Raw genomic sequence first — 72,089 nt, forward strand, 5'->3', positions numbered from 1 at the left:
CAAAGAAACAGGGTAAAACATTTTATTAAATAACTATTTACATAACGTTGGTATATAAGATGATGTCAGTAGTGGACCGATGTGTGAATAGGTCGGAAGCAGCACAAGGCGCCAAGATCCGGATGGCAAGTCCTGGATGTTGGGTGCCATAGTTCAGAGTTCTGAGTTTGAGCCTTTTTCAATGCCTGTGCTTTGTTGTTTCCCCTCCATCAAAAACAAAAAAAATATATAAAACTGTGCAAAAATACAATAAAATCAAAAAATGTTTACAAAAGCAGTGCTTGTAAGACTGTCTGAAGCTTATTTCCACCTACTGCAGCTTCACTATTCTCAAAGTAAGTGAGGGTCGTTTGTGGACCTGACTGCATTTGAAAACAATGTTATATGGTACCTCCCTAAACCGCTTGACGGAGGCCCCCGAGGGGCGGTGTGATGGCACGGACTCGGAGAAGACGCTTGGCTCCGACCCCCTCCCCAAGTCTTATAGCACTGGTGTAGCCTGAGATCGCCCCCGACATAGATGACTCTTCTATTCTGGACTTTGTCCCACAATCCGTTTGACCTGAAGACACGCTGTAGTGGGGCGCCCCTTTACCGTTTTAGTTGCCATTCCGCCCGCTTTTGCTACACTGTGCCTCTTCCGCCATTCAGCTGTTTACCGCCCGCTCTTGCGACTACAGCGTCTCGCTCACCATGTTGTTGAGTTGCTCCCACTCTTGCAGTGCAGCGATAGGCGGCTGCCACAGGACTCTCAAAATGGCGGCCGGCTCTTCGGTTTTGGGCCTGGTCCACTAAAATGGCCCTGGGACACCTTGGAACTCGGACGCTTCCCTGATAGGGCTTGGGTCTCATTCTCGAAAGCGTCCCCTCAGCCGTGAAGATTCTACAAAAGTCTTGGGGGCCCCCGACTCCCGCAGGCTTCTGGTGGGGAGCGGCTGCCATGTCTGCTCGTGGAATGGCCACGACGGAGCTACGAGATGGTAGTGCTCTCATGCTGACGCCAGCTTTAGTCTGAAACATCCAGAAACACTGTAGACTACCAATTCGATCAGTTCCGGTAGCGCCCCAACATGACCCGGAAGAGAAGAACTTGCCCTCCCCTCTTTGACTGATGGTTCTTGTTGCCTGTCCCCTCTGTTGTCATTTAACAGAACTTTTTGGACTGCTGAAAGGGGTTGTGTTCCGAACGCTGGTTGGTGGAGACATTTTGACTATATTCTTGACCTACGTTGTCTCGTAATGCGTTATATGACACGCCGCGTTAGCGCACCCGGAAGTGATCCGGGGCGCGGCGCGCAGCGCGTAACGTAAGCATAACAGGTCATGTGACTTGTTAATAAAACTTTTCATTGGTTCATTTTACTTTTGTTATTTTAATGATGAAAAGCTTGGTCATATGACCTAAAAATTACGCTTTTTATTGTTTTCGAACATTATTTTTTTTTAAACATATATGTTATAATATTCCAGGCTAATGTACTTTCCCGGAAAATTTACAACTGTCCTGCAAGTAAAATATATTCCTTTTTCGAGAAAAAGGGCGTTTCTTCGTTCCATGACGGAGCCGTTGAGTAAAAGAGACTCGGCCTGCTGTCTTAGTCGCCGATACGCCTGATTATCAGATTCTTATCGATCACTTTATGTTGCAGGAGTGGAAAACACAACTGCCCTTGACCATTTATCTTTACTGCGTTCCTACATATTATACCTTTTATCCGTCATGTAATTGGACTGCTTTATTTCACTTGCCTTTTACTGATTCGAAAACAGTGACTAAAAGTAAAAACTTTACCAATGTAAATACAACTACTGTGTTTTGTTTTAAAAACCTTTATTGTGAAAATGTCAGTATACAAATACGGGCCTATAACCACGTGGGCCGGCCACGGAGCAAACTGAAATCGTATATGATGAGGAGACATTTACACTGTAGAGGAACGTAACGAGCGGGCCATTAGGTTGGAAGAACTAAGGTGTCTAACAGTTGCGGAATCGGTGGACGTACATTTTGTAATTAAAATAAGACAGGGCCACTTACAATAACATTTTCTAGATATACATTTGCGGGCAAGGAGTTACGAGTCCCATTTATACCGGCGCCATTTTGGGCGAGGCCGGGCAGGTCCAAGATATAGTCAAAATGTCTCCACCAACCATCGGCCAGACCAGAAGCCCTTTCGGCCCTGTATGCTACAAGATTGTGTCTTCCATTCAGAAAATATTGTTGGCAGCATTTTGAAAGGAAACATAAACAGCCGTTCTCCTAGTGAGTCTCACATTGTTACATTTATGAAGAATGTTGAAGAGTAGTATGTGGAAAATCTGAAGCCATTTTTCTACAAACTCTCAATCAGCCTTGGATGGAAAAAAAAATCCTGAAGAATGTACAAACTGAAAACCAATTTTTGTCTGTATAGCATCAACAGCAACGCTTGAGTCAGCTTTGTGTCAAGCCGCCATTTTCATTCAATCAATAGCGTCCCCCTGCACACATTCAGGGACCTGGTCGTGTCTTCAGATGAAACGGATTGTAGGACAAGAAGCAGAAAGGAAAAGGAAAAAAGTTCCGCCGGACCTCGGGAGCCGGCCGCCTATGTCATGTGCGACCTTTGGCCACACCAGGGCAATAGTGAAGCTGCAGCAGGTGCAAAAGAGCTTCAGACAGTCTTACAAGCACTGCTCAGAACTCTCAACTATGGCACTCAACATCCAGGACTTGCCATTCGGATCTTGGCGCCTTGTGCTGGTTCCGACCTATTCACACATCGGTCCACTACTGACATCACCTCATAAGCCAACGGGGCACCCCACGCCGACTTTCGGCGCAGCATTGTAGGATGGCCACACCAGTGCGGCAACTTGCTGGACACCACCTCGGTGCCATCCGGATCTCGGCGCGTTCGAGTCACTGTACCGCAAAAGTGACCGGAACTCAGCTGGACACGCCGTCTTTCGGCGCAGCATTGTAGGATGGCCACACCAGTGCGGCAATTTGCTGGACACCACCTCGGTGCCATCCGGATCTCGGCGCGTTGTGCTGCCTTCGGCCTACTGTAGCCGCAAGTGCGGACGCAACTCAGTTGGACGGCGAGTGAAACGCTAAGGGGCGCCGCACTGCAGCCGAGGAGCCTCCATCTTGGGGGAGACGCACAGCCCCCACTGACTGACGCGACCTCACAGGCCAACGGGGCGCCCCACGCCGACTTTCGGCGCAGCATTGTAGGATAGCCACACCAGTGCAGCAAATTGCTGGACACTAACTCGGTGCCATCCGGATCTCGGCGCGTTGTGCTGCCTTCGGCCTATTCGCACATCGGTCCGCTACTGACGCCGCCTCACGTGCCAACGGATTTTCTACGCTTTTTGTAGCCCTATGCCGCATAACAGGTCATGTGACTTGTTTATAAAACTTTTCATTGGTTCATTTTACTTTTGGTTTCCTAATGATGGAAGGCTTGGTCATGTGACCTAAAAATAACACTTTTCATTGGTTTAGAACATTTTTTTTTCCCAAACGATGAAAGCCCCACCTTGTTTCTGGATGATTCAGACTGAGGCTGGCGTCAGCATGAGAGCACCACCATCTCGTGGCTCCGTCGTGGTCATTCCGCGAGCAATCATGGCAGCCGCTCCCCACCGGAAGCCTGCAGGAGTCGAGGGCCCCCAAGACTTTTGTAGAATCTTCACGGCTGAGGGGACGCTTTTCGAGAATGGAGCCCAAGCCCTAGCAGGCAAGCGTCCGAGTTCCAAGGTGTCCCAGGGCCATTTTAGTGGACCAGGCCCAAAACCGAAGAGCCGTCCGCCATTTTAAGAGTCATGTGGCAGCCGCCTATCGCTGCACTGCAAGAGTGGGAGCAACTCAACAACATGGTGAGCGAGACGCTGTAGCCGCAAGAGCGGGCGCAACTCAGCTGGATGGCCGCCACCTGGGGAGGCCCGTTCACGCCGCCTCCCCCACGCCCCTCCCCCCCCCCGGGCCGCCCCACGCCAATTTTCGGAGCAGCATTGTAGGATACCAAAACCAGTGCAGCAGTTTACTAGACATCACCTGGGTGCCATCAACATCTCAGCGCGTTCTGCTGCCTTGGAACTATTCGCACAACAGACCGCTACTGACGAGGCCTCCCTCCGCAACACCCTGGACTCCCAACGCTGTTTTTCTTTGCTGCATTGTAGGATCCCAAAAACCAGTGCGGCACCCAGATGACATCACCTGGGTGCCGTCCAGAACTCAGCACGTTGTGCTGCCTTGGGACTATTCGCACAAAAGACAGCTTCTGACCATTGTTGCTTTTTTTTGTGAAAAATGTTTAAATGTTTTTACAGTTTTTGTTCCGTTCGTTATATTTAAAAGTTAATAAAGTTTTATAATCCCACTTTGTTTGAGTGCTATATATTTTTAAAAAATCGGGTGAATGGGGCCTTGAATCGGGTTATTGTCATGTGTGGGCTTTGCAAGTGTACTGCTTCAGGATCGGACATTTCAAACTCAAATGCACGTTCTTTTTCTTACCTTTCCGAAGCATGGAGCGCAATAGCAGGCAGAGAAAGGGTGATGCAAGTCAACAAGTGAACACTGCCTGGCCTGGCAAGTTGCTGGCAGTGACCCCCCCCCCCCGCCCGCCCGCTCCTGAAAGAGGACACACCGCCGCCCCGAGTACTTCACAGATCTTTAAAAGACCATGCGCTTGTTCATGAGGCTTAAATGGTTTATCACCCCTTCTAGAACCCCTGCATCGACCCTCTGACGTTTCCTGGAACAATTACCACGTAACACAATACCAAGCCTTTTCAGCTGAAACCCCCGAGGAATCGTGGGGCATATTATCAAGGGGGTTTATCTCCGCTTTTTTGGCTTTTAAAGCCAAGAAAGCGGAGATAAAATTATCTCCCTATTACCAAGCTGTCGCTAACACCAGTTAGTGACAGCTAAAAGGAGATAGCGACCATCTTGGGCCCCGCTTTGCATGTCAGTGATATTTATCACTAATGACATGCAAAGTGGGCGTGCCAAGATGTTAGCGACTGGAAACAGTCCCTAACATCGCTATCTCCTATTACCAACTTTTGGAGATATTCGCGCTAAGCACGAATATCTCAAAAAGCTAACACCTGCCCTGAGCAGTTCTTAGCCATGTTATCCAATGGGAGGTGGATAACATGGCTAAGAGCATTTGCTCGATAATGCATGAATATCGCTGACTTTTCAGCGATATTCATGCATTGCGGCCGTTTTTTATCGCATTTGCGATAAACCTTGCTAATAGCAAGGTTTATCTGCGATAAAAATCGCCGATGTGCGGCGATAATTTTTGTCTCTAAACAAGTTAGAGACAAAAATTATCGCTAGTTGTTGGTAATATGCCCCCGGGTTTTTGCTTGCAGAAATCGGGAGGCGGGAGACTAGCACTGAAATCAGTAGTCTCACGCCTGAATCGGGAGGGTTGGCATGTCTCGATTCTCTACAGCTGGGGCCATAAACTACATCCGCAGGGCTAGGTGATAGCCTGGGACCGGCCTGGCATCTAAAATGGCTGCCGTGCACGACAAAATTGTGGCATTGGAAAAAAGGCAAGATGGCGCAGACAATGTTTATCAATAAGGATTCATTTATAACAAAATATTTTATCGCACTGACAAATTGGCGGTCAACACTTCCTGATTTCCATCGAATCGAACGTTAACAGACGTCACGCAGCAAAAAAAAAAAAAAGCTAACGCACAGCCGCTGGAAGAGATGTATCAACATATATGAGCCTCCTCAGCCACCCTCAGGAAACATAGGGGATTAGGATACGTCTCCCGCACCCCCTTATACCTAGTAATTTAATTAAAACGAAGCACAAAATGGCGAATTCCCGTTTCGCTACCAGTTTGCGGCCCAGTTCGCGGCCCGTGAAGCGCTTCTACCGTGAAAAATCTTTTTTTTTTTATTTTCCCCACGGGACCCTTTAATAACCCCAACAACATTCCTAGGGGGTCAAGAGGGGTATACCTTGCCCCCTTTCATTAAATTCCCCCTTCGTTTTTCACCTCTTCTTCTCTCTCGATCCTACCGAGAGATAAGATGGCGGCCGCTCCGGACTGTTTAGAATGTTGACAGACACCGGAGAGCCAATCAGCTTTCTGCGCGCAAAGTTCCGTTTCGCGAAAAGTAAGCGAACCGGAGCGCAGCCCAGAGCGCTGTTACAGATATATATCTTGTTTTGAACGTTAATTTCTCAAAAACTACTGGAGCACATATATTGAGACCTAGCAAAGGCACATCGGGCTAACAGTCCCTACAATTTTGCCAAGTTTGGTGCAAATCCATTCAGCCGTTCGAGCTAAAAGTGAGTCCAACCGCCCTATGGAAATTAACATGGGAAAAACGCGTTTTGGGACCCCCCTTTTTTCTCGGCCCCGCCTCGACAAAACCCCCCCAAATTTTCAAGGGCTGCTCAGAAACAAAATGTGCCATTTTCCTGAAAATTTCAGCCGATTCCGTCCACAAACGCCAAAGTTATTAGACATAGAATTTTCAAAAATCCCATAGGGAATAAATCCTAACTATATATACCTACTGGCGATAGCCAGTAGGTAATATATATATATATAAATATATATATATATATATATATATATATATATATATATATATATATATATATATATATATTGCACCAAACTCCTCCAGATGAAAGAGCAGAGGCCACGCAGAGGATTCTGAGGAAGCTCCTTTATTGAACAAACGGCATAAGGCATTTCGGCCCCATCGGCCTTCGTCAGATGCCTAAATGTTCAGGAGGCTGATAACACCCACTTTTGTATGTCCTGCCACTTTCCCATTGGTGGGAACCCACTCCGCCCCAATCAAGTGTCTGTATATATACACCAAGCTGTATTGAAGAATGAGTGAATGTATAAGTGTCTGGATGGAGGATTTAGTCTGTCAGACACAAAGACACAAAGAAATTATTGCAGCATTAGCAGTAGATATGGATATTGTAATCCGACCTGCAGACAAAGATGGCAATATTTTGCTCATGAGCAGACAGATGTATGTCACTGAGGCATTTAAACAACTTAATGACCCCAAGTTTTATTCCAAATGCAACACCATGATATATAATGACAGCATTACATTTACTTGGAAGAAACTTACAGAATGGCAGCAAGAGGGCATCATCACATGGGAAGAATACTGTTTCCTCAAAAAGGACTATCCAAAGTTGCCCTTTCTGTATCTTCTTCCCGAGATATATAAAGATCCTTTAGTGCCACCTGGTAGATCGATCGTTTCCTCAAAGGGCAGTGTCTTTGAGAACATTTCCAAATATGTTGATCATTTTCTAAGATAATATGTTACCATTCTTCCCTCACATGTCAAAGACACAAAAGATTTTCTTTCCAAATTGGAGGGCACGTCATGGGACGATGACTCCATTCTCATCACCCTTGATGTAAACATCATAATAGAGCACAATCAAGGGATCAAAGCTCGTTCTCATTTCCTCAATAACAAAAACATAAGTTACTTGGAACACACCAGCATGCTTTTAGAGATGATGGATCTATGTCTACATAATAATATCTTTATGTTTAATGGTGCTCTCTACAAGCAAATACTGGGGACTGCCATGGGCACATGCTTTGCACCCAGTTTTGCCAACCTGTTCCTGGGACTGTGGGAGGAAGAAATTTGCAATGATGACAATTTGAGAAGGTAGCCCTGTGGCTGCCTTACATTGATGATTTATTCGTCATATATTAAGGCAGTGAGGGGCAAGCAACCAAATAATTGAGAAATGTAATATTAATCCTTACAACATAACTCTCACGCACAACATTAGTTGGGAGGTGATTGAGTTCCTTGATGTCAGTGTTGAAGTCAGTCAAGGCATGTTACAAACCAGCTTATTTTGAAAATCCACAGTAGGCACCAGCCTCCTTCATCCCCTCAGCAGCCATCCGGACACTCTGACAGGGAGTATCCCATACAGTGCGCTTCTCAGGGCAAGAAGGAACTGCAGCACAGATGAAGCATACAACACAGAACGAGATACCGTGATCTTGAGCTTCAGAGCTCCTTGCTATCTCAAATGGGTTCTTGACCGTGCCTTGTGCAAAATTACTACGGCCAGTAGATCCCAAACACTCATGGAACAGAACAGGGACTTTGAGATCACTGACACGAGGGTCATCCTAAAAAGACAAAAAAACAGTTCTTCTCAGAACTACCTCCACTGGTCAAAGAAAGAGTTATATTTCTACGATAGTGTTTAAAACTTTGTCTGAATGAATGTGTAGTGCATAAATAAATTAATGAATAGATTAGTAGTGTATGGTGAATGTGAAAGTGCAGAACTATAAGGAAGTGCTACAGCATAAATCTATAAGGTGTTTACCTATAGTATATTGTAGTACCTCCGAAGCATTTGAATGTAACATATGCACATAAATATGTTACAAGTCTATGCTTCAATTTGCACTGCTGGTGAAACTGCCTGGGTGAATTTGTATGTGTTAGGGGCGGATTTACAACCCCCTTGTGCCTCTTTTACACAGCCGTTGCGTCACTTTTATGACGCAGCGGTGGTGCAAAAGATGTGCCATGGTGTGTGGTATTTACAATGTGATGCATATGGAAGGTGCATCACCTTGTAAAGCCCTGCGCCAGAAGGAGGTTTTCCTGTGCAGGGGGGTGTTCTGGCGCAGGTACACCTCCTAAAAGTGACTGAATGAAATTCTATAAGATTTCATTCAGTCACTTTTGAGCTTTTGCTGCATCAAAACCCTGCACCTGCTTGAAACAGGTGTAAGGATTGACACAGCATTGTGAGCATAGGGCCTCAAGAGCATTGCTGGAGCTGCGTTGCGCTTGCAACGCAAGTCAAGCAATGCGCCACCTTCACAGCACAGATACATCACATATCTGTGCCGTTTTTGCCCAATAGTGCACCACATTGTAAATACGGTGCATCCATGGTGGTGATGTCACAGTGCACAATAACTCACATATTTCTGGGGATGTACCACTTATTGTAAATCTGCTGATTAGTTTTTTAATGTAGTGAATGGATTACTACACACTGATCAATTAGTCACTCCAAAACTTTAACAAGAATGACAGAGTGTTTGGAAGAAGTGTAAGGATAGAGACTGGGGAATAGAACATATAAAAGGTAAATTTGCAGATGCATAGAACAGTGTATGCATAGTCTATAGGCGTTTGAAGCAGTCCATGCCCTAAGGCCCACTTTGAACCATAAGTACTTAGGTACTGGCTGAATGATAACAATTCTGCAAGGAGAGTGTCTGGCTGAATGTATAGCAGCTTCACTTTTAGAACAATGTATAGATAAGCACATACTGCTGTATGGTTCACTACAATACTAAAACAGTAGTGTGAGAGTGTTTGGTGAAAGTGTAATGATACAGACAGGGGAATTGAAGGTATAAAAGGGAAGTTTGTTGGTGTATAGAACAGTGGATGCATAGTCTATAGGGATTTGAAGCAGTCTAGGAAGATGGCGGCTGCGTGCTAGTAGCCGAATGCAGTGAGGACGCGGTTTGTTAACTCCCGAAGGCCGGCATTTTGCCAAAGCCGTGTACGAACCAGTGAAGACTACAACCGATGTACGCTGACATCACCTACCGGGTGATTCTGCGGGGTCCGGCGAGCGGCTTCTGCGAGGCGGCGGCCCTGTTCCGGGCTCTCCTGTTTCCCTCGGGCTGGCTCTCTCGTGGTGCCGGTGGGCGGAGCAGCACTAGAGGGCTGGAGGCGGCGTTCGTCCCAGGGCTTGGAGGAGGCAATCTGAGCCGCGGCAAGTGGAAGACGCAAGTGTTGCCGAGTCCTGGAAGTGCTGTGAGCTCACGGAGGCAGCACGGAGGCGTCATGGCTCCCAAAACGAATGCGGGGGGTAGAACAACTTCAAAAAGGAAGGTGGTGAATGATGCGACGGTGGTCGTAGGAGCAGGGGGAGCTGAGACGGATGTACCCCTTAAAGCACATTCACCTACACAGGAGCCAGCAAAAAAGGGCAAACAAACTACTGTTAAGTCTCGACAGACCACGCAGCGGTAAGGAGACGGGGAGAATATCTCGTAGACTGTAAATACCAGCGACCCTGCAGGCATTTTGGAGGGGGATAAAGTAACCAAAGAGGGTATCCCCGGTAGTTTATGCATCGACATCCCGGCAGCTCCAGGCTCACCCCTAATAGGGGCTTATAAGCCCCTGGAAGATGCTTCTGGTCTGGCCACGGAATTTCAGACTGTGGCCCTGAAGGACAGGAGTAAGGATGGAGATGGGGTCGGAGGCGGAGAAGGGGCCATCACGCAAGGGCAGGCTGCCCCTGTATTGGAAACAAGCAAGACTATGAATCTTGAGATCCAGAATCTCCTCCAAACTCCGGAAGAATACATTAAAAATATGGGCCCCCTTTGTACTAAAAGCGCCCTGGCTCCTGAGTTGGTCACGGAGACAGCTCCTAGCGAGTACTTTTTCTCAGTATCAGAGGAGGCAGACTGGTCGGAGGAGGATGAGGAACGCTGCTTGGCTATCGATGATAGTAATGTGGAATCTGAGAGGACCTTGAGCAGAACCATCCGGCTACGGTAGTGAAGTCCATCACTCTCCCGCAAGCACAGGAACAATCTCAAAGAGCGCTGAGCTGGGATCACTCATCCATAACACAATTGCAAGGGAGCCCCAGCATGGAAGCAACTCAATTGTCACTGCTCGAGGTAATCCATCAGGAGATTATAGCGCATAGGGAGGAGACCAGGCAGGACAATTGCAAAGCTCAAGCAGTAATGAGAAAAACGCAGGGGGCAGTACGGAAACTGTCCAAAGTATGTGTCAATCTGGTGGACAGAGGATCGAATCTGGAGGAAAGGGTGGTCTCCACAGAAGCGGAGGTTACTGCTGTTACTAGTAAGGTTGAGTCTTATGGAGCCCAGGCAGTAGACATACAATGGAAGCTCGAGGACATGGAAAACAGGCTCAGGAGGAACAATCTAAGGGTCTTGGGTATACCCGAGGGCTCAGAAGGATCGGATATTAGAGCCTATGTTATTAAACTTTTCGAGCAAGCGTTCTCTGAGCTATCTAGCTGGAGCTGGCCTGTGGAAATACAGAGAGCACATCGCACGCCGTTCAAGATCCGTCGTAACACCAAGGAAGGTGACAAACCTAGAGCAATCGTAATATTCTTGGGTAATTTTATCCTGAGACAAACTATAGCCGAAAAAGCAAGGCCGGACGCTAAAAGAACAAGTGAAGGTGTGTCATTCTTTGTCCGACCGGATTACTGTCAAACCACGGTTGAGAGGCGCTGGAGACTGCGACAAATGTTTTCACCACAAGAAAATGCAGGTTTATTTGATTAATCCAGCTCAGCTGAAAATAATCCATGAAGGGCGGACACAGTTTTTTACCTCAAAAATTAAGGCGCAGGAGTACCTGGACTCTTTGGTTCCCTGTTTCATGTCTCTTCTTTTCAGAGCCGGGGTCTAGTCTTAGCTGCCTCTAATATCTAATATTGAATAGTATAATTCATGAGTTTAAACGCACGGTTGCTCACTGTACATTGGTGTTATTCGGGATAATGGGAGTATTAAGGTTTTGAGTTAAGTAGCAATTAAGGTAGTCCTCACTTCCTCTACTGTAATCCATCACAGTCTAGGAAGATGGCGGCTGCGTGCTAGTAGCCGAATGCAGTGAGGACGCGGTTTGTTAACTCCCGAAGGCCGGCATTTTGCCAAAGCCGTGTACGAACCAGTGAAGACTACAACCGATGTACGCTGACATCACCTACCGGGTGATTCTGCGGGGTCCGGCGAGCGGCTTCTGCGAGGCGGCGGCCCTGTTCCGGGCTCTCCTGTTTCCCTCGGGCTGGCTCTCTCGTGGTGCCGGTGGGCGGAGCAGCACTAGATCTATGGCTTAACTATGTTTCTAGCATAACAACAATTGGGGTGATTAAAAAGAAGGAAACATGCATAAAGATCACAGGCGTTTTTTGACGCGAATAGATATGGTGCGTCACGAAACTCTGTCTGGGACAGCTATAAAGCTGCTTTAAGGGGAGAAACCATCAGTTATACCGCCCGAATTTGGAAAAAGATTAGCCTAGAAAGAGAACAATTAATGAATAACTTGACTGAAGCCGAGGAACAACATAGCAAGGCCATCTCTCAGGGGAGGACGGGTACAGAAAGTTTAGAAAGAGTAAGCGCGATTAAAGCAGAAATACACAATCAGCTGGCTAAAAAAGCAGCTGCAGAATATCAGGCACAGAGATCCAGGCTCTAGGAAACGGGGGAACAAGCAGGGAGGGCACTTGCACTTCGAATTAGACAGACTGCCTCCAAAAATATAATTTCACGTATCGAAGAGCGGGGCCGAAGCTATGAAGAGCCAAGGGAAATACTGGATGTCTTGAAAAAATATTATCATGTATTGTACCAGGAGGAATCTATTGTGGATAGTTATATGATAGAGTAGGGAGAATTTGGAACTAAACTGGTTGAGGGAGATAGACAAACTCTCGAAAAGGATATCACCTCTGAGGAACTGTCGGTGGCATTACAAGATCTAGCTGCAGGGAAGGCGGCGGGCCCCGACGGTATACCTCTGGAGTTATATAAAAAGCTTTCAGAGGAAATAAATCCACTCCTCCTGGATTTATTTAACGGGGTTATAAACACGGGCGAAATTCCGGAATCCTGGATGAGCACCAATATAGTGGTATTCCACAAAAAGGGCAAGCCGAAGGAAAACCCAGGCTCATATAGGCCTATATCCTTGATAAATTCAGATAATAAATTATATGCTAAGATTATAGCAACCCGCTTGGGGAGGATCATTGGGACTCTGGTTTCCCCCTGGCAGCATGGATTCATCCCGGGTAGAGACACTACGGACCACATTAGACGGGCTATCACATTGTTTGATATCCATGCTGCTGGGGTGGGGGGGTCGCAATGATCCTCCTCGATGCGGAAAAAGCATTCGACCACGTAAGATGGAATTTCCTGCGGCGGGTGCTCAAAGAAAGGGGGTTTGGACCAAGATTTTGAAAGGTTATTCAGTCTATGTATTCGAATCGAGTTGCTAAGATCCAGATGATGGGGGAAAGCTCTGAGAAGATCTATATCACAAGAGGGACTAGACAGGGGTGCCCGTGCTCACCCATTTTATTCGCGTTATACATAGACCCCTTAATACATCAGATAATGAATAACCCTTTAATTATACCGGTAGTCACCAAAGGATTCCAAACGAAGATCTTGGCATATGCCGATGATCTGGCCATTGTCTCCACAGAACCCGACGCAGCATTGCGGGAGGTGGTTAGTATCACGAAGCAATTTGGTAGACAGTCAGGCTATTGCTTAAATGAGGAGAAGACCCAGGTGCTGTGCTCTAAGAATGTAGTTACATCTGATCGTAGATTTGTTGATTCAGTGGTGTATTTGGGGATAACGATCAATGCCCAGCCCAAGTTTATTATCAGAGATAACTTTATCCCTCCAATGAAATCATTCGAGGTGGAATTAAAAAGAATGGATACACTGCACCTGTCAATAACAGGAAGAGCGAACGTCATTAAAATGACTATGTTTCCTAAAATTTTGTATAAATTCCGGGCTATCCCCTTTTTGATAGAGGGAAAATTCATCAAAGGATTAGAAGCCATATTTATGAACTTCCTGTGGCAATATGGGAAGATTAGAAGATCCCAAAAATTTGTGTCCCTGCCACAGGAAAGAGGAGGTCTGGGGCTCCCGAATCTCAGATATTATCATTGGTCTTGTCTTTTGACGCAGATGGCTATCCTCTTCAACCCCGTAGGAGGTAAATCAAACACTGCTAATAGGCAAAAATGTATCCCTTCTATCTATGAATTGATATTAGGCAGTGAGGCAACCGGGGTATTACTAAGGAGAACTGAGAGACGGTATTACAAAAAGACTAGGTATAAAGTATTGGAAAGTATTAGAGGGGTCTGGGCGTGTAGCGACAGGGTAATTTTAGTCTATTTGCAGACTGGTGGTGACTATAATCCACTACCATCTCAGTCCTAGTTGCATTTGCGTTCATTTGTAGGGCGTAACTATGCGCTTTGACAGGGTTTAGTGCCTTTTTCCGTTTTCTTGGGCCTACAGGCCCGAAAGCTAGAGAGAAGCCATTTTGTAATTCTGCCTCGACTGTCCGAGGCGCTTGCAGGGTAAAGGTAGTGTTTAGAATTTAGCCTGTTATTCGCTAGTAAGGGGGGGGGGGGGTTCTGGCGCAGGCACTCCTCCTAAAAGTGAATGGGTGAAATTCTATAAGATTTCAGTCAGTCACTTTTGAGCTTTTGCTGCATCAAAACCCTGCACCTGCTTGAAACAGGTGTAAGGATTGACACAGCATTGTGAGTGTAGGAGAGTAGACTCTGCTTTCCTATGGTCACCCCATTTTTTTGCTTTTTGCTTCACTGGTTTTTGACTTAATGTGTCTGTGGGCCTGCTAATCAGACCCACAGCCTGCTGTTCTCTCTCTAAATTCACAACCATGTACTTTAGGTACATTACCAATTGGGCATTGGGTCACCTTATCAGCCCCTGTACAGTGTACTATAGGTAACCAGGGCATAGGTGCATCCAAGGCCTACCATGGGCTGCAGCATATCTTTTGCCACCCCTGGCTGGCCAGCCAATCTGACACAACTGGCTGATCACTCAACTGGGGCAAGGTGGTGTAATCACCCCTTGCTTAGATATAGTATACCTATATCTAAACCTATATCTGGACACATATACACCTATAAGTCACTCCTATGGCAGGCCTTAACAATCCTGGAGGCAGAGTGCTTGGTTTTATGTGAGATGGTGCTCTAGCATGAGCTGAGCCTGTCTGCAGCTTTCGGAACCATGTCCCTTAGCTGTTCTGGGATATTGCCATACCATATACTCTTAAGTGCATTATGAACCTCGCCTTTAAATGCTATCTTTGGTTTGGCTTTATCGAAACATGTCGTGTAAGGTGTCCTACGCTTTGGAATACTACCCCCTCACCAGTCCTGGTGACGGGGGTAGCATTCCACCCTTCTAGAGGGAGAAGACATGTTACTTTCCTTAAACGCGGTTAAATCTAACCAGAGCCTCAGCATCACAAAATGGATGCTGCTGCCACAGACACGAGTCTGGCCTCCTGCTGCTGACCGAAACTCCAGCAGGGGAGGCTTGGACAAAAGGTTTCCTGTCACAGGGAGGTGTTACACCACCCCAGACAGGAGATAGTGGATTGGGGCAGGGAGGGCTGAATGAGACTAGACACTGCCTGGGGCACACAAGGTGTCCCATGCAAAGTCCAGTTCAAACCGGTGCTGGGGCACTCCAGCCCCAGCTCTGGCGCAAAACTGGACAAAGGGAAAGGGGTGTCACCACCCCCTCCTGGGTCCCACCCATAGGAGGGACTTAGCAGGTGATCCAGCCCCTTGATTTGGAATAAAGGTAGGAGCTGTGCCAATGCACATCAGATCATCCTGACTGAAACTTTGAAACAAAACTCTGGACCCTTCGACATCCTACTCGACGTAGAAGACTGAAGAATCTCCCTTGTGGTCTAGGAGTGGCCACCCTGTGCAAGCAGGCACCATCAGCGCATCAAGGCTTTCTTTGTCGTTGCCGGAGCTCGAGCAACAGAGACCAACAAGACCCAGATTCCGAGACATCCGACAGCCCGATCCACAGTCCCAGCAAAGCTGAGACCCGTGGAGGCAACACGAGATGTGGGACGGGTCATCTTGGAAAGTCGACAAAGTGCTTCCTATGCAGCTCCCGAGGCCCCCTCTGCTGTACTTTGGGGTTTGAGAAGCCCCAGCCCCGAGCAGCCTGTACACCGAAGATCACTTCTCCACACTCCCCGAGTGCTGCTTGGGGTCCTTTTGCACTTTTCCTGCTCAACGCATTGTCCGGTCACTTGCCCGTTGGCCTCTGAGACGACAAACCTACGATTTTGAACTGCTGGTCTGGTTGCTCCAGACTGGCCCTAGCTCCTCTGAAAAGGAGCCACCGATCAGACCTTCCCGGTTCGATCCAGAAGACATCTTCGAGTACTGCGTGGGTTGCATTTGCCAAGGCTTGGTGACTCTGATTTGAGAACCGACACAGCCGACAGCGAGAGCCTTCGTGGGCCAGCTTGTGTTTACCAGCTGGTCATCCTCGACCCTTCCTGGTCCACGTGGCAGCGGAGACAAACTACTCGACAGCACCTGATCGCAACCCGACATTGCCTGGTTCCATCCTGGTCACTGGCTAGTGACCTAGCCTCTGTCCCCTCTGCTTTCAGGTGCTCTACATCTTCGATCCACCCTTGGATCCAACCGGACTCTTCTCTTCTGGCCGCCTGCAGTATCTTTTCCTCCAGGCTCCATAGAACTTCACGAAGAAACCCGACGCACTTTGGCACCTATGCACCCGCTTCCTGTGGGTGAGGTAACAAGGGTACTCCGGTGCCCCTGTAGTGATTTACATCCCTAGTGTCCTAGTTTCAAGTGGCTAAGTTCTAGTCCAGTCGGAAGTCTCCTAAACCTATCACTTTCTGATTTTTACCCACTATTGACTTGTATGGTAAACGCGGTTGCCTATAGACACTGCACCCGCATCCTGTGGGCCTCCTATGTCCTAACCTTCGTTAGTCCAGTGTAGGCCCAGCGATTCCCAAGGCCCTAGGCCTTACGATTGTTTGTGACGTGGTACTTATACCACTTTTTTTAATATATGGTTTGAGTGGCCACCTGGCCCATCCATAATTGTGCAGCTTATTGTATGTTATATTGAGTTCTTTGTTTAACGCTTGTGCTTCTGTGCTCATAAAGAGTATAGGGGATTATTCTAGAAATAAATACATATATTTTGTAATATATAACTTGTGTGGTGTCCTTTCATTTGGTATTTAAAGGATTACATATGGTAAAACAGCTGGCTTCACATGCCCTCTTGAGTTGAGCCTATACTGCTTTTGTCCATGCTACCACTAGGATAGCTGGTCTATAAGGTTGACTTACAACCAATCGTTTGGACTGGTGCAAGGTGCTCACTATAATAGTGATCATCATATACCAGGCCAACATCTCACAGTGAGCATAGGGCCCCAAGAGCATTGCTGGAGCTGCGTGCGCTTGCAACGCAAGTCAAGCAATGCGCTGCCTTCACAGCACAGATACATCACATATCTGTGCCGTTTTTGCCCAATAGTGCACCACATTGTACATACGGTGCATCCATGGTGGTGATGTCACAGTGCACAATACCTGGCATATCTGGGGATGTACCACTTATTGTACATCTGCCGATTAGTGTTTTAATGTAGTGAATGGATTACTACAGACTGATCAATTAGTCACTTCAAAACTATGACAAGAGTGACAGAGTGTTTGGTGGAAGTGGAAGGATAGATACTGGGGAATAGAACATATAAAAGGCAAATTTGCAGATGCATAGAACAGTGTATGCATAGTCTATAAGCGTTTGAAGCAGTCCATGCCCTAAGGCCCACTTTGCACCATAAGTACTTAGGTACTGGCTGAATGATAACAATTCTGCAAGGAGAGTGTCTGGCTGAATGTATAGCAGCTTCACTTTTAGAACAATGTATAGATAAGCACATACTGCTGTATGGATCACTACAATACTGAAACAGTAGTGTGAGAGTGTTTGGTGAACGTGTAACGATACAGACTGGGGAATTGAAGGTATAACAGGGAAGTTTGTTGGTGTATAGAACAGTGGATGCATAGTCTATAGGGATTTGAAGCAGTCCATGCCCTAAGGCCTACTTTGGTGCATGACTACTTGGGAACTGACTGAATGCTTACAATTCTACAAGGAGACTGTCTGGCTGAATATATAGCACCTTCACTTTTAGAACAGTGCATACATAAGAACATACTGCTGTATGACTCACTACAATAACAAAATAGCAGTAGCAGAATGTTTGGAGGAAGTGTCAGGATACAGACTGGGCAATTGAAAGTTTAAAAGCCACGTTTTCAGATGTTTAGAAAAGTGCATTTATTATCTATAGGTGTTTGAAGCAGTCCATGCCCTTAGGCCTACTTTGCTGCATGGCTACTTGGGTAGTGGCAGAATGATTACACTTCTCTAAGGAGAGTGTAGAGCTGAATGAATAACTGCTTCACTTTTTGTACAGTGTATAGATAAGCATATATTACTGTATGGCTCACTACAATATTGAAACAGTAGTGGCAAAGTGTTTGGAGGGAGCATAAGGATAGAGACTGGGTAATTAAAGGTTTAAAAGACAGGGTTTCGGGTGCATAGAAAAGTACATGCATAGCAAATATGAGTTTGAAGCAGTCCATATACTAAGGCCTACTTTACTACATGAATATTTGGGTACTGACTGCATGATAAGAGTTCTGCAAGCAGGGTGAAGCTGAATGTGTAACTGCTTCCTTTTTAGAACAGTGTATAGATAAGCACATACTGCTGTATGGTTCAATATAATACTGAAACAGTAGTGTGAGAGTGTTTGGTGAAAGTGTAACAATATAGACTGGGGACTTGAAGGTATAAAAGGTAAGTCTGCAGGTGCATAGAAGACTGCAAGCATAGTCTATAAGGGTTTAAAGAAGTCCATGCCCTAAGACCTACTTTGCTACATGAGTAGTTGGGTACTGACTGGATGATTACAGTATTGCAAGGAGAGTGACTTACTAAATTTATAAGAGTTTCAGTTCTAGCACACTGCATAGATAAGGACATTCTGCTGAATGGCTCAGTACAATACTGAATCAGCAATGACAGTGTGTTTGCTCAAAGTGTAAGGATACAGACTGGGGAATAGAAGACATAAAAGGCAAGTTTGCAGGTGCATAGAAGACTGCAAGCATAGTCTATAGGGTTTTAAAGCAGTCCATGGCCTAAGGCCTACTTTGCTCCATAATTACTTGGGTACTGACTGCATGATTACAGTTCTGCAAAGAGAGTGTATGACTGAATTTATAAGAGCTTCAATTTTTAGCAAGGTGCATTGATAAGGACATTCTGCTGAATACCTCAGTACAATACAGAATCAGCAATCACAGAGTGTTTGCTGGAAGTGTAAGGATAGAGACTGGGGATTTAAAGGTATAAAACACAAGTTTGCCGGTGCATAGAACAGTGCATGCATAGTTATAGGGGTTTTAAGCAATACCTGCCCTAAGGCCCACTTTGCCCCATGAGTACTTGGGTACTGGCTAAATGATTACAATTCTGCAAGGAGACTGTCTGGCTGAATGTATAGCAGCTTCACTTTTAGAACAGTGTATAGATAAGCACATAGTGCTGTATGGCTCACTATAATACTGAAACAGTAGTATGATAGTGTTTGCTGGAAGTGTAAGGATACAGACTGGGGAACTGAAGGTATAAAAGACAAGTTTGCCGGTGCATAGAAGACTGCATGCACAGTCTATAGGGGTTTGAAGCAGTCTATAGCCTAAGGCCTGTTTTAATCCATGAGTACTAGGTAGTGAGTGGATGATTACAGTTCTGCAAGGAAAGTGCCTGACTGGATTTATAACAGCTTCAGTTTTACCACTGTACATAGATAAGCAAGTACTGGTGAATGACTCACTACAATATTGAAACAGTAGTGTGACAGTGTTTGGTGAAAGTCTAAGGATACAGACTAAGGAATTGAAGGTATAAAAACAAGTTTGCAGGTACATAGAAGACTACATGCATAGTCTATAGGGGTTTAAAGCTGTCCTTGGCCTAAGGCCTACTTTACTCCATGATTACTTGGATACTGACTGGATAAATACAGTTCTGCAAGGAGAGTGTCTGACTGAATTTAAAAGAGCTTCATTTTTAGCACAGTACATAGATAAGGACATTCTGCTAAATGGCTCACTACAATACTAAAACAACAGTAACAGAGTGTTTGAAGGAAGTGTAGAGGATACAGACTGGGCAAAGAATTTAAAAATTGTATAAGAAAATCTATATGGCCGAGATACCCGCCACCCCCTCTCAACACAATCCCCAAAAGGAGGGAAACCGGAAACAGTTCTTGAAGTTTTTGGAAGTGGGATGGAGTGACCATCCCGGCCGTATTTATTAAAACAAAATTAAAACATTAAACGTTTCATGTTATGTACAATTTCATTACCACATTACGATGTTTGGCTATCCTTAACAGATTCTCTAATACAGAGGTTCTCCTAGCCGAACTAGCATCCTACAACATTTTCTTGACATATTGAAATTGTACATCCTAACGTTTAAGGGCCAACGGCAAGGTCATAACCGGTGTCAAGATCCCTAACCCGACTTACCCCTCCCACTTGGGAGGGGCGACAGCACGGAGGCGTACCTCAAGTGCAACTACTACCAATTTCCCTTGACTTGACGGGGGCACCTAAAGACTCGACGCCAGTAAAAGGTCGTTCGAATACTCGTGTGAGGTATCTAGAAGGTATCGTAGACCTTATCCCACCCCCACACAACTTACCGCATCTGCCGTCGCAGATGTCACTGGCCCCGGGAAATTCCCCAGGAGGGGGCTGTAACCCCTCCTACAAAGGAAGGGGCCTTGACCGCCTTTTCCTTTACTTCCGGCGACCCATCCTTAGAAGGGACCGCCTCCCCATTGAGGGGCCAATGGCCACCTCTCCCGAGCGCTCCCATCCGTGTTGGGTGACGCCCACTCATAGGGATCTACCAATTAGTGCTCACCGATCATGACCTTACCGCCTACCAAAATAAATACGACAGTGCTAACAACGATAGTGCTAACAAAACCTAAGAATACACTGGCCACTATGACCGAAAGAGCATGCTTAAAATTCAACACTCTATCTGAATCTCTTTAATGGCAAAACATACTCAAACCGACTATTCTTTATTATACTCAACATCCACATGACTCCACAACCTGTAAACGAAATGGAAGCAAACTTAATCAACTTTATTACAAACAACTGGCTGTCTTCAGGGGCTGGTGGGTGGGTCAAAATTGGCTCTTCGTTCTGTCCCGAGCTCACGTGCAGCGAGGAGGTGCAGCTTCAGGGCACAAGAACAAGAGGATGTCTTCTGGTCTTGCGTCCCTTTTTATCCGTCTTCAGGGCGGGCGTATACCCGCCCCTGCCTGCCCCGAGGGCGTGGCTGGCTGCGTCAGTGTCTAGGCCAGCCCACTCTAGGGCGGGAACGGGCGCGCCCCAGCTACGCCGCTTCGGGCATACCAGCCGAGACGCGCCCCCCGCCCAAAAATGGCTTCCCGGGGGGATCGAGGCACTCTGCCATAAGTTCGGGGGGACCGAGTTGGTCGCCCCTTTCCATATGGCCGAGATACCCGCCACCCCCTCTCAACACAATCCCCAAAAGGAGGGAAACCGGAAACAGTTCTTGAAGTTTTTGGAAGTGGGATGGAGTGACCATCCCGGCCGTATTTATTAAAACAAAATTAAAACATTAAACGTTTCATGTTATGTACAATTTCATTACCACATTACGATGTTTGGCTATCCTTAACAGATTCTCTAATACAGAGGTTCTCCTAGCCGAACTAGCATCCTACAACATTTTCTTGACATATTGAAATTGTACATCCTAACGTTTAAGGGCCAACGGCAAGGTCATAACCGGTGTCAAGATCCCTAACCCGACTTACCCCTCCCACTTGGGAGGGGCGACAGCACGGAGGCGTACCTCAAGTGCAACTACTACCAATTTCCCTTGACTTGACGGGGGCACCTAAAGACTCGACGCCAGTAAAAGGTCGTTCGAATACTCGTGTGAGGTATCTAGAAGGTATCGTAGACCTTATCCCACCCCCACACAACTTACCGCATCTGCCGTCGCAGATGTCACTGGCCCCGGGAAATTCCCCAGGAGGGGGCTGTAACCCCTCCTACAAAGGAAGGGGCCTTGACCGCCTTTTCCTTTACTTCCGGCGACCCATCCTTAGAAGGGACCGCCTCCCCATTGAGGGGCCAATGGCCACCTCTCCCGAGCGCTCCCATCCGTGTTGGGTGACGCCCACTCATAGGGATCTACCAATTAGTGCTCACCGATCATGACCTTACCGCCACAGGCCGGATAGTTGACCGGCTATCCGGACCCCCACAAAACTCCTACCTAAAGGTCATGTTTCAACGTTTTTTAACCATGCTAAGAAGTCTCCTATGAGTAACTCATTTCCCACCCGAGACAAATGCACACCATCCCCTAGATACATACTGTCATCATTAATACACCCATGCGAGATAGAATGCAATGTCCTGGAACGGAACAACCTACTCACTTTGTTATTAAGTTTTCTAACAGAATGGTTCAAAGCAGGAATGGATACAGCCCCCCGCCACACTTTTCGTGGGATCATATGGGACCACGCAATTATGCACCCCGGAACTTTCCTCGCCAACCAACTTACAGTGGAAAGCATTGCCTCCAGGAGAAGTCGTCTACCGGTGGTGACCAAATCATTGCCCCCCAAATGTACTATGACTATAGACGGCGGTGACCTCGTCCGCCCTAACAAACCCTCAAAGAATGCCTGAAACTGGTCAATACAGAGACCGCCCCTTCCGTAGAAGGACACCCTGTACCCGTATTCCCCAGCTACGTGAATCATGTCACCTGCTTTGAATACGTCAGCGGCACGCCTCACGTATGAGTGGCCCACGACCCACACCTCTTTCCTCACAGCCGGTGATGTCTGACCGCTGGCCTGGTGTTGGGTCGACTGCATAGTCCGCCCCGCCTCGAAGGCTTGCGTAACTGAAAACCAAACAAAAGACAAGAAGCGTGAGTACATTATCATGGCTTCACAACATGTGCAACCGCACATACCTCTTATAACAATTGGAGGACCAGCGCCCCACACGTTTCACTTGTTCCACATTGAGACCCCTAGCTGTAGCTTCAGTGGCAGCCCCTATCCGAAAGGAATGGGTCCCAAACTCGCCCGGGTCCAAGCCCGCTGCGGTAATTGACATCGCGAGCACCCGCTGAAACTGAAATTTCGTCAGTGGGGTGGCGTCCGCGTGTCTCAACAATGTCCCTCCCCATGATGCCACCCTTCGTGCTAGGTAGTCTTCTAAACACTTTACCGGACACATGGAGGACCCTGGAATCCTGCGAATGACTATGCAGTCCCCTACCCCACCTTGATCGGTTTTGGACTTGACAAAGGATACAGTCATCGTCTCACCCCAGATCTGAACGTGTTCCCGGCACAAACCCCCCACCACATCCTGTTTGTTCCTTGCCACCAGCTCACTTATCCTCATCGCCCCGTGAAATGCAAGCGTAAAAGCAGCTCGGAACAAACAGGCCTCGAACTGAGACGAGCATGTGGCGGGGAGTGTGGCCAGCAACTGGGACAACCTATCCAGACCTATCGGGCGCCTTTCATCTACTCTGCGACCCTCAAGGCGTTGCCACCCACGCAGCGCTTTCTGTACCGCAAAAGACGCTGTCGGGTCCTGGATATTATGAGCCCTGGCAACAAAGGAAATGGCAGCACGATGCCTCTGGGCTGTAGCCACCGACTTCCCAGCCCTACGCAAGGACATCAGAAAATGCACTACCCAATCCTCATGCCCCCAAAACCCCCCTCTCTCAGTCCCCAAAAAGGCTAAATAGGCCCGAAACGCCCCTTCGTATGCCTTCCTCGTCCTTGGTGCTAGACTCTCTCCCACGAGGTAACGAAGTTCGGGGCACCGAGAGACCAGAGAGCTTCGGGAAAGGGTGCCGGCTCTGGGTCCGCTGCGGGAAGGAAACCCGAGAAAGCCTGCATTTGAAAACGAGACAGTGCATCAGCTGCCTGATTCATCACCCCTGGGACATGCTTCGCTCTGAATACCACGTTCAGTTGCATACACAGTAAGACAATTTCTTTAAGCAGCCTTAAAATCAATTTACAACGTGCTGCCTGACTATTGATGCATTCTACAACGGTCATATTGTCAGACCAAAATATGACAGAGTGATTTTTGAATCCATCGGGCCAGGTTCTGAGGGCCACCAAAATGGGAAACAGTTCAAGGAAAGCAATATTACTCGTCAGCCCCTCTTCATGCCACCATGATGGCCACCTTTGTGCCGACCATTTTGTGCCGAAGATGGCGCCAAAGCCCATGCTTCCCGCTGAATCCGTCCATAGACCAAGCTCTTCAGAGGACAAGGCTGGTTTGTTCCAGACGACTCGACCATTGAAATCCGCCAAAAATGCTAGCCAAATACGCATGTCTTGGCGGACCTCAGCCGATAGTCTCGTGCGATGATGACCCTCGTTTAGGCCGACCATCGCCTGAGCAATTGAACGGGAAAAGGGGCGGGCCATTGGGATCACCCTCAGGGCAAAATTCAACTTCCCCACCAATTGCTGCAATTGATGCAGCGTAACTTTAGATGCATTTATACACATTTGCAGGGCTGCCCTGAATTTCGACACTTTGGCAGCTGGTAAACGAAAACAACCCTCACTAGAGTCCAACTCGATCCCCAGAAACTCGAGGCAAGTCGTGGGACCCACAGTTTTACCTGGTGCCAATGGCACGCCAAATCGATCCATTAACACACAAAATTCAGTCAAGGCCCGGGCACATTCGTCATCCCCGGCGGCCCCAAGGAACAGAAAGTCATCAAGGTAATGCATCACATTTCGAAAACCCGTTTCCTTCGTGTAAACCCATTGTAGAAAACAACTGAATTTCTCGAAATATGCACAAGATATAGAGCACCCCATCGGCATACACCTATCCATGTAATACGAACCTTGAAACATGAAACCCAAAAGACGTTGGTCGTCCGGGTGTACCGGGAGCAAACAGAACGCTGACTCGATATCTGATTTCGCCATCAGCGTCCCGGGCCCCAAGCGATTCAAAATGGCTACGGCCTCATCGAATGATGCGTACCGCACCGAACATACCTCTGGATCAATTGCAATTCCCCATGCATTGCCCCAGTTGCCAACATTCTCATTTACTTTAAAGGCGGCCATTTTTGCGCGCCAAACACTTGGATGCATCAGATCCTTTTGACTCTTAACAGTTTCAACCTCATAATGATCAACAAGCAAGGAGAAAATGTTTACGTATTCCCCCGCCCAAATCTTCTCCTTTATTACCAAAGGAACATGTTGCCCCAATCTTTCTCTACGAGAGGGTGCTGACTCATCCCTCGCGATCGGCAATGGCCGCTTACCTGCACCGAACGCTGCTTCCGCCACTCGTGGCTTGTCTATAACCGCAGCCGGCGCGGGTATCTTGGCTGTATCACGTTTCTCGCGCAACTGTTTCATCAGTGCTTGCGCTTCGGCAGCCGTGGCGCCCTCGCTACTGTCCCCCAACCACGCTGCTAACTGTGCCGCCAACTCAGGAGGCATATCCTCAGTGGATGTCGGGGTGACTACGACGGGAATCGGATTCCCTTCCTCCGGTACCGGGGCCGGTACCGGGGCTGGCGCCTCGAGCGGGGAACAGGGGACCGGGACGTCTCCCCCGGCTGCCCCCCTTCTCGGCCTCTTTGGCTTTCCTCCAGCCGGCGGACGCCCCGATCCCTCCTCCCCGTCTCGCTCCGCCAACCGCTTCTTTATTTCGGACATCTCCTTCATGAGGACCCGAACCATCTGGTCAGTCGTCATTCTCTTCGCGCCTTTCTTGGGCATCTTTCAAACGAAGTATCTAGAAGACAAAAAGAAAGATTAAAACGCTCAAAATTGGCTCTTCGTTCTGTCCCGAGCTCACGTGCAGCGAGGAGGTGCAGCTTCAGGGCACAAGAACAAGAGGATGTCTTCTGGTCTTGCGTCCCTTTTTATCCGTCTTCAGGGCGGGCGTATACCCGCCCCTGCCTGCCCCGAGGGCGTGGCTGGCTGCGTCAGTGTCTAGGCCAGCCCACTCTAGGGCGGGAACGGGCGCGCCCCAGCTACGCCGCTTCGGGCATACCAGCCGAGACGCGCCCCCCGCCCAAAAATGGCTTCCCGGGGGGATCGAGGCACTCTGCCATAAGTTCGGGGGGACCGAGTTGGTCGCCCCTTTCCATAAGTGCTACACTTTTTTACAGTGAACGTTTTAATACATAGTACTCAAACCATTATTATTATATAATAATACATTTATTCTTGTAAAATCTCATAATTTAATAGAGCTTCTAATATAATTTCATCAGGTATTTCATTTTCCTGGTTATCCATTTCAAAAGTTATATGATCAAACTCAATGTCATCTAATGCTTCCACAAAATCAGCATCCAAGGTTTCGTCTAGGAAATCACAGCTGATATCTGCAGCACTAATTTCTTCCTCTTCATTCTCGCTGCCCATGAAAGGTATGTTTAGCTCTTCTTTGAGACTCTTATTAATTTCTAAATCGTCTTCCATATTGTTCTGTTGTTTTTCTATAGTGAATTTCTTATGTTGTAGGTCCTTGTACAAAAATATAAACACTTCCTTTTATCATTTTTCCTAATACATAACACAAAACTAGCTTTATCAAATATGTTGCCCTTTAAAAAATATTATACAAATACCATTCTCAAACTTCATAAGATTATATAAATACTAGCAGCCCGCCCCAGCGTTGCCTGGGGCAGAAAGGGGCTGGGGGCAGCATTTGAGGCTTGCGTGCACTTCTGCCCCCGGCCCCCTCCCGCCACGGCCTGGCCCGTCCAGGCCCGTCCCAGCCCCCTTCAGTCCCAGCCCCTCCCTCCCGCCTGATCCTTACCTCAGCCGCCGGTCCCGCTCCAGGCGCCCCGCCCGCACAGGCCGCCACTCTCCAGGCGCCCCGCCCGCACAGGCTGCCACTCTCCAGGCGCCCCGCCCGCACAGGCCTCCACTCTCCAGGCACCCCGTCCGCACAGGCCACCACTCTCCATGCGCCCCGCCCGCACAGGCTGCCACTTCACCCAGCAGCAAGCAGGGCCGTGGCAGTCCTGCCAGCAGGCTGCAATCTTCGGCGCCATTTCCGGAAGTGTTGCCAGGGAGCGCAAACGCAAATGATGTCATCACGCAGACGTCGCGGCCGGCGCTACTTGCAAGGGATATATTTTTTATTTTTAATAGCCTATGTCCTTCTGCTTGCCCTGAGGTTTTCAAAGATGTCTTGGGTGTTTTGATTGGTGGTGTACTTTTCGAGTTTACCTGGCTCAACTGTTTGTGTTCCCTCTTTATAATAGTAGTATAGATAAGTATTTATATGAATGTTCAGTTTTTAAATGTTCTTAAATTTTCAAACCAGTCACTCCTCATCACTATGGGATAAAACTCAGGCTGTTATAATAAAATGCAGTACTAAAAAAAGTACAATATGCCTATTTACCTTACCTGTTCCAAACTAGTGGATGTGTTGTAGTAAACTGCAAGGAATACTGGTGCACTCAGTATATATATATACATTTTTTGAAATGTCTTTAAAAGATACAAACCACCTTTACACACTCCATCCATGTTTTGTTACTTAAGCTCTGTAGAAGCTCATTCCATCAACCACTTTTAACAGTTACCTATACTTACTTTAAACATAATAAGTAATAAAAAAAAGACATATTATGAAATTAGCATCTGTGGAAGACAAAAAAAATACAGTTACAATATATCTTTTACAACACAAAATAAATTATAAAGCATTTCATTTGCCTTTTTGCTGTTCTCAGAATATATTGAATTTCACTAGAAACAGTGAGTTCAATAGTACTCATCACATAACAGCGGGCAAAAAAAAGACAATCAATAAGATTATCTTAAAAAAACCATTCAACATTCTCAATAACAATCAAAAAATAGAAATAAAACATATGTTAAATGTTTTTTCTAAGAGCAATTTCTTACGTAAGTATGAGATATCTCAAACAATCTTAAAATAACAAAACACTATCATTAATTTTCATACACTGCAAATAAAGTTATTTACAAATATATGCTGACAAAATATACAACAAATAGTCCTTAATGGTTTTACATACTTTTCCTCATGGCCAAATAGTATATCTCAATTACTTAGCTTGGAAGTTCTTCAATAGTAATCCTCAGCATCCGCCCCCACCCCACCCTTCTGATCCAAAACCACCAACATCATTTGCGGCATCTCCCAGAGCTCACCCATCAACCTGACGCTATTCAACATCTACATGCCACCCTCACACAAGTGGCCCACCATCACAACCTCAACATTATCTGTTAAGACGACGATACCCAACTCATCTTCTCCATCACCAAGGAGCCACATAGCACCGAAAGACGTTGCCAACTGCATAAGGATCAACTCTCTAAATCTTAACTAGGACAAACACCTACAACGACTACAATGAATCCAAAACACCTCCGCTCGACTGATCATCAATGTCCCCTGCCGCAGCCACATCACCCACCACCTGAGAAACCTACACTGGCTCCACGTTGACAAGAGGATAACCTTCAAGCTCCTTACTTTCACTTACAAAGTCCTCTACAACACCAAACCAACCTACCTTAACAGCAGTAATCCTGAAAGGCCAAATGTTGTTCCTAAAATTTTGGCTTTAAAAATATTAGGTAAGAATTTGGTAACTCTTTAGGCAAACGTTGTTTAAAAATCAATTGACTATCATTACACTGTATCCAACCTTTCAAACATTTTAAATAAACAGTGTAATGTCCAGATGTTGCAGAAGGACCATCATGAAAAATAATTGCAACATCTACAAAAGTTCTTCCTGATATTGATAATTGAGTAGCTACAACATTTTCTATTAAAGTTTCCAATTTTCTTCCATCAGCTCTACAACGTTGCAGCTTTAAAATTACATACTGTCCATAACTTTGTATAAATAATGTTGATGACATTTCTGATTTACATTGGCTATACTCCATGTTTTGAGTTGCTCCTCTAACTAGATTGTTAAAAGACACTGATTCATAGTCAGGTAAAGTCAAATATATGAATCTTTCAGTGTCTATGTTAGTGCTACATGTAAACAAACAATTTGCACAGTCATGTTGCCATTTATAAGAAAGGCCAAAAAGGTTTTCAATATCTATACCTTCATCTTCCAATACAACAAGCATATACATTAGAAATTCCTGACAATCTTGCTGAATTGAATAGAACCAAAACATATGTCCAAAACATTTCCAATATCAGAAATACTTTGTATTTTACTTTTATCACTACTACATTTTTCATAAACAGAATACAACAATGAACAGAATCTTTCTTCCCGATTTTCAACAATTTGCTGTTGCAAACTTTCAAGAAAAAAAACAACTACATTAGCATAGCAGTTGACACCAGAACTATTTTCAAACTCATAACCAACATTCTCTTCAACACTGTCCTTTTTCTTTTTGCTTGCAATCACTTCATCTTGTTTTTTTTCTTTCTCTACAGCTTCACTACAGATATTCTCAAATCTTCTTTTTCTACCTACCACACGCTTTTCAAATACTGGATATTGACCTAAATTGGGTACATATTCTCTTCTTAACCTATTATACTCTTTCACACAATTTGCATCTGCACTAATCTTTGTCTCATCAAAATCAATCAAGTACAATCCAGATAAACTTCTCACTCGAGACAAAGCAACATATACCATACCCTCTTTAAACACGGTACTTCCAATATTCACTAAAGCACTATCTACACTTAAACCTTGAGATTTACGAATGGTTACCGCATACGCCAAAGAAATAGGAAACTGTTTCTGCATACATACAAATCTTTTACAAGCAAAAACCGAGCTGAACAACGACTAAATTGTTGTACTTCTGCAATTTGATCAAATTTGATTTACAAAAATTCAATGCCATCTCTATTTACATAATTAACAAAATCAACAATTTTACCCATTGCTCCATTTACTAAACCTTTTTCCATATTCAAATTATGTGGTAAAATTACCATACAGTTTACACATGCATATAAATTCTTTTCTAAAGCAGCAGTTTTACTTATCGATTTCTCTAAAGAATCCAATTTCCTCTTCAACGTTTCAGTCAAAATAATAGTGATTCCTTCCTGTTCTATTTTATCAATAGCTTCCAATTTTATAATTTCTTCATTTTCCAACTTTGAAATTTCTTCATTGAATATAGAACATTCACGCAGTGTTGGCATTAAGCAGATTACAGATTTGTTTTCTGCAATTCTCATATATATTTTCTCAGGAACAATCTTTTCATTTGGAAAAAAATTGGAAAGTAAACGTCTCTGTAAAGCTTCTTTGCCATGTTTAGTCACTTTTCCAATTCTTATATCTTGAAGAATAGTTCCATAATCAGCATCATTTGCCGGTCGCATATTTGTAATAAGTTCCTTATACTCAAAATATGACCAAATGTTAACATTTCCAATGCTCCCCAAAGACTTTCTGATATCTTCATGCGCCAGTGTTTTAAACACTGGTTGTCCTTTTACAGGAGTAAGTTGTAGTAGATCTCCAAAAACTATGACGTGTTTTCCTCCAAATAATACGTCACACTCTGTTTTAAGACTTTGCTGCATTCTTAAATGCACAAAGGCAAGCATTAAGTTTGATACCATGCTTACCTCATCAATAATGAGAAGTTTCATTTTCTTCAAGATTCTTGAAACTTCACAAAAAGCTTTTCCAGATAGCTTGTGGTATTCCAATTTGTTTTCATGCTCTACTGGTAGCATTAACCCCTTCAGCGCTGATGACAAAGTCAGCTCGTCATGGGCGTTACCTGCGCTACGCTAATGACGAGCTGACCTTGTCACGTAACGCGGGATTTTTGAATTTTCAGCGTGCAGCGGGAAAACCGCTAGCGCGCATGCGGTTAATAAACAATGTGAACGATGTAAAGTAATTCCTTTAATATTGTGTGCTGCCAATCCAGTTGGAGCAGTGACAACACAAGACAAATGCGACTCAGTTGTTTTCTGTAGAAAAGTTGTGATTACTTTAATTTAAAAACTTTTACCAGTTCCAGCTTGTCCAGCTTGTCCACTCACGTACATTCGGATAGGTTGAAATGATGAGCAAGAGCACTCTTTCTTCTCATGAAGTAATCCATGGTCAATCTGTTCTCTCACTTGCTCATATATTTGTTTCTGCTCAACCTATAGTTGTTCTTCCAAGTTTCCTAAGTTTGTTACATCTTCTTGAGCTTGATACATTACTGTTTCCACCTCTTTCATAGCAGTTGCTGCTTCATTTTGAACAATTGGTTCTCCTAGTGGATCCTGACTCAACGGAGAAGAAGTTTGCCTGTCTTGAGAACTGTCTCTAGCAAAATCCGCTGCAATTGTAGCTTCTTGCTCAATTTCGTCGTTCAACATTTTCACATAATTAGCAAAAAGAGGACATTCTATAGTATCTTTACTTGCGTTGAAAGAATCTTCATAGTTCTCAAAATCTCCAAGTAATTCCAATTCTGAACGCCACGGCTTGAAAAGTTGCAAAAGAGCTAAATAGTAAAATTCCCTTTTGTCAGGAGTTTCGCAACTCAGTTTACGGTGATTAATCAAATGTCCTTTTCTTTGTTTCACCAAACATTCTTCAGAACCAATCACAGCATATATATCATTATTGATGTTTTCTGTAATATTCCGTTTACAAATATAGTTTTGCAGCACTTTATAGAGACACATGTTCTCAAGATGATGACTTCTATTTGGATAATATGAATCCAACATATTTGTTTTCAAAATATCTGTACTTTCTGGCTCTTTTTCAGCTAAATATTCAATTGCTTGTACAGATTTAAGCACTTGATTTCATGTTGCAGCAAGACCTAGACTCACCCAAATGATTCTTCTAGATTTGGAGTATAGACTTGCAGATGATAAGCGATCTGAACATTCATATGCTCCAATGTCTTGATGAGATAACATCTTCAAACTGTAACTATATAATTTCCTACTTACTCTTCTCGTGGGAAATCTCTTCCCACATTTCCTTCAATTCTGTCTTTTCTGATTTGGTTATGTAGGATGTTACATATCGAGCAACAGCAATGGAATTTTCCACAACGTATTGAATATCCATGTTAGCATTCCACATGGACAAAATGACTGGGTTGTAGTCATTATGTATTTTGACTCTTCATTTCTTCTTAAGTTGTAGGTATTTTTTGGAAACTTTCTTTTGATAGTATGTCGCAAAGATGACATAAAACTGTTCACTCTTCCTTTCGATATTATTGTTGTCTTAAGTCCTTATCTAGTGTACTTTTGGTTATATCAAATGTAGCATATTCTTCAATAAAAGACAACTCAGTATCATCTGAGTCTGTTCCAAATTTGGGAGCATCTTTGATCCATATTAGCATATGTATGTGAGGAGCACCTCTCGCTTGATACTCCTTTCTCCAAAAGAAATCCAGAACCTCTCCAAGAGGAGGATTTTTATTGGTGATAAAAGACATCATAGCTTCAAATCTATGATTGAAATACCTGCATACATTAACTGGATCCAAAGAGCACAATTCTCCAGGCGCCTTGTATTCAATAGTTAGTATATATGGATTTACATCTCGAAGAAATTGAAGTAAATCATCCCAAGCATATTCAGCACAGCTTAAAGTAAGGAACCATGTAGGAGTTCCTAAGTTCCTTAGCATACATTTAATTTCTCCATGACGACGGTACCAGTTCTCGTTAGTACCACGCTGACATGCCATGAGATTAATTAGCTGAGATTCCAAAACATTATCTTTCTGCAGTACTTTAATCATAAATTCCTTTGCTGAAACATTTTGCAGATGTACACCTGTTTTCAATATATGGTTTACTGCATAAGAAAGTCCAGACAAATCACTCTAAAACAAAAGATGAAACAAATACGGAATACATTGTCAAAATCTTGGATCTTCTGCATAAAATCTTGATGTCCGGTTTTCAGATGCAGGAATCTGCACAGGTCGGTCATCGTATAGTCCTCCTTTTCCTGTGGGAAACAACTGAGGGAAACAACGAGCTTCCAAGCTTTTTTCCCATACACTAATGGGACTTCCCTGTGCTTCTTTAATTTGGAATAACTCTATAGTATTCCCCATCACTTCTTTAGAATGAAGTGGATGAACACTGTAATGTTCGTAGATTTCTTCAGTTCTGTACACATCCACTTTTTCAATTCGTCCAGATGGCGAGTCACTATCTTCTTCTACAGTAATTTCTTCTTCTCTCACATATACATTTTTATAACATTGATTATTTTTTTACCAGATACAACGTTGCCTTTTTCACTTTCCTAACATCCACTAATTCTTGCCAGATTGTTAACTCTTAGTAGGAACGCCATTAACATGAATAACTAAAGGTTTATCTTCTACCTTTTCTACACCAATTGTTTCAATGTTTTCTTTAAATCTAGAGGCAAATATACAACTCTTCCCTTTAATCCTCTCTGTAAATCTGAAGGAGGCATTTTTCCTGTCTTAGGCTCCATATGAACAATAGCTTGAAATAGATGCACACATTGAATAAGAATAGACTAATAAGTATTTAAATCCATCAGTTCAGAAGGAATATTTACCAACTCAAGATTATTATGCACAGTTCTAGCAGGCATTTTGTTCTCATCTAATTTGGTATAACAATATTTACAAATACGCTGATCAGAGCTCAAATCAAAACAATTCTCTACCAACAAATAAGTTGTAAATTCCATCCACTCATTATTATTTTCCTTTTCACTTTTTAAATACAGATCAATAGTCCTGGTCTGATTTTTATAAAGAGTTCGTCGACAACAAATACAAGAATAATTTGGCCTTTCACCTGAAATCACCTTAAACTTTGTAATTTCTTGCTCAAAATTTTCTGTACTACAATGTTGTACATTCTCTTCTACATTTCCTTCCATTAATGTATCAATTTCTGTACTGTCTACCTCAGGAACAAAGTAACTAACCTGAATTTCTTCACAAACATTCATTACATCTGATACAGTTCCACGCAAAAGAGCACTGTTCAACTTTTTTAACATTAGTGCTGGACTTTTTGCATAATACAATCTTCTGATTAATTTCCTCATTTCAGTATGATGTACTACTAACATCCTGAAATGGTGAAAAACACTTTGACATACTTTTTTAGAAAGGCAAGCCAGAGAATGACCTTGCAAACCAGTATTTTCTTTCACTCTGCAAGGGTCTAGTCCTTGCAACATCTTAATCTTTTGTTTAACAATTTTCTTAATATAGTTACGTAAGTAATTGTGTAAAAAATCAATAGATTCCTGCTGTACACTACAAATACTACTGCAATTCCAAGTGTATACTGGAGCTTTAGGACATCTACCTAAAACTTCATCAGCTAACACCTCTTCTGCATTTCTAGGAACAATTTTCTCTTTCTCAATAGGACAACCATGTGTAACCTCATAAGCACGACCACTAGTGTCAACTGCATGCAACAAATCATTACTCTGAAGATAACTCTCTTCATTAAAAAAAGGCTCAGAACTTGAACTATGTTTCCATTCACCCAAAAAAACATCAGAAAAATTACTTCTGTTAATTACTCTTCTCCACTTATTTTTGGCCTTCATTAAATGGATTGGCTTATCTAGTGATCGAATTCTATTGATTACTTAACTAAACATTTTTTTTTTAATTCCAAAGCTTTTTCAACTACATTTTCTATACGTTTCTTCTTCTTATAAAATGATGGGGTTTTTTTTTTACATTTTTTCACTTCCTTGATCAAAATCGACAAAACTCTAATTTAAAACATTCTTTTTCTAATTTCCTGAAATTGATTCTTGCGCCTTTTACTATACACTGTTTTTTTACAAAATAAATTCCCATGGTTGTTCTCTTTTCTCTTGCTTTTCTTTTTAATTGCAGATACACAATTTATATTTTTGACATTGTGCACACTACTCCTTGTATTTGATAGGTTCTTCAAAAAAATCTTTGTTCTCTTACCAGAACTTTTTTTTTTTGTTCACACATTGTTGTTCAGGTAAATCTTGTGGATGACTTCTCTTTAAATAAAAACATTTATTAGGTTGTTTACTCTTTTCACTTTTTGAAGGCATGATGAATTTCTTTTACTGTTGATAAATAGAATCTGTAATTAAAAATATATATAACATTATTAAAAAAATGAAGCAGTTCATCTGCTAAGCCCTACTTCACTGAATCAATACTTGAGTACTGACTAAAAGATTACACTTCTGTAAGGAGAGTGCATGACTGAATTTATAAGTGCTTCAGCGTATGAGGACACACAAGCAGTATGAGGAAACAGGGAAGAATATGAAGAGAGAGGAGTGAGAATAAAGAAATAGAGAGGAGTATAAAAACACACAGATGTGTATTAGTAGACAGTGATGTGTATGAGGAAAGAGGGAGAAGTATCAGAAAATAGAGGAGAGTATAATGAGAGGATGGAGTATGAGGAAAGGGGGACAAATGAGGAGAGAGGGTGGAGTAACAGGAAAAAAGGGGGGTATGAGGAGAGAAGAAAGAGTGTGAGGAGAGAGAGGGGGAGTGTGAAGAGCGAGAGGGGAGAATATGGAAAAAGAGGCAAGTATGAGCACAGACAGGGGGACTATGAGGACAATGGGCAATATGAGTAGAAAGGGAGGAGTAACAGGACAGAGAGGGTAATATGAGGACAGTGGGAGTATGAAGACAAGGAGCACTATGAGGAGAGAGAAGTGAGAATAAGGAAAGATGGGCAATATCAGAAGAGAGGGGACAGTAGAAGGAGAGAGAGGTAGACTCTGAGTAGAGAGGGGAGAAAATATGCAAAAAAAGGCAAGTATAATTCCTTAATGTACACAGACGCTCAGTGTGTGATTCTAGACAAAAAATGTGACACCATACATTTTACCAAAACACATTTACTACACTAAAACAGTTAAGTGACTGCACACATTCCATGTATATAACTACTACATTTCAGTGGACAACCCTGACTCATTTTGCAAATACATTTCCAATTTGCTGCATTATTTATGCCAACATTACATCCAAAAAGTGACACAATAGAACAACAAAGAGGCACAAGGGGCTTGTAAATCTCCACAACAGTTTATGCAGCAGTGTATGTATACTGACTGGGAAATTCCTAACAGGGAGGTATGAGGAGAGAGGGAGGAGTAAAAGGAGACAGGAGAAAGTATAAAAAGAAGGGGGAGAATTACGAGGCAGGGGACACAATAAGGAAAGAGGAGGAATATGGGGAGAAACATAGAAGTAAGAACACAGAGAGGAGGAGTACGAAGACAGAGGAAAAATAAAGACAAAAGGGATTTTGAGGAGAAGGGGGAAGTAAGAAGAGAGAGGGCACAGTATGAAGACAGGGAGGAGTATAAGGGGAGAGGAGGAATATAAGGAGAGAGGATGCAGTATGAGCACAGAGAGGGAGACTATGAGGACAGTAGAGAATATGAGTAGAAGGGGGAATATGAGGAGAAAGCGAGGAGTAACAAGCTAGAGAGGGGAATATGAGGACAGGAGGGACTATAAGAACAAAGAGCACTATGAGGAGAGAAAAGTGAGAATAAGGAAAAGGAGGAATATCAGGAGAGAAGGGACAGTATAAGCAGGCAGAGGGAGACTGAGGAGAAAAGGGGGAAAATATGGAAAAAGACGCAAATTAAGGGCCAGATGTAGGAGCCCTAATACCGGTCGGTAACGGCCGAATTCGGCCGTTACCGACCGGTATTAGGGTTTTCTGATGTAGGGGGCCTATATTTTACCGATTCTGTAAATTTACTGAATCGGTAAATTTACAGAATCGGTAAAATACTGAATCGGTATATTTACCGATTCGGTAAATCCATATGTAGATGACACTCCTTAGAGTGCCACAGGCCCTTAAGAGTCAGTATTTTACCACCCAATCCTATTGGGTGGTAAAATACCGAATTCAGGTGTGCATGCACATCTGTGCATACACACCTGTGCAATGTGACACACAGACATGCCCTTAGGGCATGTATGTGTGCCACATGTCACACAAGCCTGTACTTGGGGTGCTAGAGGGTGTCAAAGTGACACCCCCTGCACTCTTGCAGGATTCGGTATTTACCGATTCGGTAAATAGCGAATCGGTATTGCCCATTGATTCCTATGGGCTTCAAGGCCCATAGGAATCAATGGGCAATACCGATTCGGTATTTACTGAATCGGTAAATACCGAATGTTACAGATTCGGTAATTCAAAATTAAGAATTACCTACATCTGCCTCCTTCTAATTTACCGATTCATAAATACCGAATCAGTAAAATTCGGTATTTATGAGTCGGTAAATTAGAGTTACCTACATCTAGCCCATAATTCCTTAATGTACACAGACGCTAAGTGTGATTCTAGACAAAAAAATGAGACCATGCATTTTACCAAAACACATTTACTACTCTAAAACGGTTAAGTGACTGCACACATTCCATGTATATAACTACTACATTTCAGTGGACAACCCTGACTCCTTTTGCAAATACAATTCCAATTTGCTGCAATATTTTTGCCAACATTACATCAAAAATGTGACACAATAGAAAAACAAAGAGGCGCAAGGGGCTTGTAAATCTGCCAGAGTGTATGCTGCAGTGTATGTATACTGACTACAAAATTGTAGATTTAGAACACAAGTCTAATTCTAAGCAAGCAACACTATTAATTACTCTACAACTAAAAAAGTGACTGCACACATTCTACATTTTGTAGTACTGCACTTTATTGCATAAAGGTGACTCACTAAAAACATTAACTTACCAAATTATTTTATCACTATAGTTACCCAAATACAGACAAACTCAGAATATGATTCTAAAAACTTTACAAAGATAAACACATTACTCTTACTAAAATTTAAATGCACCACATACATTCCCTTACAAGTTATCAACTCACCTGTCAAACTGATTGGTAGATTAAGAAGAATTCCACTCACACAGCAGATAGTCTTATACAGAATCTCTCTACTTCAGTGCTTGCAGCAGAACCAAAGCATGGCACATTTTCCCCCTCTCAATGTACACATATATACACAGTAACAACAAATCAAATTCCTTCACACATTAATTCAAAACCAAACACACATTTCTATTGGTTCAACATTTCAAACCTTTCCAATTGACATAACTTTCCACCCTACCCCCAACAGATCATGCAAAAGTAAACTGTCAACAGAGGTCAAAAGTTCAGCACTCTATTAAACACTGCTCCTCAACAAGGTTAGACTATGCATAAGTACTTACTTATAAGTACCAATAAAGAGAAAAGGTCTCATTAGAACCAACCATTATATAAACACATGAACTTGATAGATATCTGTAAAATATATAATTATTTTTTTTTTTTGCTTAGGTACGCTTACGGGACGACTTACAGACTTCGCACCGTACGTTGTACGTACGTGCATGGTACGTGCACGGTAAATCTACAGTAAAAAACAAAATATCCTTTATCATATTTTTTTATAATTTCCGGGGACCCCATCCCCCAGGGCTGAAAAACAACATTGGGGACCGTGGGGGGAGCCCCAATGCCCCCATGGTCCTAGCCAGCTCCCCGCATCCTTCGGGAGCCGGCATTGCTTTTCGTCAGAGAGAGCAGCTGACATGCTGCTCTCTCTGACGAAAAGCAATCTGCTTTCCTACTTGAAAGAGAGAGCAGGTTTCCTGCTCTCTCTTTCAAATAGGAAAACAGTTTGCTATGGTAGGGTGGGAGCTGCGGGAGGCACCCCAGGACACTACAGGAGCCAGTCCTGGGGGGTGGCCATCCCCAAGGCCATCAAAGACTCCAGGAGGGGGGCCGCGTGGCCCCCCTCCCAACTTTCAAAAACCCCGGGGTGGTGGTCCCCGGGGCCCCTATTTTCTATATTAGAGCCCCGTTGATGTGGCGGTCCCTGGGCCGTGTGGGGGGCTTAAGCCCCCCCATACAGGTATTTTTTTTAAATGTTGAAGAAAAAAAAGAAGCCCCGGGGGCTGGGGGCCCCGGGGATTATAAAAAATTAGTGATAGGAACTTTTTTTTTTTACGGTAGATTTACTGTGCGCGTACCATGCACGTACGTACGACGTATGGTGCAGTCTGTAAGTCATCCCGTAAGAGTACCTAAGCAAGGAAAAATACAAGATTTTGACCTTGGGGATCCTTGTAAAACCCCCTAAGCAGCCCTAGGGGGTCAGTAAGTCCTATGGCAAATAGCAAACTTTTCCTGTCAATCTACACACTCAATCTACACACATATACAAATAAATAACAAATCACATTTATTCCCACATTAAATCAAAACGAAACACTCTTTTCTATTGCTTGAACTTTTGAACCCTTTCCAACTGACAAAACTTTCAACCCTTTCCCATTCCACATTCTGCCAGTTACCATAGAAACACTTCAGGGAACACCTAACTGAGCACACAGGTGAAAAGTTCATCATACATTGTTGCAAATCCAAACAGCAAGTGTGCTCGACTTGTCAATATACCAGCTTATCTTAAGTAATGTTCTTTTCTATCACTTTTTCTTAACCAATAAATAACAGGCTTTTAAAAAACAGAAAATTGCACCCTAGTTTTCTATCTAAAAAGTTTTCAAACAACCAATCACTTCTTTGCTTTTTTCAAAACTCCACTTATCCACCATTTTAGAAAATAAAATTCTTCAAACTGCACTTTCATTTACAGAGACCATCTGAGTACATCCAGACCTCTCTTCAAGATGCTTACAGTGTGGATTGTGGGACACAGCTATATTTTCTGGAGTCAAAGGTACACAGAACAGAAAGGAATTCACAAAGACCTAGGTTTACCAAATGTAGACATTAAATGGATTGGGCAGAGAGGGTTAAAGTGGCACCAATTGATGCCATTGGTAAAATCCTTTTTGCATCTCCAACACCCTGACCTCATAATTGTGCACTGTGGTGGCAATGACCTAGGCACTTTGACTGGGGTAGGTCTGGAAATGTTTATGAAGGACACCTTTACTGAACTGATGTCACTTTTCCCCCAAACTACCTTTGTCTATTCTAATATATGCCAAAGGCAGAATTGGAACTGGTCCAATCAATTTTGTCCACAAATTGAAAAAGCTAGGAAACATGTGAATAAATCTGTTTCTGCTTTTCTCCGAGACTATAGAATGGGGTCCATTTACAACAACAATCTGCGTTTCAATATGCAAGGCATCTATAGGAGAGATGGTGTACATTTTACAACTGAAGGGAACATGCATCCTCATGAACTTTAGACTCTGCATCGGCACTTACTTGTGTAGGTACTAAAATCTCCCATAAACACAAGGGCTCAAGTCAAGTCAAGTCAAAACCACTTTAATCAATTAATTAAAAGCATAAAAGGTACATACCAATCACGGAATTCATACATTACAATTCAATTGATATCGTGGAGACAATTACATTTCGTAAAACAGGACTATGAATTTAAAATTTGAAATTTAAAAGAAGGATTATAATACAAACAGATTACAAACAATTGTAGAGCCACCCAACATGTAAACACATACACTTCATAAATATCTAAAAAATATTTTTATTTTTCTTGCTTAGGTACGCTTACGGGACGGTCCACGGTCCCAGCCGGCTCCCCGCGTCCTTCGGGAGCCGGCATTGCTTTTCATCAGAGAGAGCACCTTACATGCTGCTCTCTCTAACGAAAAGCAATCTGCTTTCCTACTTAAATAGGAAAGCAGTTTTCTATGGTAGGGTGGGAGCCACGATGCTCGCGCCCTACCATAGCAAACAGCAGTGTCCCGGGGGTAGGCACCCCAGGACACTGCAAGAGCCAGCCCTGGGGGGTGGTGGTCCCCTGGGCCATCAAAGGCTCCAGGAGGGGGGGGCTGCGCGGCCCCCCTCCCAATATTCAAAAGCCCCGGGGTGGTGGTCCCCGGGGCTGGGGGGTCCGTCACGGACCGCCCTATTTTCAATATTAGAGCCCCGGGGAGGTGGCGGTCCCTGGGCGTGTGGGGGAGCTTGAGCCCCCCCACACAGGTTTTATTAATGAAAAGAAGCCGTGGAGGTCCCCTCGGCTGCGGGGGGCCATGACCCCCCCGCATACATATAGTTAAAGCCCTGGGGGTGGCAGTCCCTGGGACACAGGGGCCCCTCTAGGCCCCCCATTATGGAAAAAAATTGCCCCCGGGGGCTAATTAAGAATAAAGCGGACTTCGTTTTTTTTTCTTTTTCACCGCGTACGAGTACCATACGCGTATCCGGCGATTTTTAAAAAAACAAAACATTTTTTTTGCCTAAGGATCCATGTGGGACCCCCTGAGCAGGCCTAGGGGGTCAGGATGTTTCTACCCTGCCCCCTTCGCGTATTTTTTGCGGTTCTTTCACTGCTTTCTTATGCCTCGGTTCTACTGAGGCACAAGATGGCTGCCAACACTTCCTGGTTTGGAGTGTTGACAGACAGTTGACAGTCAATCAGCATGCAGCTCATGCTCGTAATCGTACATTATACAGTACGCTTACCGTAAGCGTACGGTACTTTGCCTAGAGATATATCTGTGATTTTACTTTTGATTTTCTCAGGAACTACTGAACGGATTTACACCATTTAACAAAAAGCATAATCTGCAAACCAAACTCTACCTTTTTGCCAAATTTGGTGTAATTCAATTCAACAGTTCGGGCTGTAGCCTCACTTAAAGGTCCTATGGAAAATTGCATGGGGAAAACATGTTTTGGGACCCCCCATTTTCTTGGCCCCCGCTTGATGAATCACCCCCAAACTTTCAGGGAAGGAGCGGAGCAGAGCGGGGCATTTTGGAGAATTTCGCGAAGACTCGTCGACCGGCGCCAAAGTTATTCCAAATAGAATGTTGCGGATTTCCTATGGAAACTAGGTCCTAACTAGGTCCTAACTATAACTACCTACTGTCGACGGCCAGTAGGTTATATTTAACCGCATTTTGCAACACCTACGACCTACGAGCTGTGGTCAATTCGGATGGTAATTACCCAGTCGCCCGGCATTTTGAATTGGTCCACAATAAAAATCTCAACGAACTGAAGTATTTCATCATTGATGCGGTGCCCAAAAATATTAGAGGGGGGAATAGGGAGAAAGCTTTGAGACAGCTTGAAAGTAAATACATCTTGCTTTTAGATACCAGGATCCCTAATGGATTAAACACGGGGGAAGACCTTTATTGCTTCCTATAGCGGGGTGTAGTAATGGGAATACTGGACTCCTACATGCCGTGTCACCATCTTTTAGGAACCTGATTGGGCAGGGGCAGAATAATTTATAGCAATTTATGACCCAGTGGGCCCAGCTATTTAGTGTAGTAATATACACTAGGATCCCTAAAATCATCTGAATGGGTATCTTTTCTGAAATCATTGGGCACCCCTGTTTGACCCCGTATCTCTCCAGGCTGTCAATGGATTATGGAATGGGCACTGTGCCATAATGTTTACTCTTTGTCGTATTACAAGCTGTGTCTAATTTGGTTTTTGGCATTGATAATATTGTCAATACAATCACTTCTGTTAGTGGGTGGCATGTAACTCTTCATAATGAGAGAATTAATTAACGTGCCATCACCAATGCACTCCCTGTATATATATGAGTTGGATACTTGGTTTTAACATGCACAATTTTGCACATTAGCACAATTTTGCACTCTATTAAATAGCATATTTTGCACGTTCCCTGTAAAGTGAGACTTTAGTATCAAATTCAGACTGTATATTCAAAATATGGAGAGGGTCAACTTGTGTATTATTCAACAAGGGAAAAAAAAGGAGATAGGAGATTTGATTGGAAATACACTTCAGTCAATGGGTAACTGTATTGTATGATATATTTTGTAGATATTGTGTAAATATATAAATTTACCTTTCCCTTTGTGTATATATATATATATCTATATCATATTTACCTTTCCCTTTGTATATAGACCTATGAAAATTGTTAATTGGGTTTTAGACAATATCTCCGATCATGCAGTATTTTCTCTATGTGTATGTTTTGCTTAAGTTTCATTGGGGACACACACAGTATATAAATTGCACTTATTGGTTCTTTTGGTCATGTGATCAAGGCTGCCATGTTGCAGCCGAAACGCGTCATGCTGGGGACAGAAGATCAATAAACCACCTTTAATTTGAAAAAATAAGCGCAGTTTTGTGGTCTGTACCTACGTCTGTGGAGTCGGTGTCCATTGCCGATTAGTAGGAGTTGGAACGGATAACTATTTGGCGGTTAACGGCCGTTGCCGCCTTTACAGACCCTCCTTTCATTTTCTGGGCTGCTGTGTTATGCGGCCGAACGCGGAAGCGAAGCACCAATTAACCCGGAAGGAGTAAGAAAGCATACAGCCCCCCGCGTTGGTGTGATACGGAGCGGAGTGTCGGATAGCCTGGAGGTTTCTACATTGGAGCTTTGGAGGAGTCGGAGGACATCGACGAAGCACCGTGCTGATCCCTGACGGGTAAGCCGACTAGTCCGTGAGTGCCGATTTACAGGCATACCATTTTGCGGGAGAAAGGATTAAAGCGCTATCATTGTTTAAAGACTGCTGGGAATCGTATTTCCGTTTCCCGGTAAAGAGCATTGGGTTTATTGTTCAGGCATAATGTCCATGCCAGCACAGACCTTAAGGAACCGGGAGGCATTGGCAGAGGAGATGTTTGTAAATTTACCGGCGATGAAAACTAAAAATGACACCACTAAGGCAAATGAAAAGGTAACGGATCTAAAAAGTAAAATGAAACGCTTGGAGAAACTTTTAAGAACAGAGACCACCAAATGGTGGGAGCACCGATCACTGCAGAAATACAAGGATGTGGGGCGAGTGCCGAGGGGATTGCGGGTACTCATAGCGCCATCTTTTGAAAACCCCAATCCCCGACTGTTGAAAGAATGGGCCACCATGAACTTAGACGCCTCAATGAACATGGTTTGTCTGCTTATAAAATATGCTGAAATTGACCGCATAGAGATTCTCAAGGAAATAGAGGAATTAAATAAAGAGTTAGAAACAGAAGAAGATAAAGAATTCATCAAAAAGCAAAGAGAGGAGATTGATGCCAGACTGGTAAAACACCAGGAAACAATTAGTTTGCGCAAACAATACAAGTTTGCGCGAGATAAAAATGACTACGAAACTGGTAGGATTTTCACGTTTGCGCGCAAATTCGACAACGCAAAAAGACAAGCCTTGGCAGCCAAAAATGTGGATGTAACAGGTGGAAATGAACATAGATCGGAAGCATCAGAACCAGAAATGAGCTCAACAACGAGTAGTTATGATTCAGATGAAGGGGCAGCAGGAGGCGCCAGTCGAGGAACAGTACCCACTAAATACACGCCATCTGAGGAATTGGGTTTTCTCGTGGAGGACAGACACAAAACGCTGCGACCGCTTACTCGCCAACAGCGGAAACTAAACGAAGAAAAGCAAATAAAAAGCGCAGCGCAAGGAGAAAACTCAAAAGGCAGAGGCTATGCAAAGAGAGGCAGAGGGAAAGGGAAGAAATGGTAATGGCAGCAGCTAACCTAACCCCAGTAAATACAGTGGGCGCCCAGAACTTGGGACCAACGGCGACCCCTAACATAACAGAAGCACAAGTTGCACAGGACAATACTGTCATCAATCTATCCGATACCACCTTATCCAAAGCGGAAATGCAACTCCTCTCATTAGGGTTGTATTACTGCCCAAAGAACTCTTTCAATTATGTGCAGACACGCATTGATGTGTTCAAATTCATTCGCAAACTCAAATTAAGGAAACATTTTAAATTGAACAATGCTCAGGTTCGCGCAACGAACATTTCTAATCAAACCCAACCATCGAAAGTGTTTCAAATTGCTGATATGAAGGCTCTTAAAGTGGCGAATGAACTGGCGCGGGATGAAGAATTTGAACCTGGCACTACTCAGGAAAATCTATCCAGGGTAGGGATTTCCATGAATCATCCTTGTGTGACAACCTTCAAGCCTCCTTCCACTTTCTATCCAATTATGCCAAAAGACAACATTGATGCTTTTTGTGATATAGTTGTGGAAGATTTGAAAGGACTACAAATGAGTACCACGCGCAGAAAGAAACGAGTTAAATATATGGAAAGACAATACCATAAATTGATGAAAAAAATAAGGAGTGATTCTAACCTTATAATTAAGAAGTCCGATAAGGGAGGCAACACAGTCATCTGGCCTCGAGACTTGTACATGGCTGAAGCAGAAAAACATTTAAGCGACACCACCTGCTACAAAAAGGGTAGCTTTAATGATATCAGGAGCCTGAAAGAAAAGACCCACAAGGAATTAAATCAATGGAGGCATCTTGGGTTATTAAGTAAACAGGAACATGCCTTTTTGAAGAATGATTTTCCAATCACACCTTTCTTTTATTTAATTCCTAAAATTCACAAACAATCATTTCCAGTCCCTGGGCGTCCTATCATCTCCGCCCAAGGAAGTTTACTAGAATCTATTTCAAGATATGTGGACCAATTCCTGCACGAATTTGTGGAAAATTTACCATCCTTCATCAAAGACACTGGCCATTTCCTATCCAAGATCAATAGTATCAAGTGGGAGAATGACTTTATTCTTATTGCTTTAGACATTAATTCGCTTTACACTAGCATCTCACACGAGGATGGGTTGAATGCAGTAAGATATTATTTGAACAAACGGAGTATCTCTTACAGTCAACACAGTAATATGTTATTGAGTATGCTTGAATTATGTCTTAACAACAATTACTTCCTTTATAACCGGGAGGTTTACCAGCAGCTCAGAGGAGTGGCAATGGGGGCATGCTTCTCTCCTACCTACGCATGTTTACATGTGGGGTGGTGGGAGGAGCATGTCCTCAAAAGAACACTCGCTGACTTTTTCCCCAACTGTTTGATACATTTTTGGCGATTCATTGACGACATATGTGTGATTTGGAGAGGGTCGTTGGAGTCAGCAAATGAATTTGTCAATAGGATTAATGTCAATGATCTTAATCTACGTTTCACCTCACAGATCAGCACTCACCTTATCCAATTTCTTGATGTAGAAATTTACATTGAGGATGGTGGGTTACATACCCGTTTGCACAGGAAAACTACAGCGGGCAACGCTATATTGCACGCAAATAGCTCCCATCCTACCCATCTGATTAGAAGCATCCCCTATGGGGAGTTTCTAAGGATGAGGAGGATTTGCAGCACCTCAATAGACCTGGAAAAATGTCAGAAAGAGGCTCTGGAAAGATTTCGTGCTCGAGGGTATGATGCCGCCCTGTTATTAGAGGCAAAAGACAGGGCTAATCAACTGGACAGGGATAATTATCTCGCCTCAATAAATGTTGATGTTACATCTAGTCCAGTTGAGATGGAGGATGAGACAGAGAGCAATAACATCAGTTTAATAACAACTTTTAATGAAGAACACAAAAAAGTGAGAGGAATTTTGAAAAAGCATTGGCCCCTTTTGAAGACAGACATTAGTTTAGCCCCACTCATACCAGCTGAACCAGGGGTGGTTTTTAGAAGAGCTCCGTCCATGAGGGACGTGGTGGTCAAATCTAGTCCTGAGGTAGTAATGAAACCTCATCGGATCTCTAATAAATGCGGCTTTTTTAAGTGTATCTCTTGCAGAGCATGCAAGTTCGGTGTAAATACCAGCGAGTACTGCTCTGTTTTTGACCCTAACCCCATTAGGATCAGGGAGCATTTCACCTGCCGCACGGACTTTGCGGTGTATGTGCTCCAATGTACCTGTGGACTCAGGTACGTTGGTAGCACAAAACTACAGGCTTTTAACCGCATTTTGCAACACCTACGAGCTGTGGTCAATTCGGATGGTAATTACCCGGTCGCCCGGCATTTTGAATTGGTCCACAATAAAAATCTCAACGAACTGAAGTATTTCATCATTGATGCGGTGCCCAAAAATATTAGAGGGGGGAAAAGGGAGAAAGCTTTGAGACAGCTTGAAAGTAAATACATCTTGCTTTTAGATACCAGGATCCCTAATGGATTAATCACTGGGGAAGACCTTTATTGCTTCCTATAGCGGGGTGTAGTAATGGGAATACTGGACTCCTACCTGCCGTGTCACCATCTTTTAGGAACCTGATTGGGCAGGGGCAGAATAATTTATAGCAATTTATGACCCAGTGGGCCCGGCTATTTAGTGTAGTGATATACACTAGGATCCCTAAAATCATCTGAATGGGTATCTTTTCTGAAAGCATTGGGCACCCCTGTTTGACCCCGTATCTCTCCAGGCTGTCAATGGATTATGGAATGGGCACTGTGCCATAATGTTTACTCTTTGTCGTATTACAAGCTGTGTCTAATTTGGTTTTCGGCATTGATAATATTGTCAATACAATCACTTCTGTTAGTGGGTGGCATGTAACTCTTCATAATGAGAGAATTAATTAACGTGCCATCACCAATGCACTCCCTGTATATATATGAGTTGGATACTTGGTTTTAACATGCACAATTTTGCACATTAGCACAATTTTGCACTCTATTAAATAGCATATTTTGCACGTTCCTTGTAAAGTGAGACTTTAGTATCAAATTCAGACTGTATATTCAAAATATGGAGAGGGTCAACTTGTGTATTATTCAACAAGGGAAAAAAAAGGAGATAGGAGATTTGATTGGAAATACACTTCAGTCAATGGGTAACTGTATTGTATGATATATTTTGTAGATATTGTGTAAATATATAAATTTACCTTTCCCTTTGTGTATATATATATATATCTATATCATATTTACCTTTCCCTTTGTATATAGACCTATGAAAATTGTTAATTGGGTTTTAGACAATATCTCCGATCATGCAGTATTTTCTCTATGTCTATGTTTTGCTTAAGTTTCATTGGGGACACACACAGTATATAAATTGCACTTATTGGTTCTTTTGGTCATGTGATCAAGGCTGCCGTGTTGCAGCCGAAACGCGTCATGCTGGGGACAGAAGATCAATAAACCACCTTTAATTTGAAAAAATAAGCGCAGTTTTGTGGTCTGTACCTACGTCTGTGGAGTCGGTGTCCATTGCCGATTAGTAGGAGTTGGAACGGATATATATAAATATATATATATTGGTTACCAAGCCGAATTCCTCTCGATCAAGGATGGCACCGACTCCGTGAGTTCAACTCAAGTTTAAAGTTTATTTCCAAAGCTGCTTGAATATATATATATATATATATATATATATATATATATACACACATGTATGATAAATCGGACGAGATAATATGAAACAACATCAACAGTGGGCATTAGAAGCATGCACATAAATCTGAAAGCAGATATTAATATCCCACCATATTCTGGTTTGAGGACATGATAAGAAGCTCAATGGATTTTGGACTGTTTTGCACAATTAGTTGCATTTCTTGCACAAGCACTAAGCACTTATATTCACGTTATTTTCACTAGGGGACAATAACTTGTACAGTTGCTAGATCGAACCAATGTAAAACATGGGAAGACAACACTAACAGGGATTTAACCAGTAATTCTTTGCCAAGCGATGATCAAGTACAACAAAAAAAGCATTTAATAAGGTATTTGACCAATATTTTATAAAGCCTCAAACACGTGTTTTTAATTGCGATTAGTATTTTATAAAATTGCTAGATGGCTTTTAAGAAATGGTTGTACAAGATTTTAATACTTTATTTATTTATTTTATGGCTGAACAAATGCTAAATGAAATGCACATTGTTCGAAAAAAGTGTAACAGCGAAGTATGTCTTCCAGCTTCATTACAAAGATTCAACACATGAGGAGTTAATCAGGGAGCACTGACACTTTAAATATTGCACTGTTTTACTTTGCCACGTTCATGTGATCAAGGCTTAGGCGAGCCAAAACACGTAATGGCGACGGTGACGAGCAATAAAATTCTTTGTGCACCATTCCTTGGATCTGTGTCCGTCAATAGAGGCAAGCCTGGTAAAGTACGGAAGATTGCGATATTTATATATATATATATTTACACAACTCTGGTAAATAAGTTAAGCAAGGTCCAAAGCATCATAGTCACCATGGCAGATAAAGGCGGCAACGTCGTGATTTGGCCACAAAAAGACTATTTTGATGAAGCGATGCTACAATTAAACAATGGGACCTGCTACATGAGAACTACCATGAGATTGTATAACGAATCAAAAGAGGCCCTTAAAAAACTATTGTTTAAATGGAAAAGGGAAAACATGTTGTCCAAACAAGAATTTGATTTTTTAAATGTTGAAAATCCAGTGCTACCCAAATTATATCTTTTACCTAAGGTGCACAAGATGGTGAGTCCTACTCCTGGCAGGCCCATCATCTCTGCTATCTCCAGTGTGGCTGAGCACATTGGGGAATATATTGATTACTTCCTTCAAAGTTTGGTGCAAGCATTGCCAACTTACATTAAGGATACTGGCCACTTTCTTAATAAGATCAGGAATGTTCCTTGGAGTGATGATCTGCTATTAATCACCTTAGACATAGAATCACTCTATACCAGCATTAATCATCAAACTGGGCTTAGAGCGCTTGAACATTTCTTAGGAACTAGACCCATCAGTTGCTACAAACATAATAAGATGCTGATAGAACTAACAAATTGGTGTTTGCATCATAATTACTTTATGTTTGGTAAGGAAATATTTCTGCAACAGAGAGGGGTGGCGATGGGTGCCTGCTTCTCCCCCAGCTACGCGTGTTTACACGTGGGCTGGTGGGAGGAGCAGGTACTCAACATCACCTACAGAGATATCATGGCAAACAATGTAATTCACTGGATGCGATTCATAGACGATGTCTTTTTGGTGTGGAAGGGGGATCATACGAGTGCAGAAAACTTTATAAAATCAATCAATGTCAATAACAAAAATCTACACTTTACATCACACATCCATCATGCAGAGGCAGACTTTCTTGATGTCAAGATATTTGTTAAAAATTACAAATTATGCACTAAACTACATCGTAAGAGCACTGCGGGCAATAGTACACTCCATGCCAGCAGCTCTCAGCCCCGACACACCATTGACAATATCCCTTTCGGTGAGCTATTAAGGCTCAAACGAATCTGCAGCACTGATGAAGATTATGAACTTTGTGCGGCAGAAGCCCTTAATAGATTTCGAGGGAGGGGATATAAAGAATCTGTCTTGAAGCAATCGATTGAGAAAGCTAAAAGTAGATCCAGAGATTCTCTCTTGTCAAACTCCAACACACCCATTTCAGAATCCATTATGGAGAAAGCATCAGATTCAGACATCAGTGCACCTAGACTGATATTGGCATTTAATAGACAGGAACGTAAAATTCGGTCTATTATTAAACAAAGGTGGCCAGTTATAAAAACTGATTTGGTATTAGCACCCAGAATAGCGGCAGGACCCAACATTACATACAGGAAAGGTCTTAGCCTGAGAACCCAGCTGAGCAGAGATTTCCCTGAAGTCATCAAAAAAGACAATTGGATGGTTAAGCCTGGCTTCATCCGTTGTTCTAGCTGCAGAGCCTGTAAATTTGGGGTGAACACCACCAAATACCCCACACCCTTCAGACCTGATCTAGTGGAAATTAAGGGCAAACATAACTGCAAAACCGAGTTCGCAGTCTATGTTCTGACATGCACCTGTGGCTTAAGATATGTTGGCAGCACACGCCAACAGGTGCATGTCAGCACACTCTTCCACCCCCTAACGCAGGGGCGACACCCCACACAAATCCATGTGGCGATCGCGAAGCGGTGCTTTGCGCGGGCCCTCAGACTTACCAAAGGTACAGTGCCCTACGCTCCGAACCTGCCACTACTGGGAACTCCCTTGGGCACTAGCATACTTTCCTCGACTGCGCTACGCAGCTGGACGGCGGCAGACCTGGACGACCTGAGCCGCCTATATAGCGACGGAGTGCTGCTGACCTTCGAGACCCTGACCGCAGACACCGAGCTGCCAGTGGGTCAATTCCTGGCACACGCCGGACTCCTACATGAACTGATGAAGGCATGGGGTGACATGAGCCAAGAACCGCCCACTCATCTTCTCATCCAGTACCTGCACGTGATGGGCAATGGGTCTCATATAGTGCACTGGCTGGCACAGGCACTACACACCCATACTCAATTCTCCTCCCAAAGGCTGAGGGGGAAGTGGACGACCGACCGAGGCTCCGACTGGACGGACAAACAATGGACCGCAATATTAGCGGGCGCTAGAAATGTTCCCCGAAACGCGCGATTTAAAACCATCCAATATTATATCATTCATCGAGCATATGTGTCTCCTGACAAACTGAATCGCTATTTCGGACTCACTTCGTCGGCATGTCCCAGATGCGGCCTCCTAGACTCAGACTTCCTGCACGCACTCTGGAACTGCGCCCACCTCGCCTCGTACTGGTCAGCGGTCACTGACACGCTGACGGCGGCCTCGGGCGAAACTCTCCCCAAGACGTGGGAAGTATGCCTACTGGGGCTCTACAGGAGAACCAAGCAGACCAAGCTGCGGGCACGCTTTTGGGACTTAGGCCTCATTACGGCTAAACGCCTCATTACGAAACGGTGGAAAAACGCCAACCCACCGCGCCCTGCAGACTGGCGTCGCTCTTTTGGCAACTGGGCCAGTGCGGAGAGTGTGTCACTACACAGAGAGGAGACCACTGGCCTACGGAAATACCCGATCGCCCAAGACTGGGACGCTACCCTGATCGCGTACCACAGGGCATGCGCCCGGGCCGGTATAGAATGCCAACCTGACGCGGAATAGAAGGGGCTCTGTCGCTTGCTGTCCATATAGGTCACGGAATTTGCCCCCCCCCCCACTGCCGCGTCCCCCCCCACTGCCGCGCCCCCCCTCCCCCCCATCATTCCCCCCCTGCCGCCAGCCCCGACTACCGAGCTCTTGCACACCGAGCGATGTCCCCTGCCGCCGCTGCCCTTCCCCCCCCCCCGCGGCCTCCTCCCCTCCCGCCTCCACCCCGCGGCCGCAGCGACACCACATCCTCGATCACCCCCGCCCCTGCGCAGCCCGTACAGGGTGCACCACACACGACTAGGATTCAAGACACACTACCACACGCACATGCACTAGTCCAGCAGTTGTTGAAATGTTTCTCCCTCCCCGGCCTCTTTTAATTCCCAGTTATACCTTTTGGTTGACACAGAGACTGTTGATTTTGTACACGCGCTAATGCTCGACACCCCCCTCCCTGTTTCCGTATCATACAATGGCAACTGGGTGTTTTCATGTACAGGCAGCGGAAGCCCAGCGATCCATGTGACGACGGGGGATATGATCCTGCTCCAGCTCGCTACTGTACTGAACAGGGAACATAACTCAATGCAATGACTGTCGGATTTCTTACAGCACCCTGATCCTAGCGCAGTGCCATGAGCCGCAAGCGCTGCGGCACGAGACATTTCCTAGCACCGCTGCTTGTGAACTAATGCATTACCACTGGCTACTGTTTATTTTCACTCGTATTTAATTGCCATGTCATTCTGTACTGACAGCCGAGTACTGCTTGTAGTAGTGGTTTATTGTTATGACACTGTGTGACTGCTGTTTAACTCATCTGTGAAACTAAATAAAGTTTGGGACCATTGGTCTTCAAAAAAAAAAAAAAACAGGTGCATGTCAGAATACTGCAACACCTGCGAGCTATCGTTAACAACGACAGCTCATACCCCGTGGCTCGACATTTTAAGGCTATTCACCACAACAACCTTGAATGCCTGACATACTATGTCATAGCCTCCATACCTAAACCTATCAGAGGAGGGGACAGGGATCTAATGCTGAGGAGACTGGAATCCCAGTTTATCCTTGAGCTGGACAGTCGTTTTCCTAACGGTCTAAATACGACTGAAGACCTCCATGTATTCCTGTAAGTTATTTGTTGACCAAGATGTATTTAGTTTAAAGCTTTCCTGCCATTACCCGCCCCCCTTCCCTTTCTTGAAGTCTCTGAATGAAATATATGTTTAATTTCATCTCTTTATTTTTCGGCACACATGTTTGGAATTGGGTAAGAGTTCTTCTTTCACTCTCCATTCATATTGGAAGAATACCATTTAGGATTTTTTCCATTTCTTTTCTTCTTTTGGGTGTACTCATGATTTTGGGTTTATTATAGCACTTTAGCATTGACACAGACAAAGGGGGCATGATGACGAGCAGTGGTAACACTTTTTCGTATTGTGCGATTTATTCCAGTGACCATATGAGCATTTCTAAACAGAATACAGAATCAGATTGGATATATAGAGCATTTATGCTGATATTAGATGAGTTTCTTATCTAACAGACTAGAGACAACATACAACAGGTTTTAGCTCCGGTGGAGTATGTACAAATAATTCTTTTTGCACAGAGTGTTTTGTTTACAAATTCTAGTCATTGACTATTGAAACAACATTGCACTTTAGACCACGGCACTTTAATGCATTGCTTTTTGCGCTATCCCTGCATTTTTTGCACAAATTTGCTGGTTGCGATATTTGCACATTGTCTCTGTTGTGTGTTTTTTATAGAAATCAAGAATATATTTTTATAAACTAAAATGTATTTGTTTTTTTAATCTATAAAATAAATTGTAATATCATTGTGATTTTAACATGATTATGCATTTATGCTGGTATAATATTCATGTAATGGCTCTATATGGCACTGAATTTGGAGAAGAAAGACTGCTCAGCCTAAGATGTGTAGTGTGTCTTTAATGTCTATCATCACGTGGTTGTGAAAAAAATGCCCGGGAGAAAACTTTTGTATTTAAGCTGTTGAGATTTTACTGACAAACGATCTGTGAACAAGGGCGGATGCCCAAAACACGTAGGATCTGGTGACTTAAGCGCAAATAAACAGTTTTTTGGCCCATTACGAACGTTGGAGTGGCGTGGCTTCTTTTTGACATTGCTGCGGCAGCTGCGGTTATCACAGGAGAGAGCTACACTTTGCGCATATATATATATATATATATATATATATATATATATATATATATATATATATATATATATATATATTTAGCTCCACTGGGTGTCCATATTTCAAGCAGCACTCAGACGCGGTTCAGCTCTTCCCCTTAAAGCTTTATTTGGTATGCGGGCAGCTTTCCTCGGTATTTTAAAGCACACGACCAAAGCCTGACGCGTTTCGTTATCCAACTTCTTCAGAGGCACGGTCGAAGGAAGCATAGTGGGCCACACCCCCCTCCATTTAACCATATCATGCGCTGATATGCAGCTGCGCTAGATGAGCAAACATGTAGGTTTTGTGGGAGGTGTAGTCCATTTCAGTCCACAAATGGATGCCTCGTGTGATGATGCCAGTTCAAAGCTCACCAGGAGCCCCAAGGAAAGGAGCACCGCTAAATCCAGGAACCGCCCTCCACACATTGAGTCCCAGTTAGGACCCGTGGCCCCCTCAGGTTCGGGGGTGGTGCCCGCTTCGCGGCTGGACCGCCGCGTCTTACATTTAGCTCCACGGGGTGTCCATATTTCAAGCAGCACTCAGACGCGGTTCAGCTCTTCCCCTTAAAGCTTTATTTGGTATGCAGGCAGCTTTCCTCGGTATTTTAAAGCACACGACCAAAGCCTGATGCGTTTCGTTATCCAACTTCTTCAAAGGCACGGTCGAAGGAAGCATAGCGGGCCACACCCCCCTCCATTTAACCATATCATGCGCTGATATGCAGCTGCGCTAGATGAGCAAACATGTAGGTTTTGTGGGAGGTGTAGTCCATTTCAGTCCACAAATGGATGCCTCGTGTGATGATGCCAGTTCAAAGCTCACCAGGAGCCCCAAGGAAAGGAGCACCGCTAAATCCAGGAACCGCCCTCCACACATTGAGTCCCAGTTAGGACCCGTGGCCCCCTCAGGTTCGGGGGTGGTGCCCGCTTCGCGGCTGGAACGCTGCGTCTTACATTTAGCTCCACGGGGTGTCCATATTTCAAGCAGCACTCAGACGCGGTTCAGCTCTTCCCCTTAAAGCTTTATTTGGTATGCAGGCAGCTTTCCTCGGTATTTTAAAGCACACGACCAAAGCCTGACGCGTTTCGTTATCCAACTTCTTCAGAGGCACGGTCGAAGGAAGCATAGCGGGCCACACCCCCCTCCATTTAACCATATCATGCGCTGATATGCAGCTGCGCTAGATGAGCAAACATGTAGGTTTTGTGGGAGGTGTAGTCCATTTCAGTCCACAAATGGATGCCTCGTGTGATGATGCCCATATATATTGGTTTCCACTTAGCATAGTCTAGTTTAAGTCAGTATCTATCACTTTATTTTGCTGTAAGTAAACCACAGGTCCCTCCTTTTTTCTCATAGTGCTCTACCCCTACCTGTGTATATCTAACAGGGGAACCTTCCATATATTTTGAGGGGCGTTTCGTTATCCAACTTCTTCAGAGGCACGGTCGAAGGAAGCATAGCGGGCCACACCCCCCTCCATTTAACCATGACAGGGAGGTATTTTAATAAATTGTGTTTATACCTTTTAAAATTGCATTTCTGCTGTGTGTTTACCTGTTAGATTTTGTTTATTGATTACCAAAAAACTTTTCTTGGGAGTGATAGCGATGGACAGTGCTTGAAATTTATATCCTTTCCACAATGTGTTCCAATGACTGATATATATATATATATTGGTTTCCACTTAGCATAGTCTAGTTTAAGTCAGTATCTATCACTTTATTTTGCTGTAGGATAACGAAACGCGTCAGGCTTTGGTCGTGTGCTTTAAAATACCGAGGAAAGCTGCCTGCATACCAAATAAAGCTTTAAGGGGAAGAGCTGAACCGCGTCTGAGTGCTGCTTGAAATATGGACACCCCGTGGAGCTAAATATATATATATATATTACCTACTGGCGGTCGCCAGTAGGTAGTTATAGTTAGGATAATTTTCAATGTTAAATCTCAACATTCTATTTTGAATAACTTTGGCGCCGGTTGACGAATCTGCCTGAAATTTTCAGGAAAATGGTCTCATGGCGGTCCGGTCCTTCCCTGAAAGTTTGGGGGGGATTCGTCAAGCGGGGGCCGAGATAAAAGGGGGGTCCCAAAACGCGTTTTCCCCATGTTAATTTCCATAGGGCGGTCGATTTCACTTTTAGCCCGAACGGCTGAATGGATTTCCACCAAACTTGGCAAAATTGTAGGGACTGGTAGCCCGATGTGCCTTTGCTATGTCTCAAGATATGTGCTCCAGTGGATTTTGAGTAATTTAGGTTCAAAAAAATATATATATCTATAGGCGCTCTACCGTGCGCGCACGGGAGTGCGCTCCAGGCGCGACACGCGACTTGCGCGCAGGAAGCTGATTGGATCTCAGTTGTCTGTAAACATTCTAAACAGTGCGGAGCGGCCGCCATCTTGTGTCTCGGTAAAATCGAGACACAAGGGGTTTGAAAAAAAAAGGGGCAAATGACCATAAGGGGGAAGAGTAGACCCCCTCTGACCCCCTAGGTTTGATGTAGGGACTAAAATAGGGTCCTGCAGGGCATTAAAAATTTTTTTTCGTTTTGCGCGGGGGAAGCGCATGGTACGCGCACCGGAAGCACGGGGAAAATCCAGGACCATATTTATGAAGGCCTTGCGCTGTTAGTTTTGCGCTTCCTGTGCGTCAATTTTTGTGACGCACCAGCGGTGTAAAAAAATGCGCATTGTTATGCAATATTTAAAAAGTGACGCATCTATCTAGATGCGTCACTTTTTAAATATAGTGCAACGAGGTACATTTTATTACACTGCTGGTGTTATGCGTCACTTTTCTGTGCGCACTCCTTATGACATTCCAGATGTGTCATATTTAATGTATGACGAATCATGTTGCAGATACAATATGGCACAGAGTTTTAAAAAGTGACCCATGTACCTAGATGCGTCACTTTTTAAAAATAGCGTCAGGTATAATGTATGCAGAGGGGGTGTTCTCCCGCAAAAAGCTTTGTAATAGCGACGCAGTGAAATCTTTGAGATTTCACTGCGTCAGTTTTAGGATGCTGTTGCGTCAAAATCTTGTGCCTGCTTTACAGCAGGTGTTAGACTGAGGCAAGACCTTTCATATGCTGCTTTCCCCATTTGAAAGGACACATTACTGGAGTTGCGTCACTTTTGTGACGCACTCCAGCAATGCGTTACTTGGAATGTCATAAGGAGTGCGCACAGAAAAGTGACGCATTGCACCAGTAGTGTAAAAAAATGTGTTGCGTTGCGTTATATTTAAAAAGTGAGGTATCTAGGTAGATGGGTCACTTTTTAAAATCAAGCGCCACATTATATCTGCGTGAGGTATAATGCATGCAGAGGGGGTGTTCCCCCACAAAAAGCTTTGTAATAGCGACGCAGTGAAATGTTTGAGATTTCACTGCGTCACTTTTAGGATGCTGTTGCATCCTTTAAATATAGTGCAACGAGGCACATTTTATTACACTGCTGGTGTGATGCGTCACTTTTCTGTACACAGTCCTTATGACATTCCAGATGTGTCATATTTAATGTATGACGAATCATGTTGCAAGGAGTTACAGATACGTCAGTATTTCTGACATATGTGTAAACATAAAAGTGATGCGAGGCCGGCGCAAAATTTTGACGCAATAGCATCCTAAAAGTGACGCAGGGAAATCTCATAGATTTCAGTACGTTGTTATTACCAAGCTTTTTGCGAGGGATTGCCCCCTCTGCATACATTATACCTGATGCAGATACAATATGGCGCAGAGTTTTAAAAAGTGACCCATGTACCTAGATGCGTCACTTTTTAAAAAATAGTGTCAGGTATAATGCATGCAGAGGGGGTGTTCCTTGCAAAAAGCTTGGTAATAATGACGCAGTGCGTCACTTTTAGGATGCAGTTGCGCCAAAATCTTGCGCCTGCTTCACAGCAAACCTTTCACATGGTGCTTTTTCCATGTGAAAGGACACATTACTGGAGTTGCGTCACTTTTGTGACGCACTCCTGCAATGCGTTACTTTTGTGTTTACAGATATGTCAGAAATACTGACATATCTGTAACTCCTTGCGAATTGATTAGTCATATATTAAATATGACATATGTGGAATGTCATAAGGAGTGCGTCCAGATAAGTGACGCATCGCTATTTTCACGTAGCGATGCGTCACTTTTCAGAAATGAGGCCTCCAGTTTATTCACTGTGTCATAACTTTCTTTTCTAACACTCACCTTCTTTCAGTCTTCCTACTTCACTTCCTTTCACCTCTCATACCTTTCTGTTCTTTCTTACTCATTCTCCTTTCAATTATCAATGCACTATATTTCACTTACTCTTCATTTTTTAAGATTATAGCTCTTTGATGAGAATTGGAGGTAGTTCTGAAAAGAACTTTTGGTTTTCTTCTTTTAACTGAAGAGGAACAAAAACAGGGAATAGAAACTGCTCAACAGGAGCAAAAAGAAAAGAAAAAAATTAGGGGTGGGAAGGGCAGTGATGGTTCTCTAATGCCCGAACCATGAGCAGGACACTTTGCTCCCCATAGGTGAGGAGTTGATTGCAGTATCTGCATCTGACGACCCCATGGTTGAATGCAGGTTGAATGTTTGCTACCTGCCCCTGAGATTGTTCTCTTCCAGAAGAAGTTGCTCCTCCTGTTGATGTAGAGGCCCCATCTCTGGGAACCTCCTGTGCCAGAGCCCTGACACTTTCCCGGGCAAAATTCTGGGGGTGCCTGCTCTCCACATGGCGAATCATGGTGAAGTTGCCAAAAGAGTATTTTTTTTGGGGGTTACCCCGTGACAGGACCTTTTTGCAGATCCTGCACTCTACTTTTGGTGCATTCACCTTCTTCTGGTCTGCTGGAAACTTAAAAAATTTCCAGATGAAATGTTCCTTCACCTTTCGGGTAGGAGGCTCTTCATCAATGAAATCATTGGAGTCATCTTCACTGCTGGATGGTCTGGCAGCCATGATGAATCCAGGAATATGGAGCAGCAAAAAAGGCAGGTCTTTCAGTCACAAAAGTGAAAGAAGAAGTGAAGGAAATGGGTGGGGATTTCATTCATTGTAAAAAAAAACTGTTAGCAACCAATGAAAAGTGTTATTTTAGGGTCACATGACCCGACGCGTTTACGCTGCGCGCTCCGGTGCACTTCCGGGTGCGTTTACGCAGCGCGATCGTAGGCGCTTCCGGGGCGCAAACGTGGCGCGATCGTAGGCGCTTTTGCGTGCGTTTAGGCGCCGCGCACGTAAGCGCTTCCGAGGGCACGTACGTTGCGCGCCGAAGTGACGTCATCAATCTTTAATAGAAATGCATAATCATTTTCCATATTAAAAAAAACAAATTTTATTTGTATGGTACGAAATGTTTTGCATTATTATTAACTTTTCATTCATATTTTTTTTTCACGAACGACAGTTGCGCTCTGGGTGCGCTTTCAGATGAGCTCTCGGAGAAGCTTACAGGAGAGCTTAGCTGAAAGCTTCCGGGAGCGCGCACCCAGAGCGCAAAAGAAAAAAATTATAAAAAAAATGAATACTTAAAAAAAACAGCAAATTGTAAAAAAAAAAAAGGTTAGAAACTCGATATACAAAGGAATTAGCATTTAAATAACTATGAAATTCACTGAAAAAACCATAGGTTTCACACCAGTTATAGTTAGGAATTAGCATTTAAAAAACCTATGAAATTCACTGAAAAAACCATAGGTTTCACACCAGTTATAGTTAGGAATTAGCATTTAAAAAACCTATTAAATTCACTAAAAAAACCATAGGTTTCACACCAGTTATAGTTAGCTGGAAATTTTACTGATATAAAACCATTGAAATTCCCACGTTATAGTTAGATGGACTCACTATAACTTGCGCGTGCAATGCACTGCTGATGATGTCTTATTAAGCCAGTTAACCAATCAATTTTTAAAAACCATCCATTTAGACACTTATTTAAACATTTATTCTTCCATCAACTTTTACATATACATATATAAAATATATTTATTTTTCAGAAAGACACACATTCACTGGATGGTGTCATCAGTGATGTCATGAGTGATGTCACTGACCATGTCATGAGTGATGTAATATGTGATGTCATCAGCAGTGCATTGCACGCGCAAGTTATAGTGAGTCCATCTAACTATAACGTGGGAATTTCAATGGTTTTATATCAGTAAAATTTCCAGCTAACTATAACTGGTGTGAAACCTATGGTTTTTTTAGTGAATTTAATAGGTTTTTTAAATGCTAATTCCTAACTATAACTGGTGTGAAACCTATGGTTTTTTCAGTGAATATATATATATATATATATATATATATATATATGAGGTACGTCCAGTCCTTAACGCAGCGCAGTCAGCCACACCGTCAATCAGGAACCAGCGAGACCCAAGGTGGTGCAAATTGATTTTATTTAAAGTTTAGCCCAGCACCAATCCGCCATGACGCGTTTCGGCTAGAGATAGCCTTGATCACATGACAACGTCACAAGGGATGACCACCCCTTTTAAAGTGCAAATAGTGCCATCACATGTGATAGAAAGCGAAAGCATACTCAACTTGCAGTTAATTTACAAAGTTATTGTAAAATCACTGCATAAATGCATTGGTCGCACAAAGAAAATATCTACATTCGTTTAACTCACATTGTTAAGATCCATGGCATGGCTAATATATAAACTTCATAATATACAAAAGTTAAAAGCCAATAAATAATTATAAATAATTATGCCATTAAAATTTACACTGCAGCAGGTACTTATTGGTTTAGCTAGTTTCACCATTGATTGAATAGCAAGTACTGCATTACATATAGAGCGGGCCACAAATCATGGTTACCTTCATATCAAAAAACGGAAAACAAAAGTAGATATGCTGCCCAAGTGGGCTGTTACATATTGAAAATGTCCGTTTTTAAGTCAATTGTGCAAAAACGCTGTATCAAGTACATTACATGTTAGATGGCTAAAGTGCTACCATAAAGTGAAAATGTGCAATAATAAATGTTAAATCATTATATTTCTGAAATATTAAAAACACAGGTCAAAAAGACGAGGGTCCAGGGTTCATGTTAAACAATAGCCTCAACAAATTGTTCATTTCAAGTTGGATTTACAGGACAGATACAATAAATTGAGGTTAAAGTGCAATGTATAGACAGCAAGGATATGTACATGTTATAGATGAGTGTAACAATCCTCTCCCATATTGAGACCTTGAGGCGTCTTGGTGTCGAGGGATATTATATAGCGGGTCTCCAATTTTCTAAGTAGGGCTTCCCTATCACCACCTCTCCTTTGTGGGGGAATACAGTCTATAACAAAATAACGCAAGGCCGATGCATCTTTACCATGCGCTAGCTCAAAATGCCTCGCTACAGGGTATGTAGGATCAGCATGTGCAATCGCACGTAGATGTTGTAAGATCCGCTTGTGGACCTGGGGTCTCGTGCTGCCTACATACCTGAGCCCGCATGGGCATTCCAAAACATAGACCGCAAACTCTGTTTTGCAGTTTAGTTTTTGTTGGATCTTAATAGGAGTCGAAGATAAAGGTGTAACTACCTCACTTTTACTCACCCCATGCTTGCATGCTTTGCAGATGGAACAACGTAAAAATCCCTTGCTGTCATCTAACCATGAGCCAGTTATGACCTCGGGGCTGCTTGATACCAAGCTATCTTTCATAGATCTTGCTTTGCGGTATGTAATGCTAGGGTGTTTCGGCATGACAGTACCTAGTATGGGATCATTTGAGATTAGTGACCAATTGTTTTTAATTATTTTTTCAATTGATCTATGCTGGTTGCTAAACCCAATGATTAATCTGGTTACTTCATCAGATCCACTAACAGGGACAGTTGGTTGACTATCATCTCCTAAGCCTAGGAGTTCCAACCTATTTTTCCTGTTAGCCCTAGTAATGGCATCATCTATGATGGCTGGTTTGTAGCCTCGTTGCAGGAAGCGATCCCTACACTGTGATTGCGCCACACGGCATTGATCTTCACTGCTGCATATTCTTCTGACGCGCAACATCTCCCCGTAAGGGATGCTGCGAATCAGATGAGCAGGATGATGGCTATCCGCATGCAGCAGTGTATTACCCGCCGTGGGCTTGCGGTACAATTTCGTTTGGAGAGTGCCTTCCTGAACATAAATTTCAACGTCCAGGAACACAACAGACTGCATACTGATGGTGCTAGTTAGCTGGATATTGAGATTATTGTTGTTAAGTTTGTGTATGAAATCTCTCACCTCAGTCTCAGTCCCATCCCAAATAAAAAACAAATCATCTATGTACCTAGACCAGAGTTTCACCTTTGTATTCATGATGACAGAGTGTTCTACCATTAGGACCTGCTCCTCCCAGTACCCCATGTGCAAACAGGCGTAACTGGGAGAGAAGCACGCCCCCATAGCTACTCCTCTGGTCTGCAAAAAAATCTGCTTTGCAAACAAAAAAACGTTGTTGTCTAAACACATTGAGATCATCTCTACCAACATTTTTGAGTGTTCATTAAAGCATACTTCCCTCTACCCTAGGAAGTGTTTAATAGCTTTAAGTCCATCTTGATGAAATATGCTGGTGTAGAGCGAGGTGACATCCATAGACACCAGCATATAATTGGGATTCCATCTGAAATCAATGAGTTTCCTGATCAAATCGGTCGTGTCCAAGACAAACGAGGGTAAACTTCTTACATGATCTTGCAGAAAGAAGTCAATGTACTTGCTCACATTCTCCAGGAGACTGTTACATGCAGAGATAATAGGTCTGCCCGGCGGTTGTTCATAGTTTTTATGGACCTTGGGGATAAAATAAATCACTGGAGTAACAGGATGTTCATTTTTCAGGAATTTGTACTCCTCCATGGTCAACAAGCCTTTACTTCGCCAGGCAGACAGCTTAGAGTAAATGCCATTTTTTGCTATAATAGCATCTTGCATTGTTATTCGTTTGTAGCAGTCTTTATCATTTAGTTGCTTGTGAGCTTCTTCCAGATACATCTTTCGTGGCCACAAGACCACATTCCCCCCCTTGTCTGATCGTCTCATGACCAATTGTTTGTTTGCCTTCAGTTTCTTTATCAGCTTATGATATTCACTGTCCTTGTGGTTGTACCGTTTAGTAGAGTGTGAGATCTTAATTTGTAATTCCTTGAGTTGGGAATTCACACGCTCATGGAAAATATCAACATTGTCCTTGATCATGAGGGGACAATACTTCGATTTTGATTTAAATGGAGTCTGACAAATTCTAGGAAGAGGCACACCTCCCAGTGCAGTTTGACTCTCGCGTAGCAAAGTCTTTGCGTAGTTTTAGTTTGCGTGTATATTTGAACATGTCGATTCGGGTTGTGGCATAGTCAAAGTTTCCTCTTGGACTATATGATAATCCCAAGGATAGAATTGAAGTTTCTTTTGGAGTTAACACAATGTTCGATAAGTTGATTACCGAATGTGTGTTGTTGTTGGAGATGGTAGTTCCATTTACTGCTGTGGTTGAGGTGCTGGAGTTTTGTTCCATTGCCATCTGGATCGTGGTTTCCTTTGCTTGCCTCTTGTTGATGCGGCGTTTGTGGCATTTCCGCCTTTCGGCGCACTTCCTGTTGGCGCGCTTGCGCCGGCAGCTGCTGTCCCAGACCGCAAGGTTGATTTGCGGTCTTGTTGTATATTATATATATATATATATATATATATATATATATATATATATATATATATATATATATATATATATATATATATATATATATATATATCCACAACACAGGTTAGTCCCAAAGAAAGGAAGCCGCAGGCAGATGCATTTCTCAATTTATTTCAGGAGCCAACTTGCCAGCAGATTGCAGCGTGGACACTGGCAAAAGAATGTTCACAAGCCGCCAGACGAGTTGCGGGAACTCCGGTTCCCTTTCTCAATGACTTCATCTCTGCGTAACTTCAGACGGCAATCCATGCACCATATACCTTCCAGGGACCTGCCCCAGTGGGCGAAGCCAAAGGCCTTATGGGTCCTGTAGTGCCGGGACAGTGTCCTACAGTGAGACCATCTTTAGTGGCAGAAAGTAAAAAATATGTAAAAACCCAAGTGGGGCGATGCCAGGCCCCGTTATGCAATCTGCCCCACTTTCCAGTTGGAATCCTTTGAAACTGTCTCCCTCGTATGCTGACACCAACGTGATGCCAGCATGGTTCTGCTTCAATGCAGTGGGCCTCCCATCGCGGCTGGGCTCAGCCACTCAAAATCCACAGCACAGGTTTGCCCCAAAGAAAGGAAGCCGCAGGCAGATGCATTTTTCAATTTATTTCAGGAGTCAACTTGCCAGCAGATTGCAGTGTGGACACAGGCAAAAGAATGTTCACAAGCCGCCAGACGCGTTTCGGGAACTCTGGTTCTCTTTCTCAATGGCTTCATCTCTGCATAACTTCAGACGGCATTCCCCGCACCATATACCTTCCGGGGACCTGCCCCAGTGGGCGTGGCCAAGGGCATTGTGGGTCCTGTAGTGCCGGGGCAATGTCCTACAGTGAGTCCATCTTTAGTGGCAGAAAGTAAAAAATATGTAAAAGCCCCTGTGGGGTGATAACAAGCCCCGTTATGCAATCTGCCTCCCTCGTATGATGACACCAACGTGACACCAGCATGGGTACGCTTCAACGCTGTGGACCTCCCTTCGCAGCTGGGCTCAGCTGCTCAAAATCCACAACACAGGTTAGCCCCAAAGAAAGGAAGCCATGGGCAGATGCCAGGCCAGGTCCTCCCTGGGCTGGAAACAAGCATCCTAGGACTGGTTTCAGGCTTTCAGCCCTCATCAGCCAGGATAGCTTGACTCCAGTGGCATGGAGAGCACAGGACCAACGTTTGGTCATACCCGTCCCACTCGGGGTGACAAATGCAAAAACAACAATTGATGGACAGAATGAAGAACAATGTCATACATTCACCCCAGTACAGAGATCTGAGAGATCAGAGAGAGAGCCTGGCCTGGGAGTTCGGTCCGGACTGTTCCCTTGGGGCACAGGGTCAAGACTGATTTGCATATGGCTGGGTCCAAACTAGGGTGGCGTAGTGGGCAAAAGAACGATGGATTTAACACAGATATTTTTACTGGGGGAGAATGTTTGCATTGTCAGCATTCCGTCCATCATTTGTTTGCTGTAACACTTTTTGCTCTAAGTGGGATGGGTGTGCCCAGACGAGGGTCCCTTGCTCACTGTGCCACTGAATTCAAGCTATCCTGGCTGAAGGAGGGTGACATACCCTGAAACCGGTCCCAGGATGCTTGTTTCCGGTACAGGGAAGACCTGGCCTGGCAGTTCCGTCTGGACTGTTCCCATGGGGCACAGGGTTAAGACTGATTTGCATATGGCTGGGTCCAAACTGGGGTGGCGGAGTGGGCAAAAGAACAATGGATTTAACCCAGCTCTTTTGACTGGGGGAGAATGTTTGCATTGTCAGCATTCCGTCCATCATTTGTTGGCTGTATCAAAATTACTTATGACAAGCTGCATCACTTTTTTGCAGTATGGTTGCATCAGATTTATGGTTTGGCACCACCATTTTGCAAGTGACGAGTAAAGTAAAAATAAAAATGACATTGACACGGCCATCTTGATGTAACAAAAACTGACGCAACTGCTGAAAAAGTCTTTAAAGTCAGAATCATGTATTCCAACACAAGACAAACTAGCCTTGCACTACTTTTTTGTAATGTCACGATTAATAAATTGACAAAACATTTTTTGGGAGGGAAAGAAAGGTTCCAGGGAGCAGGAAGGGAACACCAGCAGCCAAGAGAACTTCCCACACACTAGCCAGGATGTCTAATCTGAAACCCAGGGGAAGAAGAGGAGGAAAGTAAATTTCACTGCGGAGGAGAATGGAATACTAATCAATGAGGTCACAGGCCACCAACACCAGCTGTTTGTCATCTCTAAATTGCCGTTATCCAGAAAAGATGCCATTTGGCAGTCCAAATTGGCGGTGGTCAACTGTGTGGCTCAAGCGAAGAGGACATGGCCAAATTTGAAGAAATGCTGGCAGGACATTAAGCCTAGGACCAAGGAGAAAACGGCCCAAAACATGAAGGAAGCAATGCAGACTGGAGGCTGTCAACCCAGAGGAGTTGGCAGCAGGACTTCCAGGACAAGACAGTGCTGAGCATGAGGAACTGAAAGACAAGGGGCAATGTCGCGAACAAGCTAATGTTTTGCAGTGCATTTTTGTAGGTACCAGTCCACCTTAGTGACATGCGACGTACAAAGAGAAGTCATGTATGTCAATTACAGTTAAGTGTCACATAAATGCCTTGTACACTGGACAGTCACATGTTGCTTAGTTCACTCTAGATCCATCATGTAACTCACAATATATGTCAGAAATGCAGTACTAGGCCACTACCACTCCTGTGAAGTGACGCATTTAGGTGTATTCACTACAGAACCCATTTGAAGTACAAATCCAGCAACACCCTGCAACAGACATATGATCTCAAACATTATCCCCTTGCGCCACTGGAATGTTACTTCTGACACATTTTAAATGCAAAACACCAGACGTGCAAGGTGCGGGTGTAAACGCTCTATATGGTCTTTTGAAGAATAACACATCACCACTTGTGCGTCCCTTCATGATTTGTACCGGTGGCACAATATTTCAGCACCCATTTCAAGGTCATGCAGAGTCACAGTGTGTGGCTTCCTGAGGTCTTGTCGTAATGGTTCTCTTCCAGCCAGTACCATGTGGGACTGTGTTGTAGCATGGGTGTTGATGTTGGTGTTTCGACACAACATCCATGGTCTACTACACACAATTGGAGCTACACATATGTGTTTTGGGGGCGGGGCAGTGCTGCAACGAGTCTTATAGCACAGTGCTGCCATGTGTCAAAATAAAAGGTGCAAATTGTGTTCAATCTCCAAACTACAGTGCATGCCTTATCTTTGGCCCTGCGTGGTACACAATGTGCTGCATGTGCTAATGCACGCATCCTTGCACTATGTTGCAAGGGTGCCTGTGGAGTAGGGGTGATTGAGTCAGTGTCAGAATGGAAGTCTCATGCCTAATCAGTCAGTGCTGTTGGTGTGTAAAAGGAATATAATGTTATGTTTTACTAACATAATGGCACATTCATCAGCTTTTGTTTTGATGCAGGCAAGTGCTGGAAGAGTTCTTGTGGTGCTTCCTGTGGCTAACACCTCATAAATGAGGCACACACTGCTAACCAGAACCTGCAACACAAATCACAAGACAGAAAGACCATCACACCTTTAGCATTTGTCAGGAATGTATCTCTCCTTGAACAGCACCAATCACTCCTGCAACTGAGTCACACTTGCAACATGGCATACGGGTGCCTCCACTGGTGTCAGACTGCTGCCTGTTTCATGCTGCAGGGTCAATGGTCAGCAATGTCCCACATCTACCATAGATGTCACATCCTTCTAAGTATACAATAACCAAAGGCAGTGCAGTGTGCTGGCGTGCTATGCTGCTGTACATAACATGCTGGGAACTGATGGGCCCAGTATAACTCATAGCACAGACCTAAGCTATGTGAAACAAGCATGTCATCATATTTTTGTTGTCAATGTGTATCAATACGACATGTGAAGCAATGCAAATCAACATGTTTGGTTTGTCATGCGTAATTACTATTGTCCATAATACAAGACCGTCATTGTCTCAAAGGTGTGGTCTGTTTGTGTTGCATAGTGTGTTCCACACTTGACCCATGGAACCAGAAGAAAAACAAGGAGGTTATATCCAAGGCCCTTTGCGCTTTAGGTGTGTCACCTTAAAAATTAGAAGAAGTGATGTACCGGCGGTGCAAGGGCCCTGTAAATAGGGCCCCAAGTACCTCTAGTTGTTGCTACATTGACTATGTGTACTATTACAAAGCTGACTATGTAAAGGCTCATAGGAAGGCTAAATCTTCACATCCTCTGACTGTCCATGGGTTACATGTGTTGCAAAATGCAAACATGACAGGTACTAATTTAGAATTAATTGTTAGAATCATTGTTTGAGAAAGATGGTGTCCTTCTGGAATGCAACTTTCCCCTAACAACTCAAACAACATTACTCCAAGGTTCAAGGATGCCTGCTGCTGTCTATCGAATACCTTTGCGATGCCTTTGAAGGTGAAAAATAATAAAACTTGATACCTCGCCTACAATATGCATCATTATGAGCTCACATTTAACCATAGGGCTGTACAGCTGGATCACCTGTGGAGCAGGCCTCTGTCCAATACATGTATGTGAGGCCACATTGGTGATAATGGATCTTCCCTGTAACTTCTGTGTACTTCATGGGCAGGCATACCACATACAAGTGTATGTGCCTGTGTAGATTTTGCCTACAGAGGATTTGATAAGGCATGCCTTTCCAGCAAGGTTCACACTAATCAACATATCTACTGTTGTGTCTGACAGTATCAGCCCTGTGAGGGACCTGGTAACCCATTAAATATCGGAGTACATTTGGCCAGCACATCATATATGTGGTGTAGTCCAGTCATAAAATAGGGACATGTGTTAGGAGTTTGTAGCCATATGTACACAGCATTACACATATGTCAAAGTTGCACCTCAAGAAACAGGGTGAAGCACGGTACAGGACAACATATTGTGTCACCACTAAGCCATTCCGGAAGGGATGATATGTAGCTTCATTATACTTGCTTATGCTGTGTGCATAAGCAGGCTAGGATTTGTACCTGCTCATAACCCTTTCAAATATGGGAGCCACTCTAACCACAGCCAACCAACATTGGGTGCCATGTAAGTGTCTGGTTATGTCCATTCATACTCTAGTTTTATCATGGAACACTTCAAGCAATGTTGGGTATGGTTGTCAACAGTGTCTGGAGATAAATCCTCTACCTGGTCACATTTCTCAATTGAGAGTTCACACAGGTTAATGTGAAAATGAGGGAGACATAGCAAAAGTCAGTGGATTAATCACAAGGCCCCTGTGTGGCTGGTATCTCACTAATATACATGTCAATAGTGAAGCATCACTGACACAAGGGGCTGACAGACTATGGTCCTCAGTCTTTTCAATGCCCTTTGTTACCAATTTGCTGCTGGAATGTCAATTTTGATGTTCTATAGTGTTGCATTTTTCCGTGGTATATTAACAAGTATCTGTATAGAGATTTAGTGTACCTTTTCATGTGCTTGCAAACGTGACACTTTCAAGTAAAAAATTGTGTGATCCAGTTTTTCCATGGGTGTTGCTCTGGGTGACCCCATGGGACAAAGTTTGTTTGCCTTCTTTACATTCCCTTTGTGCCACCAGTGCATCAACTTCAATATGTGTAAAAGTCTGTACCGGCGGTGCAAGGGGCTTGTAAATATGTCCCTAATTCTGAAGCATCACTCATTTTTTAAAAATGTTGTAAACATGGGAATGGATCACATCCTAAAACCACACCAGGGGTGGCTTTGAGAGGTGCAATGATGAGAAATGAAAAAATGTCTATGTGTTACTTCCTCTTACAATGTGTGCTGATTTGTATAACACACATAGAAAGCGTATACTGTCACTTGGTATCGCTTCTGTGCAGGAAGGTGCCCCTACCTAACCATCAACAATCAGCCCATCAAGACATGCACCCCTGCACCAAGGGACAAGGGTGCATGCCGTGCTCCAGAACAGGCCTGTCTGGGCATGTTCTATGGTACAGGAACCAAACTTAACAAGCATTTGCAATGCAATTGGTCTTGCCTTTGGGACCTTATATGCATTTAGTTATGCAGCACATTAGCCTGGGTGCTGAAACATCTACTGTTCTTTAACATGGAGGGAAAGTAGGCACCAAACTGCATGACATGCCAGTTATGGGAACACATGGAGAGAAATATTGCCTTTTAGCGGGAAATGGTATAGTCCACAGCTCTGTTTTTAATATAAAATCAGGGCCTTGGGTGGTCATATCACTGAAAAAACAAGATTTGAAAAAAATATTGTCTACAGGTGCTCATGGAAGAAAATTTCTTTTGACTGGAATCTAGAGAATGCTTAAGTGATTCTGGTATTTCACTGACCCCTGCTAGTCGTTTTCTATCAAGCAAGTTAAATAGAGGCAGTTGCCAGAAAAATTAAAAAAAGAAAGTCCCTCATCAGAAAGCAATTCTGGTATTTTACTGACCTCTGCTGGTCGTTTTCTATCAAGACAGTTAAATAGAGGCAGTTGAACAGAAAAAAAAGTCCCTAAGCGGAAGCAGACCAGTCCCAGGCCTGATCACCAGAGCCCACAAAGTACATACACATATAAGTATATAATAAGTATGTACTGAAGTATATACAAGAGGTCTCGAATGCTTGACCTAATAAAAAAGTTTAAAGTAATCAAAAGGGATAAGAATGAAAACTGTGTTAAATACTTAGGCCCTGTGATTTTGCTTGATTGGTTAACGGTGGCAGATGTCCTTGGGACATAGTTCTGTAGCTTCACTGACTGCAGAGAACCATGTGTACAGCCTGCAAGTCACAGGTTATACTTTGGGTCAGAAAACTCAGCGGTTACATGCACCACCGGAGAAATGCCTTAGTTTCCCGAAAGCAAGAGATTCTGATCCCAATGAGAAACCTTTGTGGGTTAATGCGCCTACCCAAATCATTTATGTACAACCTATTGGTCACAGAGTTCAGGCCATAGAGTGCTAGGTAAGCGGGTTAATGAACCGAGTGTAAAGATCTGTGTGCAACGTATAGGAAACACATTCCAGTCGTAGTAAGACAGCTGCCTCTTGGACTAAGTGGAACATACTGTGAAAAATAAAAAAGTGTGTACCCATCTCACATTCTGCTGATGTGCTTAAATGCATATCGACGCTTTAGAAAGCTAATGAAACTTGTTTAACTATCCTCTAAGTATGGAGTTGGGACAAGTATTGTACACATACTTACTTAGAAAAGAAAGCATAGTTACACAATATTTACTCTTGTGAGCAACGCCGCTGGCCAAGCCCACATCACCCTTACATCTCCCTCAAGGTGACAGTTCCTACGCAGTTTTTTTTCCCATATGCTTCTACTACAGGAAAGGGGGACAGCATCAGTGGCTAAATGTAACGAGCTGGTTAATACAGTTGGCGAACACTGAGGGGTAAGCGTTAATGCAGAGTTGAATAGTCACGTCGTATTTGGCACTTGTAACCAGCCCTCAGTGTTTAGCCAAAACCACTTTGTACACTGGGGGAAATTTGACACATTGCTTAGGAGCAAAACTACAAATCTAAGTATGCAATGTGGGGATAGCTGAAAATTCACGACTGCCTCAGACTTAGTAGCAGTTATATGTAAATATTGGTGGGACCTTGAATTGATGCATGCGTGAACCCCAAGATAAGAAGTGACCAGAGGGTAAAAGAGACATTTTACACAGAAGTTTCAAATTTTGTTCCTTTATTACTCTCCCAATAAAAGCCAGCCTCCTCACCTTCTGGGGTGGGGTCCCGATGTTCGGTTCCAGGTAGTAGCCCCTTCCGCAGTCCCCCTGTAGATTGTCAACCATGGCCAGAAAGTTGATGCTGCCCCCGGGTTCTAATGCCAGGGGCATTCTGCTCGTTCTCGCGGGAAGCGTTCAGGAGAGGTCCCCATTGCTCCCTGGCCAGAAGCGAGGAGACCCTCAGAGGGAAGGAGATATAAGCCCAGCAGACCTGACCCAGAGAAATCAGCAATAGCAGCCGGTCCATAGAACCCCCATACTGCCTGGCCGGGGTGTGTAGTCCAGGTGAAGCTGCCCCACACCCGACTAATCCCGAAGAAACCTGGTTCCTGTCCGGGGTGTGCCTCGAGCAAAGCTCATGGTGTTCCCTCCCTACCTCGGAAACTTTAGTTTCTCCTCCGAACAAGCTTCCCTGATCACACAGCTGCAGGCGGAGGCTCAGGGATGGCCCGGCAACTAATTAACTCACGGGACAGCAAGGCTCCCAGTCAGACGGATGTGATGAGGGACCTTAAAACAGGCAAAGTTTGGTCAAAAGTGGTTAAAGGTGCATTGGTCCGAGCGCCCATTCCCTCGAATAGAAATCAAACCTGGGGCTGGCCTAAGCTAAGAGGGTCAAACATCTGCTCTCTCACTGCAGACCAACCCACGGGTGGCCAGGTGCTGTCCACGGGAGTGGTTTAAAAAAGCATTTGCAATGCAATTTGACTTGAATTTACACGAGACCTAATGCATTGCATTATGGACAACGGGGGGAGCAT

The sequence above is a fragment of the Lissotriton vulgaris genome, chromosome 10, assembly GCF_964263255.1.
Source record: "Lissotriton vulgaris chromosome 10, aLisVul1.2, whole genome shotgun sequence".
Classification (NCBI taxonomy): Eukaryota; Metazoa; Chordata; class Amphibia; order Caudata; family Salamandridae; genus Lissotriton; species Lissotriton vulgaris.